Raw genomic sequence first — 71,313 nt, forward strand, 5'->3', positions numbered from 1 at the left:
CTTCAATCAGGAGAGCACAATGAAATTGTTTTTGGATACATTACTGCAATGACATGTAATATATAGTTTTCTATGCGCTGAGTCGAGTATGCAGAGGCGGGCCGTCGCAGGGCTATGTGGCTGCGACAGTATCACACCTCGACCTCGTCACAGCGGACCTGGCGGGGCCTGAGAACGCGTCTCCGACCGGCATCTCTGCACGACATGATATGACATCAGAGACGAGGGCATCAGCAGCAACTTGGACATCTCGGTTCTCAAGAAAGCCATCAGAGAGCTTAGTGAAGGAGCGTGAGTCATCGCTACAGCAATAACTTCCTCTCATAGATGTAATTTTAAACAGCCTACCACTTGTACATGGATTCATAATAGTTCATTTTACATCGCTACTGGTGAATTCTCTTAATAAATTCATCACTTGCAACTAATAATTTTCACTTGCAACAATTAACATTAGACGATGGTTGCATAAAATAGTTTTAATTGCATGGATGCGTTCATCAAGCATTACCAGCCGGATCTGTATGATAGATAGACCGAAGGGAAGGATCCTTCAAAATGTCCACAAAATCCTTATTCGAGACGACCTGCCCCGACTCCTACGTTTAAGGATGTTTCAACAAATAAGGGTGTTTAAGGATGTTTTAGCAAACGAATAATTTTATATTCGTTTGTTAAATTGCGTAGATTTGGGTTCTCTTGCAGAGACGAAGGAAACTATGTGGTGATTAGCGAAGCCCTCAGCCAAGATCGCACAGGGCCCGCAGCCCAAGGAGTTCATCTGCGAGGCGTGTGGGCAAATATTTCATAGGGAACACCATGCATTTGTGGGAACACATTGATTCAGTCCACAATGATATTATAAGAACAGCGTCTGCCCAATAGCAGATAGCACCTACAGGAATACTTACCGTAATTAAATAAAGGAGTATATGAAAAAACACCCAAATTAGGTTATGTAATTAGGTCTTGCAATCTTATTTGGATTTGGGCGATTTTTGATTATTAGAACCGTAGTTTTAATCATTTCCACAATAGTTATTGTGAACCTTTACTTAATTATTGTATTTCTAATGTCATAGAGTACAGAAGTAGTTGTCTTACCCATCATGCACTGACGCAATAACGTCGGTGACGTACGGATGGGCCCAGCCAAATGTAGCAAAGCATTTTACTGTAGACATAATTTTAAGTAGGTAATCGAATATTCAACAATTTACGTATCTTCCAGAGAAATTTTTCTACCAGATAAACGCGGTGTAGAGCTTAGTTGACAAGAAGAGGTGGATTGAGGCGGCCCAATACATGTTGGATAAGGAGCAGCGATGGAGCCAAAAAAAGCATTCACGACAGGGCAGCGGTTCAAAGAAGGGATTGACATCAACCTGGGCCTGTCAACTCTTCGTGCCGTCATCGGCGCACGCGCCACATTCAAACAACACGTGCCCTATAGAAACTCGAAACTGACGAGGCGGCTGCAAGGTCAGACTTGACTTTTTTGAATAATGGAATGCATGTTGCAGTGCAGCTAATTATCATTTGTTTTGATAGGTTATTCTCCATTGTTAAGTTATAAGTAGATTGAGATAACTTTAAATTAATTATTCAACAATACAAGGCTAATGATTCATATGAAATTTTTAGCCCAGGCTTTAAACGCACTTTTAATGATGTTATGGGGAACTCGGAAGAAAATGCATTGCATCGATTGGTGTACAAAATGAAATGAAATTCGTGAAATTATTGCATGGCTACTCACAACATAGCGTTATCACCATGTCCCATCATGTTGACATATGACCGGATTTCCTTCAACAGGTTTTACAGTGACTTACATTATATGAGCATCTTATTTCAATTAGCTGCATAATTATTTGTTCCTGTTGTGAAGGGATCTCTCCAGCGAGCCAAGGGTCAAACGGCCGTGAACTCCTGTAGCAGTCACACACACGTGGTCTTCCTCGTAAAGCTACAGCACTGGAGGAGGCAAGACGGGTTAGTTTCCTCTCTTACTATTCTTTGTTGACTGGCTCATCGCAAAAGAGATGACATTACTCGCTTGCTTAACCCTCTACCGCGTGACGTGAGTAACCTGAGCAATATTGTCACAAGCCTACTTCCCAAAAAGGATACGTTCTAGTGAGCGTACAATGACTTGCACTGATGGTTGCCGCCACGTACAACTTTAAAATGTTCTCTGTTGCGTACAAACGTCCTCGGGTTGCTACACTCAATAGTTTACGTATAATTTAAGTTGAAAGTTTATGTTCCTAGAGAGTGACATACGGCGGTAGAGAGCTAAGAGACTTATTTGCAGGTAGTGTGCCCCAAAGGTGTGCGGCAAATTCACGCTCGTAGATTTGGCTGGGAGCGAGAGTGCCAAAAAAAGCGTTAACGAGAGGCATTAAAAAACGTTAAGAAGGCATTGACATCAACCTGGGCCTGTCAACTCTATACGTACCGTCATCGACGCACGCGCCACGCTCAAACAACGCGTGCCCTTTAGAAACTCTAAACTGACGAGGCTGCTGCAAGGACAGACTTTTTTTTGAATTATGGATTGCATGTTGCAGCATAGATAATTATCTGTACTGATATCCTATTCCCCATTGTTAAGTTATAAGCCAATTTTCTGGAGCTTCTATATTAATATATTGTTGTGCATGCTGCTAAGTGTTCTTGACTACGCAATTTATTTTTGCAGATTCGCTAGGAGAGAGATCACACACCCTTCTCACCTGCTGCGCGTCTCCAGGGCAGTCCTCCCTAGGCGAGACCAGGCGCAGCCTGGAGTTCGCAGCAGTTGGCAGGACGGTCAAACATGACGACAGAAAGTCTTTGTGGGTTTTGCAAATTACGAAATGAATTTGAAATTTCATTAAAACTCAATTTCGAAGCCCGTTTTTTTATCAAACTAAGTTTTTATCAGCCCGTTCGACGGTATTGTAGGTTGTAGCATAAGTAAATAGAACCAATTACAATATAGTATCTTCATGAACGTGTGTCAGCCTTGGAGAAGATGGCTGGCAGGATGCCGTTAGATCAGCAGCAAGAACAGTGTAAATCAAGTCTAATGACTCGTATTTTAAGTTTGTCTGTTGGTTTTGATTTATCTACCAGCCAAGTATCTGTAAGACATAACGTACTATTATTAGCCCTTAACCGCCTGACATGAGTAACCGGAGCAATATTCCAATAAGCCTACTTTCCAACGAGCCACTTGGTTGCTTATCTCCAGCACCATCTTCCCTGGAAGTGTCGAGGCCAACGTTGAACTTGGTCACCCATGTAAAAATGATGAAGTAAGATAAGAAACGGGTATCAAGATGAAGCTGTTATAATATACAGACAGATTCGTGACAAGCGGGAGCCACTCAACTTTCGCTTTAGTTGGATTGATGAACTCGTTAACCGGCCGCCGGCCTCAGACGCGACCTTCGGCAGAGAGAGGCCCTAAGGAAACGCTTCATAACTAAGTGGAGGAGCTCAAGGTTCGCAAGTTGTGGTTGCTTGGTTGTATTCTTAGGCACAACATGAGGCGGTCCAGGCAGCGGAGGGGCCAAGGAGCAGCTCGAGTTAACCAGTGAAAAAATACCTGAAAAAGAGACCCTACGGAAAGATCTACTCAGAGGTTAGAGTACAAGCGGACTCCCTGCAATTTGTTGCCCGCACCAATGTCATGCGACTGTTTCAAGTCGAGCGGTGTCAGCGCGTGTAAATTCGTGTGCTGCTCAAGGATGTCGCACAGGTTGCTTTGCGGCATTCACAACGAACATTCACGCTCGCGTGTTTTCATTCTCACATTGCACTGCGCGTGCAATTCAGAGCCTCTTTGCGTGGCGTCCGTCGCCCATCTTGAAAGACGTATATCGGGGCGTACTGACGGGGCGTATTTCTGACTCTGAGTAGGGGCGAGCCAGGGCTAGAACTGTGAACGGCCGGCGGCTGACTTAGAACCGTTATTGACTCTGGAAAGCTTACTTTAATTTTAATAAAGCGTCTCTCTGCCTGTTGTTGGCCCTGACCTGATATGGCGCGTGGATCGGTGACCAGGCTGGAGCGAGCCGTGGCGGGCCTCCATACAGTGAGGCAGCCTACAGGAAGGGGGTAAGTTGGCCCGAGTGCCCTAACTTCAGCATGCGTTAAGGACACCCTGGTGGTAAGTCCTGGGGCGTGGGGCTCGAAACCAAGCTTCCACGTGTATGACACTTGTAAGAGGAGTCTCCTCATGACATGACTTCGCAACCAGGCTGTCTAGCTATGCCTGCCGTAATTCTTCCCGAGTTTTAATAATTGCAGTTTGGGGATATTACGGAAATCCGCACACTTCGGACGATGGAGTAGTTTTTCTTTATCTGACCTAACACTGGGGATTCCTTACTGGTAGAGTCCCCGTGACTGATTATATTTTGACCATTTTAAGAACCAGGAGCGGGTGCCAACCGCATCGCTGCGGTAGTTGATTCAGAGCAGCGTCGTTTTTAGCACTCTGTAGCTCAATATCAGTCCTGCTCGATATCAAAAGGGAGTGAGGTGACGGGGAGCCATTGAAGTGTTTCACGAGTCACTCCGAATTGGCTAAAGATAAAAAATCAAGGCTGTGAGAAGTAATCGAGAACCAATACGATTAACGACCCCTAAAATCGGGAGAGAGTAACGGTAAAAAGGAGATGATGGTCACCAGACAGTTACCCCAACTCCAGCGTCGCTTACGATTAATTTCTTATCCGACTAAATCGCGGCTTTTGTTGTCACTGGGTAGAATAACTAAGCTTTAGACTGCGGCATATAAGTTTAGGCAAGAAGAATAATACGTATAAGCACGATGAATAGTACGCATATGCTGTAGTATGTCCTAGCATCGGTTGCCGATGCCCGAAAAAATTCTGCACTCCTCTGACAGAGCGAGCCGGAAGCTTACAGCGACTCTAATACCAGCCACCTTATCAACCCAGGCTCTAACGGACGCTCGTTGAAAGTCTGACATTACTCGTTGGCTTGTTAGTCAGACTGGGACGACTGAAATAGCCCAGCATTGCCCAATACCAGCATAATTTTCATACTTCTCCCCGTGCGCAAGCATGCTGCAGAGCAAATTAGCCAACATGATTACTTGCTGAAAGCCACAGGGACTAAATCCCTTCATGGATGTAAACCAACGAGCCAATGAGCTGCAGGCCGCCAAAACAATGGTCGTAACCCACACGCTAAACCCCAAAATATTTCTATTCCATGCAGCCTAGCTAGCCCCTTCACCACTTTCGATAACGAACGCGCTGCGGAACAGTGCTATCAGTACACTGCTACCTCTCCAGCCTGTCCGTTCTTCTGGAGGCTAAACCTCCACGCTTACCCCCTGCTCCCCCTCCTTTCGGTACGCCCTGCGCCACACTGCTACCTCTCCAGCCTGTCCGTTCTTCTGGAGGCTAAACCTCCACGCTTACCCCCTGCTCCCCCTCCTTTCGGTACCAACTTGCGGAAGAATTCTAACCAAACCTAACCTAACCTAACCCTTTCGCGGAAAGGTGGAGAGAAGGGGGTAAGTGTGGAGGAAGAAGATGCTGGTGAGCGTCAGGGCTGGGCTTACGCCTGCGAAGTGGGTAAGGTGATGCGACAGTCCGGTGCGGGGCCGTTCCCATTTACGGCAGTCTGGTGCGGTCTACGGACCCTGTGGCTTACGGCATTTGTAACAAGTGATGGTATGGGCTTACATCATTGGTGTAGGAGCAATTGGGCGTAATCCGTTTGGAGTATCAGCTTGTGGGATGAGGCATTGCTTGTTTCAAGCTGGTGTGGCGAGATGAGGCAAGCAAGAACAGCTGCATAGGATTTAGGCTGACTATTTCTATTGCATGTAGAGGGTTGGCATTGGCTCTTGGGCTGATTCAAGAGTCAAATTTTTGGGCTACGGCAGCGCTCCCGTCAGACTGTGTGACCAAGTCACATCGAGGAACGGTGCGAATTGAAGTTGGAGACACCTCTCGTCTGTCAGACTACATAATCACGCAATTTTTACGCAAAGACAGCAATCACTAGGCTCCTAATAACACAATGTAAGGGATGCATGCCAGAGGCCAGCATTGTCCAAGACCAGCTTATCTTTCATCCTCCTTTCCGTGCGTAAGCCTGCTAAAGGGCAGAGTAGACTAAGGGATTATATGTTAAAAGCAAATATTACAAATCCCCTTCATGGAAATTAACCAGCGAGCTAATGAGAAGTAAGCCACCAATACAATCGCTCTACGCCGTATTGAAAACCGTCCAACAGCTCTATCCCATGCCGTCTAACCTAACCACGATTTTCGGTAAGCAACTCTCTACGCCATACCGCTGTTGATACACAGCCAGCACTCCAGCCCGTCCGTTCGTCGCAGCTGTTTTCCCCCGGCATAACTCTACCTTCACGCATACCCCGTCTCCCCGCCTTTTTTCCACTGACTACCGGACGGCTTTTCTCAGTTTCTGCTCACTTGACTGCATTACGCTATGAAAAGAGGATCTACAGGAGTTGTAAACTAACCTAACTTAACCTAACCTAATTCGGATAAGCATCAAAGGTCTGCGAGAAAAGCCTCCAGTTAGTCATGCGATAATGGTGGAGAGTCGGGGTAAGTGTGGGGGGAAGAAGATGCTGGGGGATAGTAAGGCAGGGAAACAGTGACGCGGGGTTAATTTCTTGCGGATTAAGTAAGGTGATGACGCATTACCGTTTGGTACAGTTCACATTTGCGATAATGCAGTGTGCTCAGCGGACACTTAGGATAACAGCATGTGTAAGAAGTGATGGTATGGGTTATAAAGCATTGGAGAACAACGTATTGACCGTTAACTATGTGGAGTAACAGCTTGTGTGCTGAAGCAGTGTTGGTTTAAAGTTCGTGTGTTGAGATAGGTCAATTGACTACAGCTGCTTAGGTGCCAGGATGGCAATATCTATAGCATTTAGATGGTTGATGTTGGCTCCAGGGCTGATTTGAGCGTTAATTTGCTGGTCTACGGCTGCGCACCTCAATGTAATTGATTTGAAAGAGGAACGGAACGATACCCCCTCAATAGGTTGCGATTTCAAGAAACGACATCTTATCAGATCACTCTTGATTGGCTTCTTACGCTCGAAGTACATGAAAGTGGTTTCAATCGCATAGGACATTTCTCCTACCAGTGAACTATGGCCGGAGCCTAGGAAACTAAACGGGGAGCGCTGCCGTAGCCCAAAAATTTGACTCTTAAATCAGCCCAAAAGCCAATGCCAACCCTCTACATGCAATAGAAATAGTCACTCTAATACCTATGCAGCTGTTCTTACTTGCCTCATCTCGCCACACCAGCTTGAAACAAGCAATGCCTCATCCCACAAACTGATACTAAGGCATTTCAAATCTGAACATATATTTTTCCATAGCTTTATCTAGTCTGTTCTTGAACGCGTTCATACTTGGAGCGCCAACGATGTCATCGGGGAGGCTGTTCCACATGTCGGTGATTCGAAGCGAGAAGAAATTTTGTCGCGTGGAGAAGTTGCAGCGTAGTTTTTTTAGTTTAAAGCTGTGGCCCCTGGTATTGGTTCTTGTTTCAAATTCTAGTAATCCTTCAGGTTCAGGGCCGGGCTGGCCCACGCTTGTTAAATTGATCAAACTTAATACATCTCAAGTCATGAATTTCAATATAAAGTTTAGTTTTCTGATTTTCCAACTGCGACATTTAGCTCGTGACAATTTTTTATTTTGCCTTCTTCTGCGAGTTTTTATCCCATTTATTCCTCATTCATGATATTTAAACAGCAATACAATTAATACACCGGTCGGACAAAGGCGCGTGAGCGTTAGCGTGAGCCAGCCCGGCCTTGAACCCGCCCTACACCTGCTCTCCCTTTAGCTACGTTTTATTCCCTCAATCCGTAATCAATAATTATGAAATTAAATAAATGGTTTCACACGCTTATTGCGCAGTCGCGAGGGTTTCTTTTTAAAAATTTTACCTCGTCTCATTTGCAAATAAAACGGTAAAACGGGTGCAAACGGGCGAATTCAGTCCTGTATGCTACGTTTTATCGTTTAGAATCCAACATAAGATCCCGTGTGGACACAGGATTGCAGCTGGTAGTTGTCCAGTTAAATAAGTTGTTTAAATAAATACGCTGAGCAGGTCCGGCCGCGGCCGTTACTGACGATTTCGGTCATTTAAGTAAAATAATTCATGTTAAATTAACACGTGGAACCTGCAGTTCTGCAACACGTGACGGGCCAACTGAAGCGTGAGTTTTGTTAGCCATTGCCGAGCCGTCGTGCGGCATAGCGGCAAACGAAGAATATTTCAGACTTTGTTCATTCCTAATTGCCTGATTTGCCGTAATTTTCTTAATTCCTATGGAGGAAAAAATCGGGAGGCCCACCCACTCACTCACAGGGAAAGTTAATGAAGAATTCTATCTTTGCCGTGTGTGCTACTGCCTGGGAGACGGTTGGATGTAACCTATATATATGTAGCTGCATTAATTTATTTTATTCAGCCTTAGGAGAGAAAAAGATGGAGGTTAGTTGTTGAAAAGAGGTTGCAGAACGAAAGCTGGCTAAATAAATTTTGATTTGATTAGAAATAATTATAAAGTTAGTGCAAACCTAATACAATTAAAAAGAAAACAATTAACCTCTATATTTGAAGTTCAAATCCTATGTTGAATTCACATGAATATTGTAAAGAAAATTTTCCGTTGACAGGTAACATAATGACGGGGTCTTTATATCTCAGGGCTGGTCTATTTCCTAGCCCCGCGCACTAGTTCTAGATGGGGTGAGCGGGCCAGCTGTCCCTAGTGACAGTAATGATGCCATCCCTAGCCCAGCGCACTAGTTCTAGATGGGGTGAGCGGGCCAGCTATCCCTAGTGACAGTAATGATGCCGTCCCTAGCCCAGCGCACTAGTTCTAGATGGGGTGAGAGGGCCAGCTGTCCCTAGTGACAGTAATGATGCCATTACTAGCCCAGCGCACTAGTTCTAGATGGGGTGAGCGGGCCAGCTATCCCTAGTGCCAGTAATGATGCCATCCCTAGCCCCGCGCACTAGTTCTAGATGGGGTGAGCGGGCAGCTGCCCCTAGTGCCAGTAATGTTGCCATCCCTAGCCCCGCGTACTAGTTCTAGATGGGGTGCGCGGGCCAGCTGTCTCTAGTGCCAGTAATGATGTCATCCCTAGCCCCGCGCACTAGTTCTAGATGGGGTGCACGGGCCAGCTGTCTCTAGTGCCAGTAATGATGTCATCCCTAGCCCCGCGCACTAGTTCTAGATGGGGTGAGCGGGCCAGCTGCCCCTAGTGCCAGTAATGTTGCCATCCCTAGCCCCGCGCACTAGTTCTAGATGAGTGAGCAGTCCAGCTGCCTCTAGTGACAGTAATGTTGCCAAAATTGTCTAGAACGGTCTAGGTGCACCGCCTGGGGCACCGTTGCTACAGGCGACGCTCAGCACCATAGGGCTCGCATTTGGGCGCTCCAGGCTCGCTCTCGCGGCGTCTGTGGTGAATTGCATGAATTGTATTGCAGTTTCCATTATTGTTGTGAGCTCCAATACGCTTTGTTGCTGATTTTAATGCGTTTTCGTAGTTTTTGCTGGGTCTAATAACAAGTTTTTCACCTAAAATGTTTGACGCGATTTTGTTGTTAGTTTGACGCGCTGTATTCACAGATTTAGTACACATGAAGTTTTGATTAGTTCCGATGCATGTTGCTTGCTTCAAGGTACTAAGTTTATTAGTTCCATTGCAATTGTATGCGCCGTTCGCCAGTCTTGTAGAGCGCAAGGTAACGCTACAGTGTTTCGGTCCCGGCATCTCTTTCAGAAGTGCAAGGCGTTCATGACGGTAAACGTCTTCCGCAGTCAACAGAATGGTGAGATTGTGGTCAGGTTTAATAGTTCGCTGCAGTATAATAATAATTTAGGCTGACTAGCCGTGTGATCAGGTTTTAAATGTGTCACCGCTATGTAGGGCGCGTGGAGGTTGCCATCTGATCTGTAGCTGAACTCGTTTGGGCGCTAGAGACCGCGACCACATCGCTGATGGCGCGCTTGATTGCAGGCTGGCAGCGGCAAGTCTGCCGTTACTTTTATTGGCTCCTCTAATTTTCATTACTTGCGTTACTCGTCCCTAGCAGTTAAGAACAGGAAGGCGAACCACACCGCGGAAAATGGGGCACATCTGCTGGGCATCAACTTTCTGAGAGCCGTTACGTTTTGGTTAATGGATCTTAAATTATTGTCGCCGCAGCAGCAGCAGCAGCTTTCTCGCCTGGAGCTTGGCTTGAGGCCGCCCTTTGCCCTCCGGGCGGGGGCAGCAACACCTGGGGGTGCGGGTGCTCTGCTGTAGGCGCATCAGTTGCCTGCCAGGCGTCATCGCGTGTACATGTGTAGCTCTCGCTCCCGGCTTCTTGTGACTGGAACGCCTCGACTCGTGAACTACAATTGAGCTCGCCGTGTTGCCGGTCTAAAGCGATGTTTGCTTTGCAGGTGAGTTACATGCTATATGTTACTATACACATCAGCGCCTTATCTTGAGTTAATTACATGCAAGTTATACTTAACGGTTATGTGCAAATTGCTTCTAAATTGGGAGTGAGTCAGCGTTACTTGTGTGGAGCGTGAGGCATACGGTGTTGATATCCGACGAGCCGCTAGTGTTACGTAGGCTGCTACAGCGCCGTATGTTTCAAGCATGTATACGGTGAACATCAGCGTTGAGGTGTTACTGTGTGCTACCCCACATGAGTGTTAGGTGAGCATGAGTGTTACGGTGAGCAGGAGTGTTACGGTGAGCAGGAGTGTTACGGTGAATAGGAGTGTTATGGTGAGCAGGAGTGTTACGGTGAGCAGGAGTGTTATGGTGAGCAGGAGTGTTATGGTGAGCAGGAGTGTTACGGTGAGCAGGAGTGTTATGGTGAGCAGGAGTGTTGCGATGAGCAGTAGTGTTACGGTGAGCAGGAGTGTTGCGGTGAGCAGGAGTGTTGCGGTGAGCAGGAGTGTTGCGGTGAACAGGAGTGTTGCGGTGAGCAGGAGTGTTCATGGATCATACTTTGTGTTCATGATTGGCGGGATTGGCCCAGATTGCGTCTTTGGACTGCCGTGATTGGCGAACCGAGTACGGCGGTATCTATGACGAGCCAATCGCGCATCGTCGTGATTGGCTCTGCAATCATGACTGGCAGTGCATTCAATACAAAATAGATGAAACGACCAATCTTGACAACTAAGATAAATCAGCCAATAAGGACAGTTGAGACAAATTAGGCACTTGTTATCACCGTAGCCACTTAGGCAGCCGCCGGCAGTCAAGTGTTGCGGAGCTGCGGTGGCCGCAGGCGCGACGTGCTTTCCTGCCGCGGGGTGCACCTGAAATTACAGCGATCGTAAGTGCCCCGATGCTCGTAACTCATAACCTGGCGCTGCAACTTTTATGTTTATAAATATTTTTATAATATTCGTCTAGCTCCTAAACTGTTACTGCACTGCAGTCGCTGCTGCGGAGGGCGGGCAGAGGTGCGACGGTTGCGTGTAGGTTGCAAGGGAATTGGGTTATGTTGAGGGGGACCTGCGGTGCCCCACACCACATGCGGGACTAGCGGCACCCACCACATGAGCACACTTAGCTGCAAGGTGCTTGTACACGGGTATAGTACTTGCGGCTAGTAGATCAGAAAATTGCCAAATGTCTGCCGCTTGATGTCTATTCCTCAAGGAAGCTTAGACACCCAGCGGCAGAAATTTGGCAATTTTCTGATCTACTAGCCGCTAGTACTATCCCCGTGTACAAGCACCTTTAAATGTATTGCGCATCAATGCAGCCTCAGCTGCTGTGTAGCCTCAGCATCAATGCAGCCTCAGCTGCTGTGTAGCCTCAGCATCAATGCAGTCTCAGCTGCTGTGTAGCCTCAGCATCAATGCAGCTTCAGCAGCTGTGCTTGCACCTGCACAGAACATAATGAGGTTATCACAGGTCATCATAGCTAAGTACAGCCGTTGAAAATTATGTGGAACATGAGACTTTTCGAACAGACGTTCAACAGCCACAAATAACCGCGGTACGGTCACTGATGCTCGTATCGCACGGCCGTCGCTGTGAGCGTCAGTTACGGACTCTCGACCGTGCAGCAGCCGTACTACGTCGTGCTACGGACCAGCTCGGTCCGCGGCAGTAGGAAAGTTCAAAGAGCGGCTCGAGAGAAGCAACATCACAGAAGAGTAGATTAGGTTAGTTAAGGTTAGGTTAGCTTATGTTAGGCTAGTTTCAATTCTTGGGTATGATTGAAATACCAACTCCCACAGCCATGTTGCCACGCAGGCCGGCGCAGGGAAGGACTGACCGTTACGATGCCGGTGCGCTCAACGGCCGCTCAAGAGGTCGCGGCGAGCGCAGCCGTACCCCTCATCCCCGCGTGCAGCGCCCCGCTATGCAGGCCACAACTGGTTCCTTAAACTGCACTGTACGGCAGTACATTGCTGCACCTGTGGCCTGCAGTACATTGCTGCACCTGTGGCCTGCAGTACATTGCCGCACCTGTGGCCTGCAGTACATTGCCGCACCTGTGGCCTGCAGTGCATTGCTGCACCTGTGGCCTGCAGTACATTGCCGCACATGTGGCCTGCAGTACATTGCCGCACCTGTGGCCTGCAGTACATTGCTGCACCTGTGGCCTGCAGTACATTGCTGCACCTGTGGCCTGCAGTACATTGCCGCACCTGTGGCCTGCAGTACATTACAGTTGCTGCAGGCTGCCATGCTGCACCAGATGTTGACTGACGCGACGTCGTTGACTAAACTTAAACTTGCGGTCGCCGCAAGAATACGAAGCAACGTGTCCGTATACGGCAGTCTCATGACCGTAGCAGTGAACCGCTGCAGTGATCGTAGCAGTGAACCGCGTACAGTCACCGTAGCAGTGAACCACGTACAGTCACCGTAGCAGTGAACCGCGTACAGTCACCGTAGCAGTGAACCACGTACAGTCACCGCAGCAGTGAACCACACACGGTTCAGTGCAGGTGGGCGGCTGAGGTTGGCGACCTCAAGCGATGCAGACGCTCAGACGATCACAACTGACGCCTAAGTGGCGACTAACTGGCAATTAATTAACGTTTAACTGGTAATTAACTGATGACTAACTGGCGACTAATTAAAGTTCAAGTGGCGATTAACTGACGTTTAGCTTGCGTCCAACTAACTGGCGATTTACCGTCGTTCAAGTGGCGTCCAACTATCGTCCAACTGGTCTCTAACAGGTGGCTAAATGGCGACTAACATGCGTATAACTGTGGGCTTACTGGCATGCAACTGGCGACTAACTAGCGACCAACATGCGTCTAACTGGCGTGCAACTGGCGACCAACATGCGTCTAACTGGCGGCTAACTGACATGCAACTGGCAGCTAACTGGCATGCAACTGCCGACTAACTGGCATGCAACTGGCGGCTAACTGGCATCCAACTGGCGACTAACTGTGCGTTGCACTTGCAGGTCGTGGGTGTGGTGGCCGCGGCCCATCTCCTCGTGGCGACGCCAGCGCACCGTACGGTGAGTTCTACCATCACACCTCCTCACCCACCACACCTCACCCATCACTACCCACTCAAAAACACCTCATGCACCCACCACCCCTCACCCACCACACCTCACCCATCACTACCCACTCAAAAACACCTCACTCACCACCCCTCACCAACCACACCTCACCCATCACACCTCACCCTTCACACCTCACCCTTCACACCTCACCCTTCACACCTCACCCATCACTACCCACCCAAAAGCTATTATTAAGTAACATATTTTCTCTTCACAGAGTAACGACGTCTCGGGGGCAGGACCTCGATCTGCTGGGGGAGGACTTCGTTCTGTTCCCCCCGACACCCACCGTTCAGGCTTCGCCCTAAAGCCAAATATTTTCCCTGCTGACTTCCCCCGCCGCAACCTTGGCCGCCTGTCCCCTTCTTCGGGCTCATCCCTCTTGTCCAACCCCCACGTGCCGGAGGGCATAGCGAGTCTCGGTCATCAAAGTCCAAACTGGAGTCTTGAGAAAATTCCAGTCGTGAAGAATCCGGCGTCGCTCCTGCCCGCTGGAAGTTACAAGGAGAACTTCGCTTATCAGCTGAGCCAGGGGCTTGCCACTGATTTCGTCAGTGACTCCACAGCGCCTAAAGAAGGCGGAACGGGGGGCGAGAAACAGGCTCTACCTGAAAAAGCCCTTCCTGTCATCTTGGCTAACATCCCCGCAGCCATCGCTCCTCTTCCACAGTCAGAAGTCAATATCCCTGCAGCCATCGCTCCTCTTCCGCAGCCAGAAGTCAATATCCCTGCAGCCATCGCTCCTCTTCCGCAGTCAGAAGTCAATATCCCTGCAGCCATCGCTCCTCTTCCGCAGTCAGAAGTCAATATCCCTGCAGCCATCACTCCTCTTCCGCAGTCAGAAGTCAATATCCCTGCAGCCATCGCTCCTCTTACGCAGTCAGAAGTCAAAATCCCTGCAGCCATCGCTCCTCTTCCGCAGTCAGAAGCTAAAATCCCTGCAGCCATTGCACCTCTTCCGCAGTCAGAAATCAATATCCCTGCAGCCATCGCTCCTCTTCCGCAGTCAGAAGTCAATATCCCTGCAGCCAATGCACCTCTTCCGCAGTCAGAAGTCAATATCCCTGCAGCCATCACTCCTTTTCCGCAGTCAGAAGCCAAAATCCCTGTAGCCATCGCTCCTCTTCCGCATTCAGAAGCTAATATCCCTGCAGCCATCGTTCCTCTTCCGCAGTCAGAAGTCAATATCCCTGCAGCCATCGCTCCTCTTCCGCAGTCAGAAGCCAAAATCTCTGCAGCTATTGCACCTCTTCCTCAAGCGGCAGGTACAATTTACCCTTCAACTCCATCTGAAATTGCTTCGACTTCTTCCCACTTACCGGGGCAATCATCTCAGCACATCTCGTCTAACTCTGTGAAGGACAGAAACTCAGTCATCAACCAAGAGGCTTCAATCGAAGTCCAACCCAACAGTGGTTCCTCTGCTTCTCCATCGTCAACCCAAACCGGAAACTCGGTTAATAGCCAAGATGCTTCGATTGAGAACCAAGCAAACAGCGGTTCTTCTGCTTCACCAGCTTCAACCCAAAACGGAAGCTCGGTAAATAACCAAGATGCTTCGATCGAGAACCAAGCAAACAGTGGATCCTCTGCTTCTGCATCGTCAACCAAAAACGGAAACTTTGTTAATAACCAAGTTTCTTCAATCGAAAACCAAGCAAACAGTGGATCCTCTTCTTCTCCATCGTCAACCAAAAACGGAAACTCGGTTAATAACCAAGTTGCTTCAATCGAAAACCAAGCAAACAGTGGATCCTCTGCTTCTCCATCGTCAACCAAAAACGGAAACTCTGCTAATAATCAAGATGCTTCGATCGAGATTCAACCCATCACAAAATCTTCTGCTTCTTCATCGTCAACTCAGAACGAAAAGTCAGTTAATGAGCAAGATGGTTCGATCGAAATTCAACCAAATATTGAATCGAATGAATTCGCATCCAATTATAATAATGGTGACCTACATGATGCAATCAGAGAGACATTACGCATACGGCATAGTGACAGCAAAATTGACATGGTAGCAACCTCACTTGATGAAAGTAAGGAATTTTCCATTCCGTTCTACCCTTCGACTTCATCAAATGATTTCTCGTTGTTCCCCGATGCTTATTACGAGTCATCGAATGTGCACAGTCATCGATCCACTGGAGACGTTCATGACATTGTCGAAGAAAGTTCTGAGGAAGAAAGTTCTGACGGTACTTCCGCCACTAAACCAAGTACTATAGACAGCTTGGTTCAAACGTCCGGATATCTTAACACCTCCGCGACGCAGGGCACAGTGAGCACAGTTGAAGCTGTTGAGACTGCAGCCAACTCAACCTCGACCGACAGCCCCCCAGCCGACAAAGTCGAGTACGAGGAGCTTATCGCACAACTGGAATCTGATGGTAAGGTCTTAGATGCGAAATACGCATTTTTGTTGGCGTGGAATGACGAGGTTGCGCGACAAGGAGTGAACATGTTGCGGGTTGCCAATGTTTATCCTGAAACTGGGTTTGTTTACATGCCAGACGTAGAATACTACACTCGGTCCGTTCAAGCCTCACCCAAAGTAAAGGCCGCAACTGAACAATTGATGTCTGCTTGGCAGGCAGCCAAGAAAGAGAAAGCCTCGCTCAAAGGAAGTGCAAGTGCTGCATCCTCAACCACAATTAAAGATTCGACAAAATTTCAGACAAATGGATCCAGCACCAACATAGATGACGCTGTACTGCCTGATCGCTTCTCACCGCCGGGCTTATTGAGAGACAGTCTGCCTCCTGCCTCGCCAGCAGTTCAGGGGTATCCGTATAAGCCTTACCCATTTCCTACTAATCAAATCTACCTCCAGCAGCCCCAGCTGAGCTACTTGAACACTATCTTATCGTACCTGCCTTACCTGCAGGCCGGTAGGTTTGCTCATCCATACCTGCAGTTGCGGGACGTCTTACAAGGATCAACCCGACCAGCTAGTATAGACAACGCCATTCCTCTCGCTGGAGCAAATGCATGGAATCCAGTTGACCTTAGACGCCCCAAAACAGAAGAGCGATTAAAAATTTCCACTGCTGGGGGAAATAAAAGTTCTACTTCGTGGGACGTGGAGGCCCTAACTCGTCCCCCTGGAGCAGCACCCAATTGGACACCCGGGGAACTCACGCGTCCCAACACAGATGATGCAGCTCCCGGGTGGACGCCCGAGGACCTCACGCGCCTCAACATAGATGGTGCAGCCCCCGGGTGGACGCCCGGAGACCTCACGCGTCCCAACACAGATGGTGCAGCCCCCGGCTGGACGCCCGGAGACCTCACGCGTCCCAACACAGATGGTGCAGCCCCCGGCTGGACGCCCGACCGGGTGGACGCCCGGAAACCTCACGCGTCCCAACACAGATGGTGCAGCCCCCGGGTGGACGCCCGCGGACCTCACGCGCCCCAACACAGATGGTGCAGCCCCCGGGTGGACGCCCGGAGACCTCACGCGTCCCAACACAGATGGTGCAGCAGCTCCCGCGTGGGCACCAGCTGACCTCATCCGTCCCAACCCTGACGTCTCAGATAATACAATTCCGACGGGGAAAATTCCCGGCAAGGTGGACGGGAATCACAAACAGCCAAGCGCACTGCCGTCTTCACGGCCTCCCTCAGCAGCTCATCAGAGGCCTGCTACTACTCGCAGCGACGTTCCTCAAGCTGTGTCCGATGGTCAAATTGAACTAAAAGTTGCCGTTTAGTCCGACGTTATTTGTACATGTTATCGATTTATTGTTTGTTACCAATTTTCTTTGCTTGTTGTGATTTGCTTCACTAATGTAGTGATTGATCATGAAAAATGTTAGCTCCGTCTCTTAATGATTTGCTTGCCTTGTTGGTACGGAAGATGGTGCAAGCTTCCTTATGTTATGTGTTGTGTATTTCTCTGCTTGTATCTCAGGCCGAATTTTTATGCTCGTTCGACGTGCTGTAAACGCTAGCACTTCTGAAATGCTAGCTTGCTTGATCATCCATCCTGCTTTTCGTAGTGGAAATGCGTCACTACCAAAATTTCAAGCTCTTTAATTATAATCACCCTACAATAAATGGACACAACTCATAAATCCGTTGTGGTTAATATTTATTGCAGATTTTTCAATGTGACTTTCAATTTCTTTACTTTCATTATTCCTATTAAGATGATCATCAACACCTAATGAAGAGTATGGCAGCAAATGCAGGCTCCATTTCGGAACGACCTCGTTCTTTCCCGGGCAGTTGGTCCACCCTCGCAAGGATGACCAAGTTATACTTATATCTACAAACTGCCTTAAGTTGTCTATCATCGTAGCGACAAATCGTAGTAGCGGCACTCATACACGACCATCGGAGGTAGGTTGAGCAAGCGACAAGCTTGTAAATGCACACGGCAGTTCATCCTGATGCCCCAAACTCAAAAATTCTCCCAATGATCGTATGTTCAATGCAGACCGTGTATGACAAGTTACAGTTTGTAACCAACAAAGGGACAGACGACCAATTACAGTTCGTAACGATAAAAGGGGACCGCAAATGATAAGTTACAGTTTATAACCAACGAGAGGACCACAAATGACAAGTTACAACTAGTAACAAATGAAGGGACCGCAAATGACGAGAAACAGTTTGTAACCAGCGAGAGGACCACAAATGGCATGTTACAGTTCGTAACCATTAAAGGGAACGCGAATGATAATTTACAGTTCATTGCAATACTAGCAGTCTTCACTTCAATTTTCCCTCGTGAATGCAAACCTTGAAGGCGAACTTCACGCACGCATTTCGTGTCACGAAACTGAAGCCTAATCCATAATGATGAGGACATGTACATTTCCCGCGTGTATTCGGCGTCATAAAATCGAAGCCTAATCCATAATGAAGAAGACTTGTAAATTTCCCCCCGTGTATTCGGTGTCATAAAACCGAAGTCTTGTCCATAATGATGAAGATATCTAATACATTATTCGCTGGAATGTAGTTTGGTTTATGGTTTGATAGCCTGTACTCAGGTCAGACGTTTGAATCACACATCGTTGTCCCGCTCGGCCGCATCTCGGGCACTTGCCGGCGCATGCCTCTGAAGCGGCTGAACCCCTATACACGAGGCTAGTAGCGTGGACAGTTCAAGCGCCGGATGAACTAGCGGCTAGTACTATCCCTGTGTACAGGCACCTTTAACGCAAGTCCATCTCAATTAGTTGGCGATCATGAAAGGGGAACAAAGCAAAATCATTAATGTTTCGTAGCACTCCATTTGGGTCGCCTTCCGAAGACCACCACTGCCCTGGATGTAATGGACTATCATGATTCCTGCCTTCCGGAACGTAGCCTTCAACACTTCAAGCCGTCCGTATCTAGGCCGTGTGTCGAACCAGCCCTCGGTCGAACGGCCACTCGTCGATGGACGATAAATTTTAGAACAGAACTATGCTATCTGAAACCTAACCTCAGATGCGGTGAACATAAAATTACGTAATTTAACGATGCCCGGAAGTCAGATTCGATCCGCGGTTTGGTGGTGCACGGCAGGTGGTGGTCAAGGCCGGAAGAGGACAAAGCCGAGTGGTGCACGGCTGATTGGTGTAGGTCAGGAGAGATCCAAGGCGTTCGATTCAGGGCTTATTGGTGCACAAAATTGGTGGTGCACGGCTGCGCTCCCCTCCATTTTAGTTATTTAAAATTTATTTCATTTCTTTCTGAAAAATTTGCACAATATCAAAGCCCTTCGCCTAGAGGAGTTCACCATCATTTTCGCATCAATAAGCGATAATACCATTAAGCAGTCAGCGACGCGCTACGGTGCCAGCTGTTGTAGCCTGCAGGGATCTGGAACAGAAGGTGAAACAATTGTTGCAGCAACTTCAGGCGATACAACTGGTTGTAGACTGTACAACTGGCATCTAAATGACATCTAACTGGCCCTATTTTTAACCCTAACTTTCACTCAACTGAGGTTGGTGGTAGACATGGAATTCGCTGCCACAACGAACAGTCCCGCTCACTGCAGGTAATGGCGGCAACTCCCCTGCTGGTCTCAAGCGAGGAGCACAGCTGGTGCATTGAGCGGCCGGTGCAGTGAGCAGCTGTTGCAGTTAGCACCTTTTGTCGCATGCGGCTATCTTCGCCTGATAAGACACTGCGCATCACAGATAAGAAGCGTATCAGCAGATGCCTCGCGAGCTGCGTGTTTCTTGCCGCCTTGCGTCCCTCGGGACGCAGTGTAAATTGTGTGTCCCAAGAGGTGGGAAGTAAACGTGACCTACGGCGTTGCCTGCCGAAAACCAGCAGTGCTTTGCTACTCGTCGAATTACATTGGCATTTCAGGCAATAATTCAACTTTTAACAAATCTGACTTATCGTATGATCTACATCAAGTCTCTGTGATAAAGCAAATTCATTTAATTCGATTAACCTGCACTCGGCCTACAGTGCGTGTCGTGTAGCCATACATCGTTGGTCACCGCATCAAACAGTTTTAAATTAATCAGACTGTGGGTGAATAGACGTTCAGTATTTACTCTCCTCGCCAATAAACAGCTCTCTGGTAATATCGTCACGTGTCACATTCAGACCCTATGACCTTCATACAATTTATTTGAATTCGATCTTATCTTGAACGGCATCGGCTTCGGTTTGTTCAGTTCGGGAAAAAGTTGTAATTTTAATTATTAGTTGATGCTAACATATACAGTTACTAGTGCGGTAATCATAAGATGAATGACGATATTATTCTACATTATCAAAAGTCTTAATTAAAAAAACTGTGGCCAGGCAGCAAGTTATGAGAACTGACTATTTTTTGAGTGAGCAAGTTCATTTACGTTACAATTGTCGTTAGCAGTTATAGATTTCAGCTCAACTGTTTTCAGTTTTCTGCTTTTTATTAGCGATTTTTATTTTGCTTTTTTGTTTCTTAAAAATTGGTTATGAAACTGTCAACTGATCTTGTATTACGATGACAAACTAGTTACTTTGATCTTATGTATTAAAACGGGACATCTATTAGAAACCGCCTAACAACCACGTGTTGGAATGCATTTTTAAATGCAGTTTAGGTTGCGTCTTATAATAATGTGCATACTTTTTTTACCTTTAATGGTATTTGTGAATATAAGTATTTCCGAGAAAGTGGATATCATCAGACTTCTATGCATCTGCGGTTCGTGAGGCAGGACCAATTTTTAATTCTCAATAAACCATTTGAGCCATTGAAATTTCGTTTTTTCGTGTTTTCTCGACTTGAGTGAAGCGGCGTGATTTTCAGATTTCCTAACTGGTAAGGAAGATGTCAAATTCTAATGGAATGAAGGAAGTTATTTACTAGTCCGGAAGCCATGGTTACGAGCAAAGCAGGCCAACAGCGGAGGGAGGGTGCGAGCTGCATCAACAAAAACATGATTTCCAAGAAGAGTTACTAAATACTACGAAATCGACTTGCGGATATAAAACAATTTTTTTTGCAACCTTGAAATATTTTTAAGGTTCTAGGAAATTGGTCAATTTTTTTGCTGCTAGTTTTCTGAGATAGAAAGCCGGAAAGTGATTCGACAGGAAGTTATGGCAGCTCGGACGCTGCGGTCGGTATTTACGCTGCGTTCAGTTGCCGCCGCTTCGAGCGCGGGTAGCCTCCTATGTAAAGTCTCAAATAATGTACAGCCTTTGAAGCAAAATTCATTTATTTACAACAAATTCGTGACAGGTATATGGTCATCTCGCAAATCTTTTCATCATAGTAGTTCACGGCCTACCAGTGAAAGTGCCATGGCTCCGGTAGGGCTCCCTCCCGCCGATTTAGTTGAGCAATACATTAAGCAGAGCAAAGTCATCATCTTCAGTAAATCTTTCTGCCCCTTCTGTAATCAGGTGAGTCCCGACACGACTGATGTCAGGTATAGTAGTACCTAATTTTTAGAAACTTTTTTTTACTATGGTAGTGGTAGGCCTAGTGCTTTTTTTATAGGTATTTGAAAACCTGAACAGTGAAGTTGAAGTGAACTGCTACTGGTAAAATCAGACAAGAGCCACATCATCTTGGCACATTTAAATGAGATTAAAGCACCTGTTGTTTTGCTCAATTTCAATGGTTCATAATCTGTCTTTAAGTTTAGGGAAAAAGAAGAAAAATGACATTTTTTGTAAATATTTTTGAAAAATAGGACTAAAATAGCTATGAAATATTTTTACTGGACATTTTTTAGAAAAACCTGCCTATTTTATAACCCTTCTCTTTAACTTCACTTCTTGTTGTCTGCCTGCTAGTGCTAGCTGCTACAAATCTTATAATCAATATTTAACACACTTCTACCTCTCCAACTCCAATCGATCTGAAATTTTGCACACTTGTGTAAAGTTGGAGACAATGCACAAATCAGTTGACAGAATAAATTTGAAAAAATAATGTTGTCTGCTACTTGTCTTGTAATTGCTATTGAACACACTTCTGATTTCTATCTGTCCTATCCAATCTTAAATTTTGCATGCCTGTGATGCTTGCGTTAAGTTGGAGTGGAGACAATACAGGATTCAATTGACAGAATAAATAATTTTGAAAATTTTACTTCTTTTAATTTTATTAATAAAATTTAAAAATTAATTTTTTTAATAAATTATAATAAAATTAGAAATTCTTTCTACATTTGTAAGATTGCAGACACAATTTCTTTAGAAGTGAAGGGTTGTCTTTAAAAAGTAATTTTTAAACGCATATTATTTCTAATATGCTTCCTTTGCATGATTTCTTCTGTTAAAATTAATCAAAAATAACATATATTTTGTCCTAATCATTTGTTTTTGTAATTTTGTTAACCCTTAAGCGGGCAAGCATTGAAATATCCAGAAATTAAAATTTAAGAAATCATTTCAAGAAAGTAAGAAGTATTATATATAGTCAAATGGGGTAAGACAGGATCGCAGCCTTCATGGGGTAAGAAAGGACCAGCCCATGGCATGCATTCTAATTGCACTAAATTTAATCTGAAGGAGGAATATGTTAGAGCAATCATTGCATGTCATTTCAGCATTTGTTTCAACCCTCTTCTGCAAATAATGAATTTCTGGCTAATTTTTAAAGAAAACCTATGTGAAGAAGGGTCACAAAATAGTTAACCCTATTTGGGAAATAAGCTCTGTCTAATGACAAAAAATTTTTTGGCCAGTTTTGTGGATATAGGCAGGTAACCTCAAGTAATAGGCAACTTTTGAGACATATTAGGCATTTCTACCTGCTACCATCACTGCCTGACATCTATTCTGAAACGGGGTAAAAAAGGACTGGGCATGGGGTAAGACGGGACCACTAAATGATCCTGTTTTACCCCACAAGTGATCCTATCTTACCCCACAAATGGTCCTGTCTTACCCTACAAATGGTCCTACCTTACCCTACAGTTTATCAAAAATAGTTTTTAAATGAATATATCATTGTGCAGTACATGGAGTATTTTGGTCAAAATTTTTATCTTTTGCTCAAACTTCATTATAACTTGTTAGCTGTTTTAATTAGAGAAATTTAGTGCACTATTTTAAAGTGCATCAAAGGGATGGTGAAAATAGGGATGTCTCTTCTCATTAGTGAGCTGCAGATCTATGTGCAACATTGGATGGGGGAAAAGCCGTTGTGTGAAACATGAAAAATAATTATGATCACAACTCTGTGAGAGGGCATGAGCTATGTTTGAAGAAGTGCACCACAAATGCAGTTATGCAGTAGCAAGAAAACACATGATGTCTGAGACTCAAGTTATTATCCATTGGTTTTATTACCAATTTGATAAATTTTTCAGACAATGACATTATGACACTAATGGAATATACATGAAGCATTTAGCAGTGCTCTACAACGAACCAAAGCCAACCCACTATTACTATGCTCAACAAAGTTTTCTTGTGATAAAAACCCCAATGTGACTGATATTAGAGTTGACTTCCTGCAACACAAAACAGTAACAAGTGGTTGTTTAATCAAATAATGTGTTTCTAGATGAATAATATTGAATATCAGATTTGTACTTTTATTAAAAACCTTGTAACATAAGAATTACCAGTTGGTCCTTTCTTACCCCAGCCTGGTCCCATCTTACCCCANAATGCTTTCTTACTGAAGCCTTTCAAGGAAAATCCAGCGCATGACCTATGACTTCCAGCATAACCATCGCTATTCATTAGCGCGTAGAAGACGCAGCTCAGGTTATCCATATTGAAATTGGAAACCTCACCATCAATGCCAGTGACCTTGTTCGGGGTGTAAACTGTTGTTATAGCAGCACACTGGAGACAAACCCTAGTAATTTTGGGCACAGTGTACTCTCTGTCAACAGATACGCTGCAAGGGCCACCGCATTTGGCGCAAGAAGAAGCAGTAGATGAGAAGGCATGCACAAGGAGAGAAACAGGAACAATAACATTTTCAGTAGAAAAATCTCGCTCGCCGTCGTCAGAAACCTGAAAAGGAAGAAGAGAGTTAGTTCCAGTACCGCGGGAAGTAGAAGCCTCGCCACTACACTGCACCTGCAAGCCCTGTACAAGAAGATGACGACCGCCGCGGCGGCCATCATTTGCCACTCCTTCAACCACTCCTTCTTCAACTTCTCCTTCTTTTCTCACTATTCCACTTGCCTTCGCCACATAGGGCAAGTTCAATGAACGACTTTTCTTCACTTTAGGCATCTTAGGAAAGATCCACAGGCAGCTATAGCGGTCACGACGTCGGGTTTTAGAGGCGCACTGATAAACACACTACTTCTCTCACGACCGCTGTCGATGCACTGAGCTTGCGGTACCGGCTTGCTTCTGTTGGCTGGTGTACGAGAACCAGACGACGTAGAGAGACAAGTTTAGTCTCGTTAGAAGCGTAATTTTCTAAGCTTTAAAATGAGTGTAAAAACCCAAAAAGTGAAAATTTTCGATTTTTCGGGAGACGCTCCCCTTAAATATCTGATATTCCAGTCTTCCAGATGAGCAAACTTTTAAGTTTTATTTCAGTTTTTATATATATTCTTGAGATATCTTCTAGTCTTCTGCTCTTCTTAGTATACCAATTTGGAATATTAGGTAGGAATTTTTATAAATTGCTGATTGCTCTTGTAGTCATTTGTGATGTGCAATTTATAAAAAATGGCAGGGAAAAATGTACTGTATTTCTCAAGTTCTACCTAAGAAATTGCCCAAGAGCATTAGGTTGAAATAGAGCACCGCCTGCACAGGCATTTCCATCTCACTTACAGGTAGCGTATGCCCAATTTACACCTTTTTGTTAACCCCTTTTATGACTGATGTGACTTCTTGGTCCCAAACCAGAAACCACTAGGTATGACCAAATAAATGGTATTGACAACAGTAAATGGTAAATGTTTCCATGACAAAAAGGTTAAATACCATGTAGTTATTCAAGAAGGGTAATATATTATCAAGTGCAAATATTACAATGGATATAAAAGTCTGAAACTATATATTTTCACTTGCTCTATTTAACTTATATTTTGAAACTGATTAAGTTATCAGTTATCCAAGACTTCCATCCTTGCATATGTGGCACAGTGGCAGAGTGCAGACTGAAAAACATTAACTCTCATCTCTCAATAACACACTAGTTGCCACCCAACTGATATGGCATTCATGCATACTTGCCTTGTTATTCTTTCCTAAAATTGAAGAAAACTTGTGGGAACTGCCATTTGCAAGGCTTGATTACATGATAAATATGAAGCTAATTTGCTGGAAATTTGTGATACTGTTTAGTTTATTAAATAAATCTATCTTAAAATCTATTAACAGATAAAAGTGCTATGATGACTTTTGTGTCATTGAGCTTTAGTCCAGGCTAAAGCTTAATATTTTAGCATCAGTTTCAATTCAAATGTTTCATGCAGATGTGTACAGCAATCCCTTGATTAACGCGGTTAATAAATCCCCGAGTTTTACCGTGTTAAGCAAAACCGCGCTAATCAAACTTAAGAATATATGGGAATAATTATAATGAATCCTCAAAAATAGCAAAGTTACATAATAATATTTTTTTTCCACTAAAATTCATCAGATTTTTTCATCATATATTAAAATTCATCATATTTTGACATTCATTCACCATTATCAAAACGCTTAGTTATTTCAAGCTTAGTCTCCAAAGTGATATTTTTACGTTTAAGTGTTCCCTTTTTGTCCATAATTATGACTGTAATTTATCAAGGAAAATTATGTAGTTTGATAAAAGTGAGCAGTAGATATGGCAGCGATCTTGACCAGTTGAAGGCTAACGAGTAACTAGAGCACCGGCATGGTGCACTTACCGGCGAACGTTACCGAACTCGACCATTCGAGTTATGAACGAGACAAGGCGCAGTTAAACCAACTCTGTAGTCAGCACGAGTGCCTACGGAACGGGACCTTATTTAAAGAATTATTTGCTGAAATTCATAAAGTAGCAACATTTGGTAAATTTTTCCAAAAGTTGTAACAAAAGTAACAACATAAGATCTAATAAGCAAAAAGTAACACTTTTGTTACGAACGTAACACCTCTGGCTAGAGGCGGGAAAATGATGCGTTGTGAAAAAAAAGTCGCGCTAATCAAAACTGGCACCGCGTAGATTAAGGGTAGGTAACAATTTTTTTTCCGCGGTATTCAAAACCGTGCTAATCAAGGGATTGCTGTATAGTAACTTGCCTGTTTCAATACCTACTAGAAGCCTAAAACTTTACTATCTACCTAATATGTATGTATATTTCAATGATAAAAAGATCCATTTAAGATATATTACAAATAAATCATTGCAATATCTTATCTCTATTTGTTGGCGGGAAATTGCCATCTTGACCCTGAACACATTTGTTCATTTTCCAAACTGTAAAATTATTTGCCAATCTGTGGAAGTACAGTGTGGGAATTACAAATTTCTGCCTAAAATTAGAAGGTAGCATATTTCTTTTACTAGACACAAGTAGTCATATTTTTATTTTACACACTAGTCATATTTCTTTTACTAGTCACACTTGTACCACTGCATTCATAACTGTTCATGCAGTTATGTATGACCAGGGCCTTATGATGCTATTGTAAGCAAAGAAAGATCTGAACAATGGTGAATACCATTGTTGCAATGTAGTTAAGAGCCAAAAGATTCTAGATTTAACCAAAATATTCAAATCTCCTTCTAGTCTAAGAACAACTTTGTGATCAGTGTTCTCCAATGCTGAGAACACATGCTCACTAACACTTGGTGTTCTCTGCAGGTCAAGGCACTGTTCAACAAACTTGGCGTGAAGTTCACAGCACTGGAGCTTGATGAGCTTGGTGAGTTGTGAGTGTGACAGGCACATGATGCAAGCTGTGGACATTCCAGGATCTAATATCTTATTGCTACCATAAGGTGTGAGTATATAACTTGAATATATCTTCCTTCCTGTGTACTTGTCATGTATGAGAAATGTGCTTACCTGGCACTCCCTGCATCCCTGACACCTTCTTACCAACGTCCCAATACCCTCCTCTCCTCATCCCCAATGCACCCATACCCACACAGAAAACGGAGATGCCATACAAGAGGCTCTGTTTGCCAGGACGGGCCTAAAGACAGTCCCCAACACTTTCATTAACGGCACACATGTAGGCGGCTGCGATGACACCCTCAACAGACATGAGGCGGGCCAGCTCCTGCCACTGCTGCATGTCAAGACTCATGATTATGAGTATGACCTTGTGAGTACAGCACTTTGTTGCAGGATTGTAAGCATCTATATGTAATGTGTTCGCACCAATTAGAATCATGCTAGTTTTCATGCGAGATTTGTTTTGAGCCTTAAAAAATCTATGAGGAACAAGACACTTAATTTATTAAATAGGTGATGGTATAGCAGCAAATATTGCAATTGTATTCATGTTCTGACACCACCATTTGTGGCCAGGTTGTGATAGGGGGTGGTTCAGGTGGCCTGGCAGCGTCCAAAGAGGCTGCGGCGTTGGGGGCCAAGGTTGCCGTTCTGGACTTTGTGCAGCCCACCCCCCTGGGGACACAGTGGGGACTGGGGGGCACGTGCGTCAATGTCGGCTGCATCCCCAAGAAGCTCATGCATCAGGCGGCGCTTCTGGCACATGGTCTGCAGGTATGGTTGTGTTGGTGTGACTCATTATCTGTGAGTATGATGCCAGAAGAACTGGCCTTAACGGTCTGCAATTACGGTATTCAGGCCTGCAGAGTCACATTGTCTTATTTCAGCAGGTCTTACTCACACACAGTCTTATGACCTTATGATGAGTTTAGGACTCCTTAGTCCATGATCACGCTGATGGGCAGTACTGATTCCCACAGTTTACAGTTAAAGCCTGTAGAGAAACCATCCCCGCCCTCCCCACACATCCTAACACGTGTTGTCTGTGCCGTCAGGACTCGCGGGCGTATGGTTGGCAGACGCCAGAGAGCATCGAGCACAGCTGGGGGACGCTGGTGGAGGGCGTGCAGAACCACATTGGCTCCCTCAACTGGGGCTACCGTGTGCAGCTCAGGGACAAGAACGTCGAGTATGTCAACGCTTACACCACCTTCGTCGACCCCCACACTCTGCGTGTGCGTAGCAGGAGGTCATTTGTTGTTGTTGTGGCAGTCATTTTAGCTCCTGATTTGATGCATGAGTTATTTTCTTTAAAATTATGTTTATATGTTTTTCTTGTTCAATTGTTGAGTAGTTGCAGAATATTTATTTCACCACATAGGAGCAGATATTGCCGTTTATTACACCGTTACCTATTGAATTCCCCCAACAATAGACCAACTTGATGTCAGTAGGACAATCTTGTTTTCTCGCCGTTTTGTCAGATTTCTCTGTCACTTGTGCTGTGGCACCTTAAATGATTGCACACAAAAGCAATGCATCATAAATTTTGAAAATTAATAGTACCTATGCTTCAAACATTAAACAAAAAATTCAAGGCTGGCGCAAAGAAGGAATGGCCGCTTGAATGATTTAGACCAGTGGTTCCCAAAACTTTTTCAGGCTGGCGCCCCCTTTGGCTCCCTAGTAAATTTCTAGCGCCCCCCACAGACATGCGCATCTTTCTTGATATTTAGTACGCTGCAATTTTAAAAGAGAAAGGTTAAACACAAATGTGTATCTCACAAATAGAACCCCATTTAGTGAGCCAATACGTTTTTCAGCTGTTTGAACTGTTTCAGCACCATGCAGAAATCTTGGACGTCTTGGGCGAATTTACGGCCGGACTCGTGGCCGGTCTCACGACCAATCTCCAAATTCAATTATCAAGTAATATCTCCCAAGCTAATGAACGCAGCTCTATGAAGCTTGGAACATGTATTCATTGGAACCTAACGGTGATGTTTAGCTCGTACATTTTTTAATTTCACCTTCATTTGTGAGTTACGCGTATATTGCGAAACAGGCCGAAATTCGCAGTGATCAAAGAATTTCTTCAAACTATTGAAAAGATTTGAACGAAATTTTGAATATACATTCCTAACTACCAAACGGTGATTTTTTAGCTTATAAAATTTTTTCGATTTTACCTTCGTTTGCGAGTTTTTTTTTCCATTTCACCGTCATTCTTGATTTCACACTTCCTTATATTCGGCCTGTATCACCAAGTATTTTGTCACTTAAATTCGCGGTGATCAAGAAATTTCTTTTAAACTACAGAACAGATTTCAACGAAACTTTGTATATAATTACCTAACCTCTCAACGGTGATATATGTAGCCGTATACGTAGGTATTTAAATACTAAGTTTCGTTCAAATCTGTTCAGCAGTTTGGAAAAATTTCTTGATTACTGCGAATTTAAACACGTTTTGCTGTTTAAATCACGAATGCAGGTGAAATGAAAAAAAAAGCTTGTGAACGAAGGTACAATCGAAAAAATTTTCTCGAGCTAAACATTACCGTTCGTTAGTTAGGACTGCAAATTCAAAATTTCGTTTGAATCTGTTCAGTAGTTTGGAAGAAATTACTTGATCACTGTGAATTTCGGCCCGTATTGCCATATAACTACGGCAAAATTCAAACAATTTTCACGAGCTAAACATTATCGTTAGGTCCTAATGAATACGTGTACTAAGTTTCATTGAGTTACGTTCATTAGTTCTAGAGATATTCCTTGATCGTTGATTTTGGAAATTGGCCGTGAGACCGGCCGCGAGTCCAGCCATTAATTTTTCCGAGGCGTAAACACAGGAGAAGTTGAAAAAACAGATATGTGTGACAAAACTATCGCTGGGAGTCATGTGCTGCTCGTGTTGGGTACAAATCGTCAAACAAACTCTCAAACTTCTGACATCGACTTCGGACTGCCGCCCCCCTATCGCCCTCTTCTTCCTTACCGCCCCCCATAATCTGTCCACCGCCCCTAGGGGGCGATATCGCCCACTTTAAGAACCACTGATTTAGAGAGATAAATGTTGGTATTGGATGCATTACAGAGAATGCATTCCAATTTTCAAGAAGTTGAACTATTCTTGAGATGAGGTTGATAATCATGAGGTAGGTATAGCAAGTAATAACAATATATCAACAAAATTTCGAATATAATATTTATTTTCAACAGGGTTGGTGATTTTTTTGATTTAAAAAAAAATCAAAAAAATAAAAAATCAATGATTTTTTTGATTTTTTCATGATTTTTTTGATTTATTTGATTTTTTTTATTTTTTCAGCTTTTTTGTTTTTTTGAAGTGTTAATTTTTATGTTGCAATTAGCCTACTAACAATAACAGTATTTGGATCATAATGGATGGCTAAAAAGGGCACTTATTGCCTTCAATAATGGCCAACAGGCCAAGGTGGTGTTTACCACTTAGGGATTTTTGGGTAAACAATTATTGATAAGTCTATTCGTTAGCTTTGTAAAGTTTGTATGGAGCAAGGTAATGAGCTAAATATTGACCATTTAACTGGCTTCAATATACAAAAACACTTCAGGAATGCAGATCTTCTAAACATTGAAGAGTCACATAACAGATTGGGAGCTGATAGCACAGTGCACAACACTATCAATAGATCTACTAGTTTTGTGTCCTATAAATCTACCAGACTCTACCCTCTATACAAACCAACTAGTAGTGACTGACTGCACTGTTCCCATTTAATTCAGACCAATAAACCAATACTATAAATAAACTGAATGATAACCAAACAAACCTCAAATGACTTGAAACGAGACTCAAGTTATGAGAAAATCTAACACTGTTTGAAATAAACATGTGCGCAATTCATATATTTTATATCCATTCACTGCATTTAATTATTTTATATATATTCTAATAATTTAATTGTAATTGTTTTGTTTCTAGTTTTAATTTCACATATTTAAAGTTTGAAATTAAATATTTTAATTAGAATACTGGCATTAGGCTGGAAAATCTTTCTAATTGCCTAAAAGGTCAATACAATCTCAACCTCTCAATATACAGAGCGGGACAGAAACGATTGAGCAATTTTGAGGTAAAATAAAAGAGTAATGGAGGGACATAAAGAAGAAAGTTTATTTTCCTAGAGGTTAGCATAACATACCATTTAGAATACTTATGTTTTGAAAACAATATCTGGAAGATGGGGGCTGTTAGCTGCAACACACTGTTGGAGTCGTTCTCAGAGGAGGGAGTAACCGGAACAGTGAATTCCGATCGCTATGCTGCAATGTTGCAAAATACCTTGCAGCCCATGATGGAAAACACTGTTGAAAATAAAGCATTGTGAGACGTGTGGTTCCAGCAGGATGGGGCTACAGCTCACACAGCCCGAATGTCACTCAATGTTTTGAAACGCACATTCCCAGACTCTGAGGGGTGATTTACAGTGGCCTGCAAGGTCACATGATTTGAGCATTTGCGATTTCTTTCTTTGGGGACATCTAAAAGAAAGGGGTTCAGAAGTCACCCTCACACCCTACCATAGTTGAGGGAACAGATTATTGCTGAAGAGGCTATGGTCATACCGCGCCATATGTGTGAATGTGCTGTAGGAAACTTTCGAGAATGACTCCAACAGTGTGATGCAGCTAACAAACCCCATCTTCCTGATATTGTTTTCAAAACATAAGTATTTTAAATGGTATGTTATGCTAATCTTGAGGAAAATAAACATTCTTCTTTATGTACCTCCATTACTCTTTTATTTCGTCTCAAAACTGTTCAATCAGATCTGCCCCACCCTGTATAAGCTAGCTAACACATTTAAATTGTATATTGTGATCAATATATAACAAATAGTCAAATAGTTAAAGACTTCTTATAACCTTATAAGAATTAGCTAAGCTGCTAGCTATGTACAATGTATTGCACACTTGATGCCTCTGTACCAAAAACATTCAATTTATTGGAACCTAATACACACTAAAGGCAACAAGTTTATATACCAATTTGTCATTCATAGTACATTTATACTAAACCATGAATAACAATAACTCAATATAAATTTAAGACTGACACTCAATATATTTAAATATATGAAAAAATAAAAAAAATCAAATAAATAAAAAAAATCATGATTTTTTTATAAAAAAATCAAGTGATTTAATCACATGATTTAATCATTTTGATTTAATCATTGCCAACCCTGATTTTCAAGTTAAGAGAAGTATTGAATGATTAAATTTTGTTGGACATGAGGGCATAAATATGTAAATAGGATACAACACATTAAATTCGAGCCAGAAAGTCCCTCCGTCAGCACGATGCTGTAGCTCACTTCTTGCTGATGGTAGTGGGACACAACTGGATCCGGAATCGTGCTCAAAAACGCATTCAGTCTTATTTTGAAAGTTTTAGTGGTGAACTCCCCTCTTCTCAGCTTCTTTGACAAGACATTGAACAGCCGGTCCTGCTAAGGACAGTGATCTCTTCCGAACTCGGGGCGCAGCGCGGTTGTTAAATGAGGATATCTTGCCAAGAATCCTCCTCCTTTCACTGTAATATGTCACTGTTCTGATGTTATAACTGTTAAAGTTAGCATTTTGTCTCGTTATCATCTTCCAAGTGTACAGTATGATATACCTCTAACGTCTCTCCATCTTCTACATATACCTCTAACTTTCAAGTGTACAGTATGATATACCTCTAAGGTCTCTCCATCTTCTACATATACCTCTTACATCAAAGTGTACAGTATGATATACCTCTAACTTCCAAGTGTACAGTATGATATACCTCTAAGGTCTCTCCATCTTCTACATATACCTCTAACATTCAAGTGTACAGTATGGTATATCTACCTCTAACTTCTCTTTGACGAGTATAGTTCAAGATCCTCACCCTCCAGCCTCTCGCTGGCCAGTTAATGTGTAACCCTCATCATTTTTCTTGTATCGTCTGCAATTGACAATGTTAGTGTGTGGGTCACTTCTGTGTCGTTAGAATGAATTAGTAAAAGAATGGGCATGGTAACAGTAGCATGAGCAATACCCGACCTTGTCCTCAGGTGCTACATTTAAAATCTAGAGCGTGACGCCAGTAACGTGCTGGGCCTCTTAATAGGGTTTAATTTCCTACCCTTGTTGTTCAGACGGTGGACAGACGCGGCAAAGAGAGAACCATCACATCGGACAAGATCCTGGTGGCTGTAGGGGGGCGGCCCAGGTACCCGGACCTGCCAGGGGCGCGGGAGCTTTGCATAACCTCGGACGACCTTTTCTCGCTGAGCCATCCCCCGGGCAAGACACTCCTGGTGGGGGCTTCGTACATCGCTCTCGAGTGCGCCGGCTTCCTCGCGGCTCTAGGCTTTGACGTAACCGTCATGGTAATTTTATTTTTACTGACCTCCATGTCTCCTTTAATTGTTTACCTCTGCTCATGTGTGTACCTCGAATTCAAATTTATTTAACTTGGCAACTTATGTAGGATTTATGTAAAATTTATATAACTGATTAGAGATGAAATCCTAGGATTTCATCTCTAGTCAGGGTTGCTCACCTCAACTTGAATCTAATTTTTGATCTAAACATTCCTTGTAACCGTGCCCCAAACAATTGTAGGGATTAAGAGTCGATTACTGCTTACGGCAATGACATGTAAGGTATCTTGGCCTCTTTAATTGCTCAGATAAATTCTGGCGTCAATGCCCACTTTCTTGGACCTCCGTGACTTGTGTCCTCAACGGGAAGTTAATCTTCGGGAGGGATGGTGATGCACATTATGCAGATGAGAGATGGTGATGCTGAAAGTATAGACATAGCGCGCATTTAAAGTCTCCACTTGTGTGCAGGTGCGCTCTATTTTCCTGCGAGGGTTCGACCAACAGATGGCGGAGAAGGTGGCTGACTACATGGAGCGCCAAGGCGTCAAGTTCATCCGCGGTGCTGTGCCAACCCTCTTCGAGCAGGTGGGTGCTCTTGAGGAGCGGTGCTGTGCCAACCCTCTTCGAGCAGGCGGGTGCTCTTGGGGAGCGGTACTGTGCCCACTCTCTTCGAGCAGGTGGGTGCTCTGGAGGAGTGGTGCTGTGCCCACTCTCTTCGAGCAGGTTGGTGCTCTTGAGGAGCGGTGCTGTGCCAACCCTCTTCGAGCAGGTGGGTGCTCTTGGGGAGCGGTACTGTGCCCACTCTCTTCGAGCAGGTGGGTGCTCTTGAGGAGCGGTGCTGTGCCAACCCTCTTCGAGCAGGTGGGTACTCTGGAGGAGCGGTGCTGATACTGTGCCAACCCTCTTCGAGCAGGTGGGTGCTCTTGAGGAGCGGTACTGTGCCAACCCTCTTCGAGGAGGTGGGTGCTCCTGAGGAGCGGTATTGTGCCCACCCTCTTTGAGCAGGTGGGTGCTTTTGAGGAGCGGTACTGGTCCTACCTTTCAACAAGCAGGTGGCCCTGTGAGAGGGCATCAAGGCGTTTCGACCGCCTATAATGCCCACTCCAGTTATTGAGGAAGGTTTCTGCTGCATGCATGGCGCCATACACTTGATGAGTCATTGCAGCGTGTGTTGCTGTGCACTTTCTACTTCAGTTTGTCTCGCACTCTACTACAGCTTATCATATGTTTCGTTTTGTTTACAGGTTTAGTGTGTACAGCACTATACGGTATTATTCCCCGTACACGCTATACTTTGCCCCGTATACATCACTGAAGATCATGTCTATACTGCAGGTGGAGGAAGGCACCCCTGGGCTGGTGCGGGTGACTGCGACCAGCGATGAGCAGGGGACGTTCAGTGATGAGTACAACACTGTCGTGCTGGCCATAGGACGCGACCCCTGCACCAAGGACATGGGCCTCAACAACGCGGGCGTCACCCTCGCCAAGTGCGTGACCGCTGGGTCTTGTTACGAGTTTCTGGACGTGGACGTTTAGGGCTAATTGCTGCTGTAGTTTAGTTTGCTGGTGGTTGAGGTTAGGATTGCTAGAGGATGTAGTTTGTGCTGGTTGGGTGGTCAATTTTGCGGTAACTGGGTGCTTCTTACGGGTCTCAGCTCACCCTTGCTCACGTGTGATAAACCTGTCTCATCGCGACTCAAGCGTCGTAAGTTGTCTCATCCTGAATTATGTGTCGTAAAGGTGTCTCATTGTGACGCAAGTATCGTAAGTTGTCTCATCCTGACTCGCGTGTCATAAACGTGTCTCATCGTGACGCAAGTGTCGTAAGTTGCCTCGTCTCTGTGCCAGTTCAAGAGCATCAGTTATATGTCAAGTGTCCTAAAGCGTCCTCCTCTCCGCAGGAGTGGCAAGATCATTGTCAACGACGAGGAGCAATCCAGCGCCCCCAACGTGTACGCCATTGGGGACGTCATCGAGGCGGGACTCGAGCTCACGCCCGTCGCCATTCAGGCCGGCAGGCTCCTCGCCAGGCGACTATACGGCGGTGGGTGTCTGCTACTGTAAGCAGCTCTGCTTCTCTCACTGCTCCTGACAGCGCCCCTGCTTCTCTCACTGCTCCTGACAGCGTGACACCCGGGCTGACACCGGGCTGACAGCACCCGGGCTTCCCTCCTGACAGCGTCCCTGCTTCTCTCACTGCTCCTGACAGCGCCCCTGCTTCTCTCACTGCTCCTGATAGCGCCCCTGCTTCTCTCACTGCTCCTGACAGCGCCCCTGATTCTCTCACTGCTCCTGACAGCGCCTCTGCTTCTCTCACTGCTCTTGACAGCGCCCCTGCTTCTCTCACTGCTCCTGACAGCGCCCCTGCTTCTCCCGCCTCTAATGCCTTTGCTTCTCTAATGTCATCACTAGAGCTTCTGCTGTTCTCATTGGTATTGTCATTTTTAATTCAGTTTGGGTAGTATATCATCATAATTTTTCGTACATTTGTGCTGTATAATCCCTTGTGACGGCAGGGGCCACAAAGAAGATGGACTACCAGAATGTGGCGACGACGGTGTTCACGCCCCTGGAGTACGGCTGCTGTGGGCTGAGCGAGGAAGACGCCATCACTAAGTATGGGGCGGAGGACGTAGAGATTTACCACAACGGCTTCTGGCCCCTCGAGTTCACCGTCGCGCACAGACCTGAGAGCGACTGCTATGCTAAGCTCATTTGCGTCAAGAGTCAAAATGTTAGTCCCTCTATTATTTCCTCTCCTTTATTCATGTGCATAGGAAGGTCTTTGTAATCCGCTTCTGAGGCACCTGAATAGTATCGTATGACGCGTTTCCTCAATTAGTGCTTCACTAAAACGTTAGCAATTGGTATCTGCATAAATAAATTATTCATGTTACTATCCAACCATTCTCTAATCATCTTGATCACACAAGTATTACTCATTAAACAATTTAGGATGCCTAGAATTTTTCGTCATTCGCACGAACAGATCTCATGAAGTAAACATATTTGACAGTTGCAGATTCTTTGCATCCCCAGTATTTTGTAGCGGCAAACTAGAATAATATTTGACATTATTCTGCACATACAGGAGCTGGTGGTGGGCTTCCATATCGTAGGGCCCAACGCGGGTGAGATCACCCAGGGCTTCGCCATCGCTCTGCAGCTCGGCGCCACCAAACAAAACTTCGACGACCTTGTCGGCATACATCCGACGTGTGCTGAGGTACGTGTGGGTCTGAGGTATGTGTGGGTCTGATGTACGTGTGGGTCCGAGGTATGTGTGGGTGCAGAGGCATGTGTGGGTGCTAAGGTACGTGTGGGTGCTGAGGCATGTATGGGTACTGAGGTATGTGTGGGCGCAGAGGTATGTGTGGGTGCAGAGGCATGTGTGGGTGCTAGGGTGCAGAGGCATGGTGTGGGTGCAGAGGCATGGTGTGGGTGCAGAGGCATGGTGTGGGTGCAGAGGCATGGTGTGGGTGCAGAGGCATGGTGTAGGTGCAGAGGCATGCGTGGGTGCAGAGGCTTGTCAGTGCGATTGTGTTCAAGAGGTCTATGCATGACCAGCCCACAGCCAGATATCTTAAACGCGTATGGAAGTTTGGACGGACGTCTCAGTTGTTGTGCAACGTTGATAAATAGATGAGCCTTGTTCACATAAGACCATTAATTCCTAATATTGTAGCAATTATTTAAAATATCTGCTTGTTAATGTCGAACGTAGTTTTAACTGGATAATAGGGAGCTTATTTGACCTGTCTCCCATGTTCACCCACGACAAGCGTTCACCACCATAACCATCACGAATGTTATTAATATCTTCACCGTGACCATCACGAATGTTATTAATATGTTCTCGCACCCATGGCAGGTGTTCACCACCATGACTGTCACGAAACGGTCAGGGAAGGACGCGTCTGCTTCGGGCTGCTGAGGTTAAGCTACTGCTGCGTGCGCTGCAAACCGTCCATCACGCACTCGCTGGGTAGTGACAGGGCGCGTTACTAACGGACACTAGCTAGCTCGGTGCTTTGTGTCCCTGACGCGTTACTAAACGTCGAGTTGAGGACGTGATGGGCGGTCGCGACCGACAGCAGTCAAAAGAGGACTGGCCTTTGGGACCCTGGCTTGTGGACGCCTGTCAGCTTCGTGACGTCCGCTCTATGAGACCTGGAGTTGCTTCGATCATTCCTGCACTAAAGCAGATACGAATTATTTATGGTAGTTGCGTATGAAGGTCTCTGAAGTGGCGGCAGTGGCGAAACTGATGGCATTCTTGGCCGCAATGATGGATGCTGCGTAAACTTCTTATGCGAAGCCGCATTTTCCTGACTCGGTCGTCGGCTTGTTCTTCTTGGAGAGAGGTTGTGTGATACTGGAGTAAGGAGACCCGTTCTAGGGTGGAGGGCGATCACAACACGGGGTTAGACGCAGCCATTCAATTCTTGTGGAGACTGCGACTAATAAAGAACCTGCAGAAGTTGATTTCAATTCCTTCAATTGGGTCCATTTTTTTGTTAGAATGATGGGCACTGAATTAAGTACAATTATGTACTGCCTTACATAGCGTCTATTATGAATGTTGGAGATAGATGAATATATTATAGATTTATAAAAAAATAATTATAGATTCTCCTGAAATCTTTTTCACTCACAAATGTTACATGAACGCACTGTTCAAAGATTCATCATATGGCCACCATACTTGTATAAATTGTTATAGACGTCGTTTTGGTTCGTGATTCTTGTCACTTGATTGTTCGGATGTGACGTGACACGTTCGACGCGTCCTGTCCTCTTACAATCACAATAAAATGAACTATTAAATACAATGTTTATAAATTATCATGCGCTGTTTCGTACAGTGGTACCAGAAACACTGGCGGCCAAGGTTTGGATAAGGAAAGCACTCGTTTAAAAAAATTAATATTCATAAATAATTGACGACTCATTTTTGGGCTTTGTTAACCATAATCCAATTTGATATTATAAGTTTCTTACACAATAACAACATCGTACACGCTAGGTTCTTATGATTATTATAGCATTTATAATTTGCATGCACTGCATAGGAAGCTACCGTCGAGTAGCATGTAACTTACAGCTCCAGGTCCCTGGGCAATATACAATTTCTTATCGTCCCAGACAAAACTAGAAATTGCAATGCTGGGATATGAATGAGCTCATAGACAGAACAGCTACATGCTTGGATGGAAGCAGCAAAAACAAGGAAGGGTTGATGTACAGCGGCTCAGATGACCGCTAGTAATTAAGTAAAATTGAAAGATTAGTTTCCTGCTCACAGCGAAGAAAAAATGACGATAGTTGAGCAATTTTTCGTTCAATTAATTTATAGATCAATGCCATCCGATAATGAAAAATTGTAATCAAATAGGAACATGTAGAGCAAAGACAACGACTCGAAGCAGGGAAGTGGTGAAAGATCCTCTGAATTGAGCCAGAACTTCATGGAACATTATTGCATTCGCTTAGAAAATGTTTCATTCGATGCACAAGTAGAAATGTATCATTCGAAGGTCGAAGTACACCGGTTAGATCTCTGTAGACTTTGACGTTCTCGTCAACAAGAGGAAAACGTCGCCTTGAAACGCAATAGGACAAAAATTATCATAAACTCTAGCGATGAAATCATTTCAATCGTCAGTGAAAATTAGAGAAGTCAGTCTTGAGTTGTATGGAGGGCGTGTGGTGGGAGATTCCGGTGGGTGGCGGGGGCTGGGGTGCGACAGTGGCGGACTGGCGGGCCTTGATGGCGGCTTCGAGGCGGGCACGCAGCTCAGGGCGCTGCGTCATCACCTCGCGGAACTCCTGAAATGGGACGGTGAGGATGAAGGGGCCACACATACTGCACTACACTAACACACGTACATACACTACACAAACTCATGCTCATACACTACACAAACTTTTCACTTTCCGCCCCCACATTGGTAAGCTACAAGGCTATATTGTTTCATGGAAATTTGAGAATATAAAGAACTACGTATCAATTTACAGCTAATAATATATTAATGGCGGTTTACTTAAATGAGCTCGTTGGGTGTTTACAGTGCGCTGAAGGCCACAGCGCTGAGATTGGCTGCTGCACTTGCGCAGTGGCTTTGGCAGCCAAAAAAAAAATGAAGAATCTCAACCCTTGTAATACTACTCTTCGGTCACTTTCAGTCTAACTGCGCGCTTGTATACAGATGATAATGAAAAGCAATGCATTTTTATGACCAGCAAATTAATGGCGCCGAACTTATGATTGAAATTTTATAAAAATACTTCAGTGTAAGAAGCTTGGAAGCCATTGCACCCACAAGTGTAACGTGAAAACGATTGGTGGCTGAGGAAGGGTATGAGGGTAGAGGCGTGGGCGGGGTCTGAGGGTGTAGAGGAGAGGGACAATACCTGAGGGTGCAGAGGAGAGGGACAGTACCTGAGGGTGCAGAGGAGAGGGACAGTACCTGAGGGTGCAGAGGAGAGGGACAGTACCTGAGGGTGCAGAGGAGAGGGACAGTACCTGAGGGTGCAGAGGAGAGGGACAGTACCTGAGGGTGTAGAGGAGAGGGACAGTACCTGAGGGTGCAGAGGGGCGAGGGTGTGCAGCCTGTTGAGGGCGACGCTGCAGAGGGCGGAGCTGCCGCTGCTGCACTCCACCAGGAACGACACGACAACGTGTAGCAGCTCGCACCCTGTAACATCAGTGAATGTTTAGCTCTAGAACTAAAGATAATCAGTTCTTAGCTCTAGAACTAAAATTAATCAGTTCTTATGTCTAGAACTAAGGAAAATCAGTCCTTAACTTCAGAACTGACGACAATCAGTTCTTAGGACTAGAACTTAGGACAATCAGTTCTTAGGTCTAGAACTAACAATAATCAGTTCTTAAGTTTGGAACTAATCGTTAATCGTAGGATATATGTAATCTAGATCGAACTAGTATAGTTTATATTGTTTTTTTCAGTCGCAAATGAACTAAGTATTGAAAAGCATAAGCAATGACTGGATAATTCACCAAGCTGTAATTTTGATTGTATACTTTTGGCAAAAACAATGTCCTAAAAGCGATTCTTGTTATCCACATAAAATTGCTGACCAACAACTTTCTACTTTACATAGCCCGGTTATTTGTTTTTTTTTCAGGACTTGATGTTCCAGTCGTTCTATTGACAATACACGGGACCTTTCAGCTGCGGATAGCAAACTGGTCTCCAGAACTTGTTAAGTGAAAATATTGTGAGTTCACTCGGTGACAACAGTTGATTTCAAACTCTAGAAGCTACATCTAAGAACTCTAGAACAAACTATATCACAATTAATAACAAATTTACGACTCTAGAAGTAACATCTATGAACTCTATAACTATAATACTATTAATAACAAACTCCTGACTCTAGAAGTAACAACTGTGAACTCTAGAACTATAACACTATCAATAACAAACTTAGAACTATAACACTATCAATAACAAACTCGTGACTCTAGCAATAATAGGTAAAACTAATGATGGTTATGTACAGACTCAAGCGCTAAAACAACTGCAGACTATAATACAACTATTGAATAAAGACATGGGTGCAAAAGTGAAAAAAAATTCGACGTGACTTACGGAATTTAGGAAGCGTTTTATCGAAGGTGAGAAGGATGGCGTCGAGAAGGACGTGGAAGAGGCGCAGCTCGAGCGCCGAGTCTGGGGCAGGCGAGGCAGGTGAGTCGGTAGCAGGCGAGTCTAGAGGCTCGGTTGCAAGCTTGTGTAGTTGGTACAGCAGACGGGGAAGCAGGGCCTGTATAAACACAGCACTCAGAGGTGCTGTTGTTTCCTTGAATATTCTGTATAGCTGCTCACAGCAACACAGCCGCACCTGCACACACATGATGTTTGAGCTGAAGTTCCACCAGCAGAGTGGGGAGGGGGGAGGGAACATGGGCGCGGCATGAATATTGGGAGGATACCTAGGAGTACGAAAGGATCGAGAGGATACCCAGGAGCACGAGAGGATACCTAGGAGCACGAGAGGATACCTAGGAGCACGAGAGGATACCCAGGAGCACGAGAGGATACCTAGGTGCACGTGAGGGTAGCTAGGAGCACGAGAGGATACCTAGGTGCACGAGAGGATACCTAGGAGCTGTCTCTTATACACATCTAGATGTGTATAAGAGACAGATACCTAGGAGCACGAGAGGGTAGCTAGGAGCACGTGAGGGTAGCTAGGAGCACGAGCTGTCTCTTATACACATCTAGATGTGTATAAGAGACAGAGGATACCCAGGAGCACGAGAGGATACCTAGGTGCACGTGAGGGTAGCTAGATGCCTAGGAGCACGAGAGGATACCCAGGAGCACGAGAGGATACCTAGGTGCACGTGAGGGTAGCTAGATGCCTAGGAGCACATGAGGATACCTGAAGGCCTCCGAGGGTACCTGGACGCTGGCGTGGTGCACGGCGCTCTTATAGAGGTTGAGGAGAGGGTAGCGGAGGGTGGGGGGAGCGGTGACGCAGGGGGGGCTGTGCACCACGAACGCCGTCACGGCTCTCAGCACCGCCACCTCGCTCACCTCGCGCTCCTCCAGGCCTGTCATGGTGTTATAGTTAATACGTGTAACACGGCACGTAACACATGTAACACGGCGTGTAACACGGCATGTAACACGGCGTGTAACACATTTAACACGGCATGTAAGGCATGTAACACGGCATGTAACACGTGTAACACGATATGCTACACGGCCTGTAACACTGCATGATACTCCTCAATAAGGCGTGTACGCCGTAGTTCAACACGAAATTCTACACTGCATATAACACATGAAATACTGCAAGTAAACGCGTACAGCATCGCACCCGTTCTCTTGCCGTGTCCACCACTATACCGGCCACCACTCACATATCTTAGCGCAGTCGAGGGTGGAGGCGAGGGCGGTCTGCAAGAGGCGGCACCACTGGTCTGCAGACCGAGGGTCACTTCTGTAGGGGTGGCTGCAGAGGGCAGCCAGCGTCCTGCAGCAGGCGGTGAGCAGCACACACTCTGCTCTGCAAGGGTCCTTGCTGTCAGCCTCTCCTCTAGCAGGATCTGAGTCACCATTCTTCCCTCTGGCAAGGTCTGTACCCTCACTTTTCCCTCTGTCAGGGTCTACTTTACCCCCAGAGGGTGAAGAGGTGTCAAGACATGACGTGGAGACGCTACAAGCCCTCAGCATGCCCGTCGTCAGGAACATGAGGGTAGGGAGCACTGCTACGCCTCCTGCAAAGCGGTTTGAAAAGGTTACAGGTTGCACTTAAAGGAATAACTCCACGATAATTTAGAAAATAAACTATCCTAAAACTATAACAAATATCAAGATCTTGCTTGGCTCTTGTTGCTCGATCACTGGACTTAGCAGCGACAACAGTGAATCATACGAGCTAAATAGAAGTACATGGGGATCTACCGAAAGCCATTATAAATTATAGTCAATTTAGCAATTGAGGACCCCTTATTTAACTGGATTTGCACACAACAAGTGAATTTCTGTAAAATAATTCTTGGCGCAGTAACTGAAACCTCGCCAGTTGTATTACAGCTCAGTATTGCTCTCGAGTATTTTAAGGTAATAGCTTTCTTACTTATAGGCTTCAGAACAAAGGTAGTACAGGTGCTGCAGTTGCTTCAAAACAAAGGTGTATATGTGTATAAGAACATGTATTTATACTCGTGTATAAGTACACTTGCTGCTGTTGCTTCAGAACAATAAAGCACAAGACTGTTAGAGCAACAGCGTCAAGTTGAACGGTGGATTTTGTTGCCTCACACGCACCTGTAGGGCAGCCTCACACGCACCTGCAGGGCAGCCTCACACGCACCTGCAGGGCAGCCTCACACGCACCTGCAGGGCAGCCTCACACGCACCTGCAGGGCAGCCTCACACGCACCTGCAGGGCAGCCTCACACGCACCTGCAGGGCAGCCTCACACGCACCTGCAGGGCAGCCTCACACGCACCTGCAGGGCAGCCTCACACGCACCTGCAGGGCAGCCTCACACGCACCTGCAGGGCAGCCTCACACGCACCTGCAGGGCAGCCTCACACGCACCTGCAGGGCAGCCTCACACGCACCTGCAGGGCAGCCTCACACGCACCTGCAGGGCAGCCTCACACGCACCTGCAGGGCAGCCTCACACGCACCTGCAGGGCAGCCTCACACGCACCTGCAGGGCAGCCTCACACGCACCTGCAGGGCAGCCTCACACGCACCTGCAGGGCAGCCTCACACGCACCTGCAGGGCAGCCTCACACGCACCTGCAGGGCAGCCTCACACGCACCTGCAGGGCAGCCTCACACGCACCTGCAGGGCAGCCTCACACGCACCTGCAGGGCAGCCTCACACGCACCTGCAGGGCAGCCTCACACGCACCTGCAGGGCAGCCTCACACGCACCTGCAGGGCAGCCTCACACGCACCTGCAGGGCAGCCTCACACGCACCTGCAGGGCAGCCTCACACGCACCTGCAGGGCAGCCTCACACGCACCTGCAGGGCAGCCTCACACGCACCTGCAGGGCAGCCTCACACGCACCTGCAGGGCAGCCTCACACGCACCTGCAGGGCAGCCTCACACGCACCTGCAGGGCAGCCTCACACGCACCTGCAGGGCAGCCTCACACGCACCTGCAGGGCAGCCTCACACGCACCTGCAGGGCAGCCTCACACGCACCTGCAGGGCAGCCTCACACGCACCTGCAGGGCAGCCTCACACGCACCTGCAGGGCAGCCTCACACGCACCTGCAGGGCAGCCTCACACGCACCTGCAGGGCAGCCTCACACGCACCTGCAGGGCAGCCTCACACGCACCTGCAGGGCAGCCTCACACGCACCTGCAGGGCAGCCTCACACGCACCTGCAGGGCAGCCTCACACGCACCTGCAGGGCAGCCTCACACGCACCTGCAGGGCAGCCTCACACGCACCTGCAGGGCAGCCTCACACGCACCTGCAGGGCAGCCTCACACGCACCTGCAGGGCAGCCTCACACGCACCTGCAGGGCAGCCTCACACGCACCTGNGCAACACAAGACGCGTTGTATTGGCGGCAACACAAGACGCGTTGTATTGGCAGCAACAAATGTGTCGGGACTCACCTGTGGCGCAATTGAGGGCTCGTGGCGCACCATGACGCAGAGGCACACCTGTCAAAAGCAAAGAAATTAAGTGATATTTATTGCACTTATGCCGATTCATGACACACTGCACAAAAAAAAAAATATATATATATAAATTATGGCGATATTTATGGCACTGTCGTATTCATAACACACTGCGCCATACATGGCAATAGAATGCACTTCAATGCACAATGTACTTCAAAGTAGAATTTCAAGTCTCTCCCTATATTAATTCTAATATAAGATAGATTCCACAGTCGTCACATATTAAAATGCTTTATGTACCTCATTATTTTATAGATTTATTTAATTATTTGCTCGTCACATATTAAAATACTTTATATACCTCATTATTTTACAGATTTAATAAACATACAGAAATTATTTGTCTATTTCTATCAAAGATAAGATAAGATATAACTGTACAGGCATGGACTGCAACCTGCAAAGCGGCGAATAAAATACTTTATATACCCCACAGATTCATTTAATTATTTTACCTATTTATATCAAAGACAATATAAGATATAATTATACAGGCATGCACTGTAACCTGCAGGGCTGCAAAGACCAGGCTACTGCTGGGGTTGATCTCGCCCGTGTCGCCGCCCTCAGCCAGCAGGTCAGCGTCCCCGTCACGCAGGTTGGCAGGCCGCCCTTTGCACTGCTGCAGCTGGTGCTTCATGCGCTGCAGGTGGTCCAGTGACGCTCTTATGACCAACTCCACCACACTCACGCTCAGCTGGTGCAGTGCGGCGCTGTCGCAGCTCACCACACGTCTGAGAGGGGCGGGGAGGTTAGCCCACTCACTCTCATACCCATGCCCCCACTCACTCTATGCCCTCTCACACTCTATCATCACACGGCAAGACACTTCAGACATCACAAGACACACTAGGTCTACCTGTGCGCGATACACTAGGCACACTAGGCATACCTGTGCATGACACACTAGACCTACCTGTGCATGACACACTAGGCCCATCTGTGCAGCATGACACACTAGGCACAATTGGCGTACCTGTGCATGACACACTAGCCTACCTGTGCATGAGGGAGACGATCTCTACAGCAAGGGGAGGGTTGGCGGCCAAGATGGCGGAGGGGAGGGTGTGGGGCAGGAGGGTGTGGAGGGCCAGTAGGCACACCTCCTCCTGGGTCTCCTCGCACGCCCCGCTGCAGAGGTAGCACACGCACGTTCCTGACGAAGTAGACACGTTGTTTAGCAATTACCAGAGACATAATGTTGTCCTTGATCAATAGCTCATTTTATTTTAAATACATACAGAACCAAAAATTTTTACTCTAAAATATAATTTTCAGTTAATTTAATCATTCTAAGATCGTTTTCTACACTAACGAGCGAGTAATTCACTGCAGTGATGTACAGCAATTCACTGCAGTGATGTACAGTAATTCACTGCAGTGATGTACAGTAATTCACTGCAGTGATGTACAGTAATTCACTGCAGTGATGTACAGTAATTCACTGCAGTGATGTACAGCAATTCACTGCAGTGATGTACAGCAATTCACTGCAGTGATGTACAGCAATTCACTGCAGTGATGTACAGCAATTCACTGCAGTGACGGCAAATTAGCTAGTTCTTGCCATTGAAGTTCATTTATCACAGTTATCGCAACACAAACTTTGCTGCCACCAACACCACGTACCCAGCAGCAGGTGGAAGTGGTCTGCGGTCATGAGGTTGACGGGCGCCGATGGATCTTCTTGCGACCTTTGAGCCAACCTCGCGTCCTCCCGCCCCACTTTAGAGTTGTCTAGAGTGCCTTTGGCGCTCCTGAGGTCTTCAGTGTCAAGGTCCTCACCAGGACAATTGCTGAGCCACAAGGCCGAGGCATAAAGCATTGGCCCCCAGGCCTGTCGGTAATACTCCCTGACGTTGTCGATGGCCTCGTTGCTGTAGAACGCCCCGCCGCTCTGGGGAAGCTGACTTGCGAACTCGGGAGGAAGTCCCAGCATCGCGTGGTCCTTGAGGGCAGCCAACCAATTTTGCGGCAAACTTTGCAGTTCAGGCGCCACTAAATTGCCTAAGTTCTCTTCGCCGGACTTGTTATCTGGAAGCTCGGTCACGTGAACACCAGACGCTTGCATTTCAGGTTGCCCGGCCGGCAGGTCAGAAGCTCTTCGCTGTTTGAGCGGCAGAGCCTTGTGTTGGGCCGCTCCGGTCTGAGATACAATGTAAACTTCAGCCCAAGCCTTAAGAATGGCGAGTTTCTCTAGCGTTGCGGCACTCTCGTTGTAGAGGCCTTGAGTAGACGCCTCGTTTAGTTTACGAAGGGAAGACACTAGAAGCTGATGAACTCTGCGCAGATCGTTCAGATCTCTGGCGACGCCTGAGCCTATCCACGTACTGCACACTTCGCATGCACGCGCCGTCACGTGCGACGCCGTGTCTGCAGCGAACGCTGGTCGCAAGGCAGCCCCCACCTGAGCCTGGTATTGCTCAAGGATCACGTGACCGGGAAACTCGGGCTCCGGACTCTTAGCAAACTTATCTATGACCAACTGTAGGATGGTCAGACCCTCCAGCCGCAGCTGATCGCTCTCGGAGGTGGCAGCTATGAAGCCCATGCGGATGAGTTCGCTCAAGTGCAGTACTAAGTACTCCGCCTGCGCTCCTTTAGCGGCACGTTGCCGCGCTACTGAAAGATCCAAATGCGCCTCTGAGTCACCGCACTCGTTGATGATCTTAGCAACGCACTGGGCAGCAAACACCCGCGATGTCCAACGAGGGGGCAGAGCAGGGTGGGGGTCGGGGTCAATAGTTGCATGGAACTCGACGAGGTCCTCGTCATCAGCTGTAGGCTCCAATCCATCTTTGAGACCAGAGTCAGCGGCTCCGTCCTGGGCATTGGTGAGTACCTCGCGGCAGAGCGTGAGCCACATCCTGAGATGCGTGGGTGCGAGCGCGTGTAGCGTGAAGAGTAGAGTGTGCTGCGCGTGACTCACTAACACGGGGTCGTTCTCGTAGTCCAGCAACGAAAAAAGCAAACCTGGAAGACCACTTTCAGGAATCTGGTGCTGCTCTTTGTCAGACTCGAGCGTCCCAGACGCGTTGTTAGCAGACATAGCGAGCACGTGGTGACATACTTCTAGAGCCTCCCTCTGGGCAAGCTGCCGCAGACAACTCACAGCGGCTCGTCTCAGGAACAAGTGCTTGCTAAAAAGCTTGTGTACAAGCATGGGCACCAGCGACGATAAGTTTACGTGGCGGGGAGCAAACATGTGCATCTGCTGCAGGCAAGTCACAGCCTCGGCCTGTACAAACGGATCTGAATGCTGCTGCACAAGGCTACAGCCGCACAGCAGCGACCAACGCTCGTTTACAACAGCACTGTCGCTGCTCTGCAGTTCAGGTCCAATAGTCGTGATGAGAGCCTGCAAGCACTTGCCGATACAGAGCTGCACTTCACTCGAGCTGCACGACAGCAGCAGGTCGAGCAGCAAGTTCAGCGCCGGCTCCACGTACGAACTGAACATCGGACCACCGGAGTCTGCTATCATGGAGAGTGCGTGTAACGCCCAGACCTGAACTACGGGAGCTGTGAAGTCCTTGGCCAGGGCCAGAAGGATGCTGATGGAGGTGCTGAGATGGTGACTCGACCCCATCCCCCCCACACAGCGATGTAGACAACCTAAAGCAAGGGAGTGCCCAGTTCGGCTGGTGGCGTCTCGGGCGCTACGCAATTTATCAAAGCTGGTCTGCGCAAGGGCGGCTACAAAGTGCGGGTCCCCAACGACCTGAGCCATGCGTCCTATTGCCTCACCCGACGCACATCTCAGTAAAGGGTTAGTTTGACTCAATCCGTCCATCAGCAGCGCCGTTGTCGTCTTTTTGACGTCTTCCTGCCCCAAAGAACCTTTGGTATCAGTTAATCTCTTGAGGGCAATGAGCAACGCACACAAAATGTTTGTTAGGATAGCTTCTTGTCTCAGGCTCTTGCTGGCACGGATCATCTCTATGAAGAGATTAAGCATCTTAAGTCTGTTCTTGTTGGCCACAAGAGGGAACATCTGGCCGAAGAGCGTGACGGACGCGTCAATAACTGCGACGCCTAACGGCAGGGGATGTGGGGTGTCACTCGAGGCTTTGTATAGGCAGGTAGGGTCGTGCTCTAGAGCACCAGCAGCTCCGTTGGAGTAGAGCTGCTCCTCCAGGATGTTCAAGTCGGGGTGGTGAAGGGTTGGGGACAGCAGCGGGGCGTGGTGAGAGGCGCAGATGAAGCGCAGGAGAGAAGAGCTCGTGTTGGCGCCGCTCTCAGCGAGGGTGAACTCGCTCACGAGGAGCTTCAGTACAGTACTGAAGTGACCCTCGAAAGACTGCGGTGGAAGAAGAGTCAGCACTTGGTATAGTCTGAGACGCACCATCGCAGTTGATGCCTTAAGCTGCTGGCCGTGCTGCTTCACGATGCTCGAGATGCTGACGAGCATCAGTAGCGCTGACTCTATAGGCATCAGCAGCCGGCGGATAGCATCGTCACCAGCCAACTCAGGACAATGGAGGAGGAAACTGTGCATGGATGACAAGGCTCCAGCCCGACCCTCCAGAGTGACTTGCCACGTGAACGCGTCTCCACGGGCCTTCTCGCTCTCTATTTCTTTATTGGAGCGCGGGAAGGAGTTTTTCCAGAGCAACAGCATCCTTGGCAGGAGTCCTTTGACCACAGCTACCCCAAGGGTCATCACAGAACCAATGATCAGCCAGCCGGCCTGAGTTCTGTGTAAAGACAGACGCGAGTTCTGTGATGCAGAACGCAGTAGTTCTTCTGCGAGGTTAAAGACAACTTTACCCCTCAAGTGAGGGATCCCTAGAGGCGTCCTAGACACGCAGCCCACGAGAGCAGCGATAGCGCAGCTGTAGCCCGCAATGGCTTCAGTCGAAGCTTTCAAGGAATCGATTTTATCGCAGCAGCGCGCGATGAGAGGATGCAGTTGCGAGGGCAGCGCCACACATATGCACTGTAAACACCAGGCGGCCGACAAGCGTGCTGCAAAGTTAGGATGCAGCAGCACGGACAGCACGCAATCTATCATGCCGAGATGAGGGTCCAGCACGGTGGAGGAACTGGACGTGCTGAGGGCCAGCACCAGGTTACCCAGCTCAAGCAGCATGCATATAAGCACATGTTGACTACCGCCGTTGTTGACGTCGTTACTGTCATTGCTGACGTCGACGCCGTTCATATGCAGCGTGATGATGGCAGTGATCTCCTTACATGCGACCGTCTGGGCCTTCTCCCCCAGCATGCGGCCTAGCGTGCTGCGCAGGATGAAGCTAACGCACTTCCTGGAGTAGACGGCGTCAACGTGGGAGGTGCTGGCTTTAGGGTTGCTGATCACCTCGGAAATGTGCTTCAGGAAAGAAGCCATGTTCTTCTCCAGCCACAACGACCCGAGCTCCTGCACGAAGGTGACGTAGGCCTGGGTTACTCCTACTCTTAGTTCCCTAGTGACGCCCGAGGAGCCCTTGATGATCTCCCCCTTCAGGAAGCTCGTGCCTCCGCGCAAGAACCCCGACGCTAGCAACGCCAGGGCCTCGTCCAGCGACACGAGGCGTGGCGCGCTCTTGTTGCTGTTGCTTTGGATCGCTGCAACAACAAAAAATTTTAAGATCGATAGATTAACATTTATTCCAACTGGTTATAAAAATTAAAAGGAATCAGGAATCAAGTTTAACTGGCTTGACGAGTTTGCAGTACTTCTTCAATCACAGCTATTATAAAACGTCTAAAACACAGAACGTCTGATGAGTTGAGCCTACGGACATTCTAACTTGCCAGAAAACATATAAGGCTCAAGCCTACAACATATAGGGCTCAAGCCTACAACATTTATATGCCATCGAGCTTGCAATAAATGAAATAAATCCATCGCTTTATGGGTGTGTTCAGAGCCTCACCTCTGAGGACATCTTTAGGAGGACACTGTGTGGTGGCAAGACTCACCTCTGAGGACATCTTTAGGAGGACACTGTGTGGTGGCAAGCCTTACCTCTGAGGACATCTTTAGGAGGACACTGTGTGGTGGCCAGGAGGCTCCCCAGCAGGCAGGTGAGAGCACATCGAGCGTCGTAGGAGGTGCAGCTCTCGAGGGCCCGCATGCACAGCGTGCACATGTGCTCGAGGTCTGTAGTGTACAGCAGCACTGCGTGCTTGCTCAGCTCCACGAGGCACTGCACAGTCAACACAGTGCCTTTGGTCTTGGTCATTACATTAGTGCCTTTGGTCTTGGTACAGCCTTTGGTCTTGATCTTTACAATTCACTGCTCACTTGCACCTATTTGTCGGGTGTCAATCAGGCGTCTTATTATATTCATTATAATTATATTCTAAGATTAGATGATCTGTAATTGAGACGTAATTTTCACTAGACGTGGTAGAGATTGATAGAAAAGTACTAGACCTGAGTCAGCATGGACAACATCACGCGATCAAGACCTCAGTATTGGGCGGAAGCCGTGATTCTATAAAAGGGCTGGGAACCCTAGTAAGGCCCCCAGTAACTGACAAGTATGCCGACATATAACTCGCGTTAGAGCTACTCTGACCTAACGGTCGACATCTTATGCTTTTACCACTAATATAACTCTCATATATAACCCTCCCGTATACTGTACTGTAAGTCTCATGTATAACCATCCCGTATACTGTGCAGTAACTCTCATGTATCCACCCTGTTTCAAGAAGATAAGTTTTCTAGAAAGATGGTGTCTTACTTATCCCTCACACACTTAGTCAACGAATCCTTGTCCTCAGGTAGAAATATATAATCAGTTAGGTTGTGTTTAATATTGCTACTAGACATATTGCCTATTTCCATACTCATTGTCTTATTAATAGCCGAATTATATAGAAGAACTTGTCACGATATAGCCACACCATGAATACAGGTTTAAGTTTCAGATTCTGAAATGAAATCATCATTTGTTATTGATAGCTTCAGAACGAGATGGTTGGACGGGTGTAGTGAGCAAAATAGCTGCAGAATTTCACCTCATGTCTATGCATCCATCATCAGTTTCAATGGTATTTGAAACAAAAGGTCTGGTAACGAGAATTACGGCAGTAGACAAAGGGTTGATTTACCATGGCGGCAGCCCGACGCACTGGCATGGCGCGGTCTGTGAGTCCAACTTTGGTGGCCTTGATGATGTCTTTGTGGACGTTCGAGGCAGCGGTGCCCATGCCGGCCGTGATCTGCACATTATACCTCATTTGAATGTCCTTACTTATTTATGTCCTTCAACTTAAAGGGACAATTCTTAGAGTGTTTAAAAGTGCATCATTAGTCCAATCTGCTGAGTGGCAACAGCTGTATTGTACGACAGTCCACTCTGGAGAGTGGGAGCAGCTGCATTGCATGGCAGTCCACTCTGTTGAGTGGGAGCAGCTGGATCAAGACTTACTGGGACCTTAAGTAGATGAACTATTAAACAACACAAAGGCATTTTTTCAGCATTTAACCTGTAAGTAGGAGCACAAATATCCACTGAATGAGTAAATTTTAGTTTGGAATATTTCTTTGCCTCCATGTAATGTGCTCAAGTAAAAGGAATATCCGAAAAAAGCTGTCACTGCAAGCCACTTCCAAGTCAAATCTTTCTTTGAAGAGGTCAGAACAAGTTACTGCTGGCCACATTATAATGCTTCCTCACAAGTGACCATGATCTGCACTCAGAGCTGACACTCAGCACTGCGGAGGCTGGGTCCAAATTATCATACCTTCTCAAGAGTGACCATGATCTGCACTCTGAGCTGAGACTCGGCACTGCGGAGGCTGGGTCCAAATTATCATACCTTCTCAAGAGTGACCATGATCTGTACTCGGAGCTGAGACTCGGCACTGCGTAGGCTCTTGATGAGGATGTGCACTGTCTCTTCATAGGATCGGCCCATCATGCGGCCCAGCCTCTCATACATAGCACCAATACAAGCCACAGCAGCCCTTAACAGTTTAACATCTAATATTTATATGATAATATTTATAAAACAAATTAAATCTATATCCAAGTAAAACAATTCTCTGCTAAAAATCAAGTTACCTGGTAATAGGAATTTGAAAAATGTAAGAAATTATCTTTATATACGGTATAATAAATCACACCATGACATGATCAAGAAATATTCAAGCTCATAACAATCAAATAAAAAAGCCATGAAACAATTATCCATCAACACTTAACCAAGCATGATATACTTGATCAATAACTTACAATCGTGTTGATAGGAAGCTGGGCGAGTCATCCTTGTTCTTAAGAACATCATTGCATTTGTTGATGGTTTCAAAGAGCAAGAAAGTATCCCCCACACTGAAGAGGGTGGCTAGGGCGCTGGCTACCAACTGCCGAGCTGGAGCTCCGGCACACTGTGACATCTGGCCCATCAGCTGACCAACCAACTTCTCCTGACATCCTTTGATGTCTGACTGCACAAATTCAAAGTTATTCTCACATTTTGTAATACAGCCCAACGCAAAAGGTTAGCCCCACCCCTTTAAAACATCACAACACATCGAGTTTTGCCAGTTTTAACGTGCAAATGGTAGCAAACGATTTGTCTTGCGCTCTGCAATCTATAGCAGGTAAAATTTGGTGAAGAAGTTAATTACTGGCGGAAAAATCAAGCGGTCTGTGTTTTTGCACCGACGCAAAAGGTTAGCCCCACTTTGCAAGTTTGGCGCTCTTGTGGACAGGACGCAGCGTAGACTCGCTGCAAAGGGTGCGTTCATAGCGTAGTAGTTGTGCACGGATCTTACGCTCACCTAGGCAAGAAATGGGCGCTGGAAAGCCTCTAACTGAGTTTCAGAAAGGTGCCACTCAAGCCCTGATGGTGCTGCCTGTGGGAGAGCATCCTAGCCTGCGTCAAATGGAGGCACAAGTGGGGTGTAGCCGCAAAGCCATCTCCAACTATCTCAAGGACCCCGTGAACTACGGAAAGCGGCACACCAAAGGCCGCCCCAAGAAGATGTCGGCCCGTGACACGCATCGCCTCTTCTGAGTTGCGGCGCCTGGCAACTTGAGTGCACCCAAACTAGTCCAAAAGTTGGAGCTCAATGTCTCCAAGTCCACCGTCTCTCGCACCCTCCCGTCCTCCGGCATTTTCCAATACCTGAAGATGAACAAGGCCCCCCCAATTGACCGAGGCTCACAAGCATGCCAGGGTCGCCTGGGGCACAAAGTATGCAAGTACTTGTGATGACACCTGAGTCAAAACCATCTTTTCTGATGAGAAGAAATGGAAGTTGGATGGCCCAGATGGTCTGAAGTACTACTGGCATTGCCGCTGGAATGATCCAAAGGCAGCTTTTAGCGGCCAAAATGGTGGGGGCAGTGTAATGGTGTGGGGGGCCTTTCATGCAAATGGGACGAGCGAGCTCATCTTCCTCGAAGGCAACCAGTGCGCGGACGACTATGTCCAAATGCTCGAGGACCATCTACTTCCCGTCATCCGCCACCAAATTTGCTGCCGCGCCATCTTCCAACAAGATAGTGCCTCAATCCATACGGCGCGCACGACCAAGGCCTTCTTCAAGCATGCCAAAATCCGGGTTATGGGCTGGCCAGCCAAGTCCCCCGATCTGAATCCCATTGAGAACGTCTGGGGGTACATGGCTGGGATTGTCTACGCCTGCGGGAAGCAGTATGCCATGAAGGAAGAACTTGAGTTGGCCATTCAAGCCGCCTGGTCCAATCTGGACCCCAACTACCTCCGTAGATTGTCTCGGGGCATGAAAAAGCGGTGCTTGGATGTCTACAAAGCCAACGGGGAGCATATCGGTAAATAACCTTTAGTTTTGCAGCTGACGTATGTTTTGCTTTGCCTAAAATGTCAAAGTGTGCAAAGTGGGGCTAACCTTTTGCGTCGGTGTAAAAACATGTGTTTTTCATTTTCTCCGTTACTAATTACATTTTCACTACAGTCTATTGTATTTTGATTACTGAGACCAAGACGATTCGTTTGCCACTACTTGCACAATAAAACTCGCAAAACTCGATGTGTTATGATGTTTTGAAGGGGTGGGGCTAACCTTTTGCGTCGGGCTGTAGGGACTTCTGCAATGAAGTCTGAACTTCTCTTTTGTATAAAAGATACAAAATGTTTGTAATTAAATGATGGCAAGCAGCATTAAAATGCAGATTTAGCTCACAAATTAATACATATTTTTTTGCAATATTCTCTTGGAATTAAATACATGGAATCAATATTGAAAAATATCTAGCTGTGCTCAAATTTCATGTAATTTGAGCTAAATAATAACTAAAAAATTGAGTATCCAGAAAATGTATATATAAAATCAAATAATAGGAAAGTTGTACTCACCTTATTTGCAGCCCCAATAATTTTATTCAAGAAGCGTAGCCATTCATATATAAAAAGAGGCTTTTTGGCATCTGGTATTTGCTTCAAAGCTTCTTCATTCAATGTTAGGCTATGACTCAACTCCATATTTATAATTGATTAGTTTATAAATTATGATTGACAAAATAGTCTTTATGCAGTTTTTTTATACATATAACAATTTTGTCTATTCTTCCTTGGCATTAAAAATTGTTAAAATTGCAAATAATGAATTTTCTTATACACTTGACCTCTGCATGGATATCAGTTTCTGAAATGTAACTAACAAATCAACATACAAAATTATTGTAGTAACATTCTCAACCATTATATAATTTTGCCTTTGAAATGACAAATATAATAGAAATGACAATTCTTAGAAATGACAAAATAGTTGAATTTTAAATATTAAGACTAAGAGTAAGATTGGGAAACATGCGTTATGCCCTGCTTATCACTTGAAGGAATACCTCAAGCGAACGAACTCATGGGAACACAAATTCGAGGAAGAAACAATCTAAAGATCAAATAGAGCTTTATAATGTTCAAAGCAAACAGCCTAAAACTCCGAGCTCTAATTAGATTGTTTTCGTTCCTCAAACGAAAATAAGAAAAAAATTTGTTCATTATTTACAAGTAAAAAATATTTAAAACCTTCATCAGAAATTGTGCAAATGTAAATTAACTTTGACTGAATACATTATTATTAGTTATTACTATTTAGAACAATCAATTAAAGTTAATTAGACTGCAAACAAAGAGATTGCCAGATGAGGCTTCTTGAATCAGCTCCTCTTCCTTAGTTATTATTTCAACTGATATTTTAAATTAAATTTACAATTAATGTTTTTCAGTTTTTGGTATAAAATACTTGGCAACAGTTTATTGATATGCACTGCTGCATTGGGAACTGGAATCCGGTATCCTGTATCCATAGCTACATCACATAGCTGCGCAAGTGCTTTTGCTGTATTCCCATGTACTTGTACTGTTGTACATGAATAACATGATTCTGCTATGTGCTGCCTTGAGAAGTCTGCTGTATTCAAACGGTTCATCGCGTAGAACTCTTATTTGTGGCATGATTTGTTATAGTTATTAGTTCATGAAGGTTAATTTGTTGTGTTTACTATAGAAACAAATTAAAGACAAATATTTATTATTTATTTATTCTAATTAAAATCTTTATGTATCTGTGTTGCTGCTTTCTTCTTCCAAGTGCAAATTTAATTCTTTCTATTTTTCTTCCTTTCTATCTTTACCTACAAAAATTTTTGGACAAGAAAAAAAAAAACAGCCAAGCAGTATCAAAAATTAACATCATATATGGAATTCAATCCTACCTGGGTGAATTATCTCCTAATCCTATCTAAAGTATATATATATAATTTAACTTTTAATAAAACTGAATAGCTAATCAGGATGCAAAATTCCAAATTAGGGTAAACGCGGTATATTCCGACATCGTGGGTAATTCCGTCACCTCTCTAGTTTTTCCTTTATATTAAGCTTTGTTTTAGTTCCATGCCTTCGTTGATGGTTGAAATGGTGACGTCATACATTTGTGCGTCAAACTACTGCCAAAACACTAGGTCTTGGCCATCAAGCAGGAAAATATTGAGATCCAAAGAGAGACAATGCACGCTACCCAGTGAGATCAGCAAAAAATGTGTCAAATTTGACAGTTGACCTTGCTCTACTAAATAGTGAATAACTGTTTGTATAGGAAGAATATTATGGTTTGAGACTTTTAAACATGTCTGACAGTCTGTGAATATATTAGAAATCCTTTAAGTATACTTGTATTTGCTGATCTCAAGTGGTAAATAAATTAATAGATGATCAAGTTGAGAAATGGATTTAGACACATGAAAACTAATTCCATCACAACTTGAATTGGACACACACAGATTGTTCCAAGCTGTGTACAAAAATTAAAATTTGCTTAATTAAGAGCTTAATAGTTGTTAATTAAAAGCGTAATTAAGTAGTGTTCAATATTCATTAGTGTTCTAATTCAAAGCCGTGTTGTATTCCAATACAGCTCACACAGCAAACGGAATTCGAACACATGGATGACGGCATTATGTATCAGTAGAATTTGAAGCGCGGACGGAATACCTACGCCTCACCATAGTGGCAAAGCAGAGAGTTTTTTAGACTCTTGTCTAAAGATCATTTTTGAGTCCTATAAGTAGACCAGTAAAGTATCATGGATACCAGCATTATCATACTTAATTAATTGGTTTAAATCATGAGTAAAGGAGGAAATTAAGAATGAACTGATTCTAAACAATCTCTGGTTTGTCACTATGCGCCTCACCACGTGCCTAATATAGCCACACACAGTGACTGAATATAGGGATTTGGTAGGTTTGCATTCTAAAGGCTTTTAAATAAATATGGCAACATTTTGTGACGTTTCGTTGTTGCTGATGTGTAGTGAGGTGTTTTGAGAGTCACATAAAGCAAACAGAACTTGAGTAACACATACGTTTATTTTTTTATAGTTTTTCATTTCTCGATGCGTCCTTAATGTGACGGAATATACCGCGTTTACCCTAATAAAAACAATGTGTAACATTGAAACTTGGAGCTGTAACTGTAAGATTTCACTCTAGAGGATTATTCCAATCAAGCTAATCACTAATTAATGGGTATGAGAAAATTGGTAGGTAGGTAACCTGTGCGTCATTTATAACTTATAAATTAGGTACCTACAAATATTTTTGTACTACTTCGCTCTTCAACTTCAACACTAATACTAATAGCTAAATGAATCAACAGGAACAGCCTAACAGGTGCTGCCTGCTGGCTGTCCGTACCTACACTACAGTCATACAATCTGAGAAATGATTTGTAAAAAGTATTCTGAACATTAGTCATGAATTAGATATTTAGATTTAGAGTTTAGACGAAGACTAAAAGTGCTAAGTGCACAACTTGAACTGAATGGTCCTTATTTACGATACAAACGACACCGACAGTACCAACTTTAACTAAACAACAACACTATAAATATAAAACAGTCAAAAACTTTATACAACACCCCACAAACCATCTTGAATTATCATAACCACAACTGAGATATAGGTATGTACATTGATTCTTATAAATATAGATCATTTTCTAAGCAAAGTAAAAATTTGGTGTTAACTTGACTGTATCGTCGCAAGAGGTTGCCAAGCAATACGTAATCTAAAGTATCACATAAGTGACGCTTGCTATGTTATTCTCGTGAAGTAAACAAAATTTTAAATTTAATGACGCAAAAGACATCAATTTCTATAAAATATAAGATCGGATGATAGGGTTAATTATACTATAGCTTAGGATTTTTACCAAGCGACTTGAATCTGCTTTACTCCGTTTTATATAGCATTTAACGTGCAGTTCATCGAATAATTATATGGTTTTCCCATATTAATTGAGTTTATTTTCAGAAAACCGATATTGCCAATGCATGTTAGGTTTTGACTTGCTTAGGTTATTAGGTTTATTTGTAATTTCTAAAAACCTGCTTAACGTCCTATGCAATGATTCTGTTAATAGTTTAAAGATGCACGATTCAGCACTAACCGACGTCTTAAATAGAATTAGGAAGAGCGGTCTAAAATTGAAAGTGTTTGTTTAATAAGGAAGAAATTAAATTTCTCGGACACGTGGTCAATAAATATGGAATTTCAAATAGATCAGGGAAATTAGACGCAATTATGCGGCTGGAAACTTCTGGATATGTGAACGAGCTGAGTAAGGTCCTTGGGATGCTTAATATTCTATTTAAATTTGTTCATAGAGCGTAAATAATTTTGGCCCCATTAAAAGAGTTGCCCAGGAAAGATGCACAGTGGAATTTGAACGAGCCGTAGCCGCAGCAAGTTTGAGCAAATGAAAGGAGTTATAAGTAGTTTCCCCAACTAGCATATTTCTTCATAGGTGGCCCAGTGGTTACAGTTCAGAGTGCCAAGATTGGCGCAGAGAGGAGCGGGTTCGATCCCAGCTCTGTGCGCCAGTTTCTGGTCAGAATCGGCAAGGAGGCCGGGCGGTTAAGCACAGCAAAGTTGGAGCAGTGAGTTGCGAGTTCGACACCACATCAAGCTGTGGATGTTCTGCGATGTTAAGAATCGGCGATAGGCCTACGGCCTAATAACGCTGAAACCGCTATTATAATTATATTATTATTATTATTATTACGATCCCGCCAAAGCGACGGTGGTGTCGGGAAATTGAGAGTGCACGACGACGGTCATCTCAGACTCCATAAGTGCAGACGCAGGATACAGACATACAGTTGTCTGTATAGAGGCTCAACATAGCAAAGGACTTGTCAAGCTTTATAGACAAGTGTGTGTTTTGTCAGATACATCGTAGGAAAAATCGGAATGAACCAGTTAGAGCCTCGTTGCTGCCGGAGCGGCCGTGGCAGCAAGTAGGTTGGGACTTATTACATCTGGAAAATCATACTTATTTAGTTATTTTGTAATCGTACTCCACGATCTTCAGCTGGTGCCGGCCCGCAGTCGCTCATAGTCGCCCGTTTCTTCATCAAGTCTACGGCTTACGAAGGAAAGAGTGCCAATCACGACTAAGTTGTGGTGTCACACATTTGTATGTTCACATTTATTTGTTCTTTGTATGTTCGAACCGGATTCCGAAGAACGCAAAAAACGATGCGTAGACGCTTCAACTCCGTCTCTGCATCATTCGTAGGCTCAGTAAGAGACTTGACGTTGTAGGTGAAATACTGAATCGCACAAGTCAAAACGTGAATCTTCTCACAGTTTTCGGCTGCTGAAGTAGTGTAATTAGTAGATGAAGGTCTTCTTGGATTATTCGTTGATCAGACGTTTAAATTAGTTTAACATCACAGAAACAATCCGTTGAAAGGCTTAACCGCACGAAAATCACTATGCGATAGTGTTGCTATAATCACAAACACTTTATAAGTCTTTCACTTCACCACTGTATTTAAAATCTCACAATGATAGTCAAGCAGTCGAGTTTCACTTGAAGAAAACACGGCTGTTATCACATCGGGCGCTACAAGTCAGCATTAATCAAACTGTTCGGGCGTCACACGTCAGGCGACGATTATATTATTATATACGCCACCTGAATGATTATATTATTAGTTCCACCTGAGACTGTAGGCAGGGATTCGTTGACTAACTGTGTGAGGGATAAGCAAGGTACCATCTGTCTAGAGAACTTATCTTGATACGAGGTGGTTATTTGAGATACGATACAGGCATGTGCTAAGTCGTCGGCCATTAGGTCGGAGTAGCTCTAAGTAACGAATGTTACAAGGTAGCGTGCTTGTCAGTCACTGGGGACCTTACTAAGGTTCCCAGCCCATTTATAGACTTCGTACATCCCTCCGCAGGGTTCTTGTCCTCGAGACACACATGCTACATAAGCTGTTGACTCAGCGTCTGAGGCAAGCTCTTCTCAGTGACACAATGGACTACGTAAAAGCTAACTAGGTCTGCTAGTAAACAAATTAGAATTTGCATCCAGGATTTACTCTCGGACAGATGGTTAATAATTTATAATCCATGTTCATTTAACCTATTCTGTGGTCACTCTCTTCTAAATGTCAACTCAAAACACACATGAAATAGCAACGGAAAAAGTTAATAATTCATATTACCGAACTGAAGTTGTTATTGATAAATTTGTGTTTGAAAATTATCTGTTTTTACCCACAGTAATCGACTGCGCTCAATCTCGCTTTACTTGACGGGACGAAAAATGAAGCTGAACATTTGGACAAACCTTCGTCTTCCATATGACGACTGTCACAAATGATGTCTACACTATCCATATCATTCCAGCATAGAAAAATTTTTACAACATCAACATAATTTCAGCATGAAAAGATGTCAACTACGTCGTGCTCAACTTGTGTATGTATGATCTCGGCTCGAGTGATGGATAGGCTACGCAGCCGAAGAGAAAGTGATCGCTGATGGACAGTCCATCGCTGTAGAGCACGATATCGCATTACAATTCACGGAGTAAGTCTTAAGGAAATGGGATGAATTAATTTATCTGGGTATCTATTTTCGTGAGAGATGAAATCACTTCAGAGTGACGGTAACGCCAGTTGTGTACAGCCGTTGTCTACACTCCCAGCCTTGCACTTGGGTCCATGCGGCCGGAGCAAATCGTAAACTGCAGAGCAATGCCTTCCTCTAAGTTACAGAGCAAATTAACTTTCGAAAAAAGATGAGTGCATATTTTTTAAAACTTGCTTTTGTGTTTAATAACAATGATTGATGGGCATTGATCTTGTGGATACGCTGCTGAAGTTGAGATCTTGTGGATACTGCTGCTGGGATTATTCCCAAGTTTTCTCAATTCGAATTGTTCGTCATAAAGACTTCACGCAAAAGATGTTCAAACAACCTATAGTTTGTTCTTTATTTTATCTTTCAGCCTAACATTTAGCAAAAAAGTATAAATGATATTATTCTTAATATCGAATTCGTTCTTTCTTTGAATTAATAATTTCACTTTTTGCACTTGCACAGGTAGAAAATGTTTCAGAAGCTTCGTACGAATGCTCCAAGGTTGAATGATTTTACATGATTATTTAAATAATTTTTAAATAAGGTTATCATTGAATACAAATTTCCTTACTATACAATCTATTATTACAGATAACTATAGACAACAGACAATCACATTTAAAAATTCCGGAGTTACACATGTAAATTTGTGAACGTTTTCTTTATGTGAGCAACTTCATAGAAAACTACACTTTCTTCGTATACCATGACTGTGCTATAACTTTATTATTTCGAAACTATCCGGCCCCCTCTACCGCCTGACATGAGTAACCAGTAACCGGAGCAATATTGCTACAAGCCTATTTTCCAAAAAGGATACGTTGCTAGTGAGCGCAAAATGACTTGCACTGATGGTTGCCGCCACGTACGACAACTTAAAAATGTTCTCTGTTGCGTACAAACGCCCTCAAGTTTCTACACTCAATAGTTTACGTATAATTTAGGTTGAAAGTTATGTTCCCGGAGAGTGACATATGGCGGTAGAGGGTTAAATAACGTGAGAAGGTCTTATTTACGAGGCCATGGCGTGGAATATGATATGCATACGGTTACAGGATCATATATTTTAATCCATATATTTAAACGGTTGTGTAGCCATTAGGATTATAATGGTATGAGGTGACATTGGACAAACTTGCGAATGCGAGCGAGATTTACAGAGTAGAGGAGAGCTCTTCTTCTGTCAAGACGACACTCTGCTCTATCGCAGCTCTTCTGTCAAGACGATCTGGGTACCACCAACAACTCTGTGCCTATATAGAGAGTAGCGGCAACCCAGAGTCAGAGCGCTGTGTGTTACTTGTCACCCCGTAGCGGCCTAAGGGCGGGAGGATTGGTCACCGCACAATTCTCAGTGCGTTACACGAGTCACCCTGAGGCCGAAGGAGATTGTTGGTCTCTGACACTCTGCTCTTTCACCGCCAGCTAGAGTGCCGTCACTCCAGCGCTTGCGAGCACAGTCGTTCGTCCTCACTCCAAGGCGCCGGCCTTCCGTCACTCGAGGGCGCGCTCGATGCTCTGCAGGATGTTGTGGTCGTCTGCGTCGTAGAGCGGCGACGATGGGGGACGTGCGGAGTACGCGCCGCTCCCACTGCCAGCACAAGGCACATAGTGAGGCACACTTACTAAGGCACACTTAGTGAGGCGTACTTACTGAGGCGCACTTACTGAGGCACACTCAGTGAAGCGCACTTACTGAGGCACACTCAGTGAAGCGCACTTACTGAGGCACACTCAGTGAGGCGCACTCAGTGAAGCGCACTTACTGAGGCACACTCAGTGAGGCGCACTTACTGAGGCACACTCAGTGAGGCACACTCAGTGAAGCGCACTTACTGAGGCACACTCAGTGAGGCGCACTTACTGAGGCACACTTAGTGAGGCACACTTGACCGGCGCACTTAGTAAGGCACACTTGACTGGCACACTCACTGAAGCACACTTGGCCAGCCCACTCAGTGAGGCACAATTGACCGACACACTCAGTGAGGCACAATTGACCGGCGCACTCAGTGAGGCACACTTGACTGGCACACTCAGTGAGGCACCCTTGACCGGCACACTCAGTGAGGCACACTTGACCGGCGCACTCAGTGAGGCACACTTGACTGGCACACTCAGTGACGCACCCTTGACCGACACACTCAGTGAGGCACACTTGACCAGCACACTCAGTGAGGCACACTTGTCTGACACTCTTAGTGAGGCACACTTGACCGGCACACTCAGTGAGGCACACTTGACCAGCACACTCAGTGAGGCACACTCAGTGAGGCACACTCAGTGAGGCACACTTGACCAGCACACTCAGTGAGGCACCCTTGACCGACACACTCAGTGAGGCACACTTGATCAGCACACTCAGTGAGGCACACTTGACCAGCACACTCAGTGAGGCACCCTCGACCGACANAGGCACACTTGACTGGCACTCTTAGTGAGGCACACTTGACTGGCACATTTAGTGAGGCACACTTGGCTCGCCCCCTGAAGGGCCACCAGGCCTCACCTGACAGGCGCTGAGATGCTGCCCTTCATGTTCATCTCCATGGCGCCCTGGAAGAGCAAGCAGACTTCGTTATAGTTATTAGAAAATATAAAGTACGAGTAGACCTTCCTAAGGAAGGCCTGGAACTGCCAGGCCTTCCTCGGTGGCATTATGAAGGCCGGAAAAAATGGCGGAGTGAAGTTAAACATTGTGGTGTCACTAATAGATGTTTGAAGTTCCAAATGTTTTAACTTAGATAAGAGGATTTTTTGCCAGATCACACAGTGATTTCGCAAATTGTTTTTTGCCAAATCAGTGTCAGTGTTTTTAATCACAGTTGTGATAGGTAGTCAAGTTCAGTTTACTAAGTTTGTTATTGCGTACGCAGGACTAGCAGCGCATGAATGACAGTTGTGCGATGAGAATATAGCCTCCATGAGTACGAACTATAATAACTTTATTTTTTAAGGTGCATTTAGGACGGTTCGGTGTACAGACATGTCGGGTACACAGTTTACGTACAAATGAATTGTGCACATACTTAGCCCGTACACAGTGTGTACATGTCAAGCACGCACACGTAGTGTATACATCGAGCACGCACACGCAGTGTATAGACAACTTGCACGTACACACAGTGTGTACTTGGCGTGCTCGTGTGTTGTAGCAACGAAGCGCCGTAGCCTGGCGACCACAACAACAGGCGAGCGCTGCCTGGTCGTAAGTTCTCACCACAACCTTGGCTTCTTACGACAACAGGCGAGCGCTGCCTGGTCGTAAGTTCTCACCACAACCTTAGCTTCTTACGACAACAGGCGAGCGCTGCCTGGTCGTAAGTTCTCACCACAACCTTATAGCTTCTTACGACAACAGGCGAGCGCTGCCTGGTCGTAAGTTCTCACCACAACCTTATAGCTTCTTACGACAACAGGCGAGCGCTGCCTGGTCGTAAGTTCTCACCACAACCTTATATTCTTANATCTGCATGTTAACCTGTGCCACGCACCTGCATGTTAACCTGTGCCAGTGCCACGCATCTGCATGTTAACCTGTGCCAGTGCCACGCACCCTCATGTTAACCTGTACGCACCTGCATGTTCACTTGCTTGAATTTGCTGACATCGAAACCTTCGATGCGGACCTGGAAAAAATGACGAAGGCAAGGTTTATTCACCCAAAATATTTGGAATGTGAGACAATTTACTACAATTTTGCCAGTTTATTTCTCATAGGACAAGACTCCTTCAATGTTGTCTGCTCGATTTGTACCATCAATTTCCATGACCGAAGATTGAGTGCTTTATATGCAAAAATATCTAACCGTCATTGGTTTTTGGTAATTTTTACGATGGTAGGATAGGATCAATTAAAGTCATTTATAATGGAATACTTCAACCTCGTTGGACAGTTGAGCCCGATTCGAGCGAACTAATTTTTTGGCCGGTGCACGCGTCCAAAAGACATGAAATGTTAGGAACGATGCTCAGCACTGCAAGCCGCTGAGCTAACACTCAACGAGTGTTGACTTGGGAAAGTTATTTCGAGTATTCGTATATGCTTGAAGGGTTGAAATAGGAATTTTATTCTACAAATATGTTAATATTTTCTCTCAATTGCTCGTTGATGTGAGTGTTGATACCGTGAGAACTTAATCAAGTATCTACTGTTTTGCAAAAATAAGTTTATTGCATTATAATGTATGAAACGTTGAATACAATAATAAGATGGAGACGAAGCATTTCAGTATAGAACTCACCGCCTGATAGATCCACTCGTCTTGCCTCACCGGCGCAGCATTTTCTTCATCATTCTCCCATGAATAATTAAACTTCTTACGTCCATTGTTGCTACCGCTGGTGGAGTCAGAACCTCTCCGCCCGTACATGTCTCTGGCAGTCGTCACTCCGTTGAGCTCACGCACGGGACGCGAGATGCGAACATTCATTCTGTTCCTCATGGGCTCTAACGCCTCCAGGTCGTCTTTGCTTCTCATGCTCGATTTGTTGCCGCCGCCATCTTTAGTGGCGTCCTTACCAACGATCCCAAGGGAATCAAAAGTCTTCTCGAGATCGTTAATATCACTGTCCAGTTTTTCGTCTTTCTGCGCCTTGCTGATCTTCTTGCGGTGGCCGAATATTTTGAAGCGGCGATTGCCGCCGCTCTCCTTCGCCTCGGAATCGGAGTCATTGTCATCGTCCTCTGACTTGCTTCCTTCTTTTTCTCTCGAGCGAAAGTTGAAGAACCCTTTCTTGACCTCCTTTTTCGGTTGATCTTCGTCCTCCTTCACCACCTGCAGTGCACTCGTGTTGAAGGAAGCGGGCAAGTCAAACGATTTCGAGCGTTGATGTTCATTCAGAGCTTGTGGAGCCGGACTGTCATTCTTATGCTTTCTGCCTTCGTTCCATTGGCCGTCGCTGGTCACCGATCTATCGTCGACATCGTCAGCAGAAGCGCTCTTACGAAGCCCCTTGGCATTGCCTGCTCCCATGTTAATGAGGGCAGCATGAGGAAGCTCCCGCCAACCTCCGATCACCGACTGCTGCCGAACGAATGGCCAAGCACAAGCCTGAAGCTAACTTTTTATCCTATAATAAAGGTAGTAATTCCAAAAAATTTTATTGAAAAAACGTGTTATGCCTATGAGGTCTCCTCTTGAACTGAACAAGTTTACAGTCGTACCGACTGACTAAATGAGAAAGCTTGCTTCGTTGCCTCGGCCTTTAGGCACAAATGTCACCTCGAGCTATGGTCAAGAAGTGCCCACCATAGCATAGGTAATAATTGCATCAAACTTCCACTTACCAGAAACAAGAAATTAGCGGGTTCAAGTCAATAAAATTATCTCGTCATTTTCTGAGCGATGAGTTACACTGTTAGAAAAATTACCGTTAACGGTATTACCGGCGTTTCAGTGGCCGGTCGGCACGTGAAAAGAAACACCGTGTCGCCGTTTTTATTCTAATTTAACGCAAGAAATCCGAAAAACATCTGATAAAAACGGCGAAACCGTTTATTTTCACGGGGCGACCGGCCACTAGAACGCCAGTGGGACCGTTTTTTGGCCGTTTTTCCTAACAGTGTAGAATAGAATAGAAGTGTCGTCGGCAGTTAGAAGTTGTACTTTCATTTGTGTGTCTTCACACAAATGAAAGCCTGAAACGACTTTAGGTGTAACTGCCTGCGAGGGGTGTGATAAGTTTTACATGACGTCCACAAATTCCAAGGCGACCGTTCATTGTTGCATGCGCACTTCCAGTATGTAGGTGGCAGAATGCGGGTCCAGGGTAGAAAAACTGATAATCGACTCGTCACTCACGCATTCATCGGCAGCGGCCACTTCATTTCTGGCAGATCTCACGAACCCGTTAGTTCTCGTAACTTTGTCCATGTGCTTTTGAGAACTTAGGAATCATAACATTATTAAAATATTTATTTCGATAGAAAAATTATATATTGCCTTTAAAACTATTCCCTGTTATCAGATTTAAAGAACGAAGAATGCGTCTCATTCCAACAATGCTGTCTGACGACACTGCCAGCGAAAACGAGCCACACCTCCCCACACAACGCTTTGCCAGTAACTGCAGGCCGCGCGCGTCCGCGTTGGGCACGGACACTAGAAACTGTTCTCGCTACCACTGATGCGTCCGTCAATCAATTGGTTTCATTAGTTAACACTATTTACTATAAGGATTGACGCACTTACGAGCCGAGGAAAAATATCGCAATGCACATGATCATGTAAGAGATACACGATGAACTGAGATGTGTGATCGAGAATTCCTGCACTGCATCGCCAGCCGCGATTTCGATCACTCAGAGGTGCCGTTTTCTGTTGCGTGACTTGACCTTCGCACCTAATGTTGTTTGGCGCCTCGTTCACGCATAGCATGCACTGCACGAACGTGAGCTTCTGCATGCGCATTGGCTGCACTACACGCAAACGAGCTCTGCACTGTCCAAGCCGTCGCACTAGCTTTGGAAAACGCATACCCGACACTGGACTGTGCTCATACAAGCATCTGCGCACGCATACAAGCTCCTGTACACGCATAGCCGACACTGCACGAAAGTGAGCAGTAGACTACGAAGTGGTATGAGCAATCTAAGATGAGTCCCGTTTTTAGTTAATCTAAATTCTAAAACGAGGAAGTCGCCATTCGAAATCGAGTCAAAGCTTTTAAGGATGAGTACTAAGAGAGCTAGTTTTACGGCAGTTCGCTGTGCACTCAAATGCTTTAATTACTACAGCAGCCATTGGCTTGAAGGTCACATGAAGCCTCACCAAGCATTTCATCTTGTTCCTCATAGATGAACTTAGATTATCTCAGAAGAGACTCTTCCATAATTTAGAAAGTGTTCGCTATCTGGAACGTATTGCGCGAGGCACGCAGTTTAGGTTAGTATGCCAGCCGGCAAATGCAAATTGGAAACAATGGAGAAGCCAGCAGCAGTTTGATTGTAATAAAACACAGCCCAGAACATAACAAATCCATTACATATATTTTTCTTTTGATATTGGGGTTATGATATATAAATGTTGCATTTAAAACATTAGAACGCTTATTATTACAAGTGGTTATACAAGTAAAACAACGAAAAAAGGTTGATTAAATCAACCACACATCGAATAAATATACGTCAACGCCACTATACAAGGTTAACCCACGAGAAGTTCCGTCTTTCAGTTCAGCTTTCTTGTTACGTCACGTAGATCGAGAAATGTAAACAAACCGGTCATTTCCATGACGGATTGATTGACAGGTTTGAACGCATTTCGGTGATTGATTAATGACCGTGACCGCGTGACGTCACTGAGATCAGTGACGTCACAGGCGAACAACAAACTACATCCGCGAAAATGAGCTTCTCGTTAGTCAACCTTATACTAGTTCAACCATGGTCAACGGCCAACGCCAACTCAACCCAGCATTACGATAGCTTTACGGCCAACCTAACCCAAGGTAACGATCACACCCTAACACTCACCTCGTCTACGCCACCAAATGTGCAGCCCAAATCTCACCTCGTCCACACCACACAACGTAAAGCCCAAAACTCATTTTGTCTACGCCACACAAGGTGAAGCCCAAAACTCGCCTCATCTACACCACACAACGCGTGGCTCAACAATCACCTCGTCTACGCCACACAAGGCGCAGCAGGCGGAGACATTCACGTTTGCTGTGTCCCCGCGGCGTGTCCGAGCTAATCTCCGTAATATCAATCGGATGTCGACGCGCCATTTAGTCCCTTGGTACTAGCGGTGCGAGCCCACACATATCCCGAGCCAAGTTCATCGATCTCCCAAATCACACCTTCCTCACTATTCCAATACATCTGTCTTGACTCAACCGCATATTTTTGAGACACATTTTTCCTACATCGCGCACTCCCTACTCCCTCAAGACATTCTACACCCACATTCCACTTGTTTAATATGCAGGCCCCTACCTTTGCTACGCCAAACGTTTTTCTCTACTGTACCTTTCCTACGCACTAATTCTTCTGTTAGCCAACAAATCAGTCTCAACGCCTGAACCTGTTCTCAACTAAAAGATTTATAAATACAGGTGCATGCTTTAAAAAAAGGTTATAAAGACGAGGCTTAGATGGAGCTTTTTTTATTGGGCGAGTTGAAGCGTACAGTCTTCGAAGAAAGCAATGACCACAACTCGCGTTCTTCTTCTGCAGTCGCGCTACTGTAAGCTGCACGGTCTGGTTACGTGGCAGTCGCTCAGAAAACCAGCAAATGCTACTTCTTCACTGTCGTAACTGCGAAAGTTGCTATACCTTCTCACAATGTTACAAGATTGCGATGTAAATTAACAACCATGGCAAGAATTCGATTATAGCTGACAATAACTGCGAGGTGTCACGATAAACGTCTGCCTGTCACGGCCTGGCTTGCTAAGATATATGAAGATTTAAGCAATGTCATTTACACGTGAGGAGCGCTTTAACAATGTTACGTGTACGTGCGTATTGTCCTCGCAATTGACATGGATGTTGCTAGCTGTGCCAGTGCACAGTCTTCCAAACGAGACTGTTCAAGTTTATGGATGAGTACTGTGTGCTGTAATAGTGTGCAAAGTACTCCAAACGAAGGCTGTTCAAGTGTATGTACAACATGCAAGATTTAGGCTTGAACCTTTGTCTGTACAAATAAAACAATCTGAGAAAACGAGAATATAATTGACAGACGTTACACGTGGAAATGACCCTCACTTAATAACATGCCGAAACACAAACATTATGCAGAAATGTAAACGGTGTTGCTTTTAATAGGAAGCATTTAAAATTTGAATTTACTCGTGACAAAAGCCGTAAAATCAACATGAAATAATTGAGATTTTTGATGGTTTTAATGATTTACAAAAAGGGTATCAATACGTTCTTCTATTTAGAAGCCAGAAGGTTCATAGAAATGTTAGCAATTTATTGAAGAATAAAACGTGCAACACTCGACAAGAACTAGCAACGCAGGCATTAATGGGAGATAACATTGCTTTATTCTGACGCATCTTCACACAACGACAGTTGGTCCTCGTTGTCCAACACTCACCATATACAATTTCTCTGTCTAGACATAACCACAACCAACAATTTACAGAAGCCTTCAAAATAAATCTCCCGCGAAATCATTCTTTCGCCAGTTCCTAGGCTACCTGGTGAATTAAAGATTTGAATGCCATAAGGGAGCTGAATGGCAATGGCACGGCAACTAACCCTTGTCCCAAGATCCTGATCAAAGCCAAAGCGATAAAAGATACGATGTAAAGGAAGGAAGGGAGACGAGGAACATACAACTTCCAAGAGACAACACCGAGAATAACTGATACCGTATTAGGTAATTACTGCAGACTTGGCTACACAGCTCGCAAGGTTATGAGGCTTACTGCCGGTGCAATGACAGCTGTGCACGTGACTTGTACAAAGCAACAGCTGTACACGTGACACGTACACAGCAACAGCTGTACACGTGACCTGTACATAGCAACAGCTGTACACTTGACTTGTACACAGCAACAGCTGTACACGTGACCTGAACACAGCAACAGCCGTACACGTGACCTGTACATAGCAACAGCCGTCCAAGTGTCATCAAAGCAGTTGTTTTTTCAACACCTCAGACGCATGATAAGACGTGAGCCTCACCTTGAACGACGAACCACTTAAACCTCCGGAGTTACCCAACAACTTAACAAGATAAAAACAATGCACGCAACTCAGCCTCATTAGGATGGATCTAAAGCTTGAATTTCTCAAGCAGGCTTCCATCAACACGAGCCTCGAGAACAGAGCAAGATGTCCACCTGTAGCCGTGTTACCCGATATGCCTAAGTTAGTCGAGGCAGTGAACTAAATTTTATGTACGCAGCTAGGATAGATATAGGCACCTGCCAACCACTATCCCAAACTCTTTATTATGTGCTAATTTCAATAAAATGCACAGTTTTGCACACCCAATATCGCATCATCAAGTTATTCTCCAAGGGGAATCTCAAGTCCTGAAATAAACAGAGGATCAAAAATACCAAAACATGAAAAATTAATCAACACAAACGTTCTTAAGTGATAAAGAAAACAATCACCCGCCTACTCTACAAGTTACGCATCAGCTTAACGGATTAACAAGTTCTTCACTACAACTACAAAGCTTTCAAGAGCGACTGCAAACAAACGTGCGTGTCATGACGCAACCTAACCTCACGTACACTCTTACACGTGACTTATTATATGAAAAAAACACTGACTTGGCTTCTGCACATGACGCCTGTCAAATGGCAAGCATATGCGTTCATACCAAGACGAGCATCGCAACTTTCTTTTTCTATCACCCAACGATAATTGAAACATAGCAGATATTTTATACTAGTTACCACCTGAAGAGTGGCAAGGTATACAGC

At 45.3% G+C, this 71,313-nt stretch overlaps 5 protein-coding genes and 1 long non-coding RNA gene across 7 annotated transcripts in view; 3 read left to right on the forward strand and 3 right to left on the reverse strand.

The window, feature by feature from the left end:
• The first annotated feature begins 761 nt into the window (after positions 1-761).
• LOC125178662 lies at positions 762-2,834 on the forward strand. The gene is made up of 3 exons (XR_007156980.1): positions 762-1,482; positions 1,892-1,995; positions 2,705-2,834. It is a non-coding gene; the product is annotated as an uncharacterized LOC125178662 (long non-coding RNA).
• A 7,508-nt stretch (positions 2,835-10,342) lies between these two features.
• Positions 10,343-17,116, forward strand: LOC108665576 (nascent polypeptide-associated complex subunit alpha, muscle-specific form-like). The gene is made up of 3 exons (XM_018152348.2): positions 10,343-10,495; positions 13,498-13,554; positions 13,823-17,116. Exons 1-3 carry the CDS (start codon positions 10,481-10,483, stop codon positions 17,114-17,116), a joined length of 3,366 nt encoding a protein of 1,121 aa, XP_018007837.1. The 5' UTR covers positions 10,343-10,480.
• Positions 17,117-21,070: 3,954 nt separating this feature from the next.
• Positions 21,071-38,160, forward strand: LOC108665579 (thioredoxin reductase 1, cytoplasmic). Its single transcript, XM_018152351.2, has 12 exons — positions 21,071-21,462; positions 26,826-26,886; positions 27,116-27,291; positions 27,498-27,695; positions 27,977-28,156; positions 33,098-33,331; positions 33,797-33,913; positions 34,664-34,818; positions 35,233-35,375; positions 35,848-36,065; positions 36,423-36,557; positions 37,203-38,160. The coding sequence occupies exons 1-12, from the start codon at positions 21,157-21,159 to the stop codon at positions 37,263-37,265; spliced, it is 1,986 nt and encodes a 661-aa protein (XP_018007840.1). The 5' UTR covers positions 21,071-21,156; the 3' UTR covers positions 37,266-38,160.
• Positions 38,161-38,244: 84 nt separating this feature from the next.
• LOC108665577 (HEAT repeat-containing protein 5B) lies at positions 38,245-55,121 on the reverse strand. Its single transcript, XM_018152349.2, has 14 exons — positions 54,827-55,121; positions 52,720-52,931; positions 52,304-52,451; positions 51,593-51,703; positions 50,499-50,679; positions 46,157-50,095; positions 45,527-45,683; positions 45,036-45,261; positions 44,380-44,506; positions 42,228-42,617; positions 41,764-41,915; positions 40,948-41,200; positions 39,914-40,029; positions 38,245-39,160 (listed from the first exon to the last, which is right to left on the reverse strand). The coding sequence occupies exons 1-14, from the start codon at positions 54,950-54,952 to the stop codon at positions 38,993-38,995; spliced, it is 6,306 nt and encodes a 2,101-aa protein (XP_018007838.1). The 5' UTR covers positions 54,953-55,121; the 3' UTR covers positions 38,245-38,992.
• Positions 55,122-61,861: 6,740 nt separating this feature from the next.
• Positions 61,862-66,271, reverse strand: LOC108665578. Its single transcript, XM_018152350.2, has 4 exons — positions 65,160-66,271; positions 64,494-64,544; positions 63,425-63,471; positions 61,862-62,506 (listed from the first exon to the last, which is right to left on the reverse strand). The coding sequence occupies exons 1-4, from the start codon at positions 65,889-65,891 to the stop codon at positions 62,410-62,412; spliced, it is 927 nt and encodes a 308-aa protein (XP_018007839.1). The 5' UTR covers positions 65,892-66,271; the 3' UTR covers positions 61,862-62,409.
• Positions 66,272-69,579: 3,308 nt separating this feature from the next.
• LOC108665580 (vesicle-associated membrane protein-associated protein A) overlaps positions 69,580-71,313 on the reverse strand; it is a gene marked incomplete at its 5' end in the record, with an annotated part of 6,058 nt that continues 4,324 nt past the window's right edge. For both annotated transcript variants that reach the window (XM_018152353.1, XM_018152352.1), the window contains 1 exon segment: positions 69,580-71,313. This exon segment is cut by the window's right edge and continues 1,365 nt beyond it.

Source organism: Hyalella azteca, unplaced genomic scaffold (assembly GCF_000764305.2).
Source record: "Hyalella azteca isolate HAZT.00-mixed unplaced genomic scaffold, Hazt_2.0.2 contig11696, whole genome shotgun sequence".
Classification (NCBI taxonomy): Eukaryota; Metazoa; Arthropoda; class Malacostraca; order Amphipoda; family Hyalellidae; genus Hyalella; species Hyalella azteca.

What these genes read in the sequence shown, in the direction of transcription:
- LOC108665576 (XM_018152348.2), top strand. An exon ending in CGACGCCAGCGCACCGTACG is followed by an intron (nt 13,555 to 13,822) that starts GTGAGTTCTACC and finishes TTCTCTTCACAG; the next exon opens with AGTAACGACGTCTCGGGGGC.
- LOC108665579 (XM_018152351.2), top strand. Translation starts at nt 21,157, where the DNA reads ATGGCAGCTCGGACGCTGCGGTCGGTATTTACGCTGCGTTCAGTTGCC. An exon ending in ATGATTATGAGTATGACCTT is followed by an intron (nt 27,292 to 27,497) that starts GTGAGTACAGCA and finishes ATTTGTGGCCAG; the next exon opens with GTTGTGATAGGGGGTGGTTC. An exon ending in CGCCAGGCGACTATACGGCG is followed by an intron (nt 35,376 to 35,847) that starts GTGGGTGTCTGC and finishes TTGTGACGGCAG; the next exon opens with GGGCCACAAAGAAGATGGAC.
- LOC108665578 (XM_018152350.2), bottom strand. Translation starts at nt 65,891, where the DNA reads ATGGGAGCAGGCAATGCCAAGGGGCTTCGTAAGAGCGCTTCTGCTGAC. An exon ending in ACGAGTGGATCTATCAGGCG is followed by an intron (nt 64,545 to 65,159) that starts GTGAGTTCTATA and finishes CATTTTTTCCAG; the next exon opens with GTCCGCATCGAAGGTTTCGA. An exon ending in TCAAGCAAGTGAACATGCAG is followed by an intron (nt 63,472 to 64,493) that starts GTGCGTACAGGT and finishes TTGCTCTTCCAG; the next exon opens with GGCGCCATGGAGATGAACAT.